The following is a 60,948-nucleotide window of genomic DNA, read 5'->3' as shown; positions in this document are numbered from 1 at the left end:
TTACAGAATATGAACTTCAATGAGCTGATAACCTAAGGGTAAGCTCCACTCTTTGTTGCCTTAATTTATCAGACTACAAGTATAATCTTAACTGTTCTCATTTGCTTTACATTCTTTGTTGTTACTTGTTACTCCAAATGTACTTTGTGTTACTCTCAATCGATGGACCAGTTTCTCTGCTCCTGTTCATGGCCCCTGAGTAACATTGCTTGTAACTACCACAATGCCACTTAGTCTGAAGTAAGCAGTTCATCTGATTGATGATTTTGGAGCTGGCTGCAAGGCTTGTAAGGAGGAAGAGATATCCATTGGATCAACAATATCAGGCATTTAAGTAAAAAAGCAGCCCACTAATCAGAATGAGACTTCATTCATGCCCATTGTTCTTCCACTAATTTCCTTGTATCAGTACCTAAATAAAAGGCAAAATTGCAACTAAATTGGTTGCTCATGTACAATGTTTCAGAACACTTCCAAGAGGGGGAAAAACAATCGAGGAGGGAGGAGCAGGATTGACATTATTCGGTAATCAAACAAATGAATAATCAGAAAACTTATATTTCTCTTGCTTCACTGCCTTGAATTGTGTATGTACTCATGTCATTCCATGATATGCAGCACTTTATCTTCTTATGTTGTGGAATGTGGAACTTTGGCTCCCTTGGTATAGTTGGATGCTTCGAGGACCTTAAAGATAAGCAGAAGACAATAAAAAGAAGCCATTTCACGAAACAAACTTTTGAAAGCTTGAAAACAGCAAATAAACCAGGTAAAAACCTTTACCTTCTGGGAATAAAAGGCCTGTCAAAGTATGGCATAGGCTGTGCTTTTGGAATGAGCTCCTTTCTCAGCCTCTTTATCTCTTCTCCTTCTGCCATCTGCAAGAGCAAAGACCAATTTAGATCGTTTGCTTAAACAAACACTTTAAATCATGCTTTTTCCATGTCATTTACCTTTTGTTGCCTCTCCCTTTCCATTTTATATTGCTCTATTAGGCTCATCTTCTCAGCTACCTGCACACACGCAAAAAAAAGAGGAAAAAATGACTAAATGTTCCACATTTTAGTGAATCAACCATGTTAGGACCTAGTACAACACATACCGAATGCAGCTACCTGAACCTTTATGTCTATGTACTACCACATACACCCCCCCAGAGAAATAGACACACATCAAAGCACTTCAAAAGCAATGGCCACCAAAATTTTATACTACCAATTAAGCAGTTATTAAAAAGAACCTGATGATCAAACTCTGCACGCTCCTCTGCACGCACGTCGCTGTGGAGTCTTAGGTCTACTGGTCTTGTATTCTCTTTAACAGGAGGTTTGATCAAGACCTGCATGAACAATAAACCGAAGAACACGGAGTTAACAGTTGATAATAAAAGAACCATATAACTATTACTTTTCAATTAATTCAAACTGTATAGAGATGGTCTCACCTCTGGTTCATCTGTTGTCCATGGGAGGCCTTGTGCAATTGGGATCCGTTGCTTCTCTTCCTCCACCATCATTTCTTGGATCTTCTTCATAAATTCATCTTCCTTCGTTTTTCCTCTTTGCTGTAATAGTAACAAGTTATTGAAAATTATACCATCAAACATCACTACAAATAAGATACATGGTGGTCCATTAACAGAAACCCAAGTCAAAAGATGTACCTCTGTTCTTAGCTTGAATGGTTTTTGGGAAGTGGGTTTGAGCTGCTTTTTCCATCTCCTCCCACCAATTGTCCCAACAGAGTCCGAGCTCTAAAATGCACGCACAAATACAAAAAGTCAAGAGCCAGAATGCAGAAACTAAACATTTATATTTGCATTTTTTATCTGTGATCCATGTTGTAAGTATAAACATTATATCAATATAAGGCCACTTGAATAGACTTTTTGCTACAGAAAAGAGGTTTAAAAGTTATTAGCTCTTTGACCTTTGATCCATGAGTACTACTCTATATATAACAAAGCACAATATGTATAAAAGACTACTTCAAAATGTCTTATTGCTAAAGAAACTAGGCCTAAGAGATTAATTCGTAAGAGAAGCTGCCACAAGACTATGCCACAACTCCTAACATAGCAAGGCTATTTCCTAACAGATGAGAGATTAGACTCAAACTTAACAAAGGAAAGACCTCATTGGACATCAATATGACAAGAACAGTGAAAATAAATTAGCAGAAGTGAATGGTTACTTACATTTCTTCGGCTTCTTCGACCTCCTTTAGAAGTCCTGCTTGAAATACTGCAAAATAGAGGAACAATATATATGTAAGTATCTCAAATTAGAGAACATAAAATAAGCAAATATATTTGCAGGCTGTAAACTAATCAATGAGTTGCTTCACTGACCTTCCTTGGCTGCTATCCCAGGAAGAAGAAACCGAGAAACGCGGATCCAAACCAAGATTCTCAGCAGTCAAAACAAAATCTGATGGACAGAATGCAGGAGAAGAATCCTTAGTCTCATTCTCATTCTCAATATCAGCCTCAGGTACCTTTGGTGGTTGCAATCCAGGCAACGCCCATTTCGTTGGCTTCTTCTTATTATTATAATTCTTCTCTTCTTCGGGTTCCTTTTCATCATCTCCCTCCTTCTCTGATTCCTTTAAATTTGGTATCGAAAGAAGTTTCTCAAAGGCCTTAACCAAATGCTTAACTTTCCCAGATTCAGGCACACTTTTCCTTGCTTCTTCCATCAACTTATCCCTCCTCCTCTTAATAGTAGAACTACCTGCTTGACTAGAGTTTTCGATCTCATCAATGTCTTGATTATCTGATCCATACCCTTCTCGAAGATTCTCAATCAAAACACCCTTCTCTTCAATCTCTTCTTCAGCTTCATTTTCAGCTTTGTTCTTAAAAAACTCCTCTTGAGATGCTCTCAAATTCTCATAAGCAACACATAGACACTTCTTTAAATTCCCACCAAACTTCTCTTTGCATTTGCAATCAATCCCAACCGTAGGATTTGAGTCAGCCCTTTCTTTCTTCGAGTTCTTCTTGGCCACCACAAACTTTCTTTCCTTAAGCTTGTTTCTTGGTGAATAAACAACTGGATTCTTGGAAGAACATTTCTGGGATTTTGAAGATTTTGTTAATGGAGAACTTGAATGAGAGATATTTGGATTTGAATTCTCAGAAAGTTTTGAAACCTTTTGGGTTTTCGATTGAGAATTCCCTTCTGGGTCTTTCACAGGAGTCCCCAGTTTTGAATTCTTAGCAACCTCCATTGGGGGAACAAAACAAGAAGAAATCTTTGAAAAAAATGGACTAAAAATGGAAAATCTGGGTTTTGGTTTTTGATTGATGAGAAGGTGGAGAATTCCAAGAAAGTGAGAGAAAGTTTTGAGTCTTTGATGAGAGAATTGAATGAGGAGAAACAAAGAAATTAAAGAAAGAAGAAGGGAAAAAAAAAAGAACGTTAGAGGTCTAGGGACGCTCTGTGTAACGGCTAGTTTTTGGGGTTGCTTGTGGGCGTCGGATTAATAATTGAAATTTTGGGTTTTAACATTGACCGTTGGATCAAGAGATTTAGAGAAATAGAGGGGGATTGATTTGATAATAACCGTTATGGATGGGGAAAGACCAAATTATTGTACTTACGGAAATACCCTTGATTGTTTAACATAATCACAGTGGAGCCCTCCTGGGCTGGATTTGTATCCTCGGCCTATACTGTTGGGTCAGAGTCAAGCAAATGGGTCCATTGGGCCAGTTTGGGCTAACCGGTCAATTTAGGTCTTATCTTTTTACAACGATTTATTCCTTTCTCTTTAAAAATAAATATCTCTTATTCGGACTGGTTTTTGGTTCCACATATCATCTTATTTTTATTATTTTGTTTATATTTCAATTTTTATATTATTTAGTATTATTTTTGATGCCCCTGTTGTCATTGTTATGAGCCATCCCCATCACTAGGACCTTTTTTCCTTATGATTCATTCCTTGGTTTCCAGCCTGTTTATTTCCTACTACTGAACAGGCTTCAATTGCACTCAAACCTTTTTTTTTCCTGAGTCCTCAAGCAAGTTCATTCTTTATTTTGAAGATTTCCCCTTCATTCTCTCTCCCCACCAGAAAATTGTGCAATTAATAATTATGACTAGTCATGATCCAGGACCTTAATGCACATGAAAATCATTGATCATATAAAAAATAAAAAACTTTCTACAACAATACTTCAATCAGAATATATAGTTTCCAACAAAATTTGTAGAACCCTAGCTAACCTCAACTAACATGACAATTAGACTCCATACCTTCTTTCCCTAGTGAGTGGCAGAGCAAATTTGGCTTCACAAATAGGGTTTTCTACAATCATTAATTTGGAGGATCTAGAGATGGTGACAAATTCAGCCAGCCCCAAAAATATAATTTACATATCTGCAGTTTGGTTGTTTTTTGAGCAAATTGAAGTGTTGCAAGACATTGTATTTATTTTGGATATACTGACAAGAACCTTTTTATCATCATAAAGATGAAAGAAATTGTATTGAAGATAAAAGATATGAGAGAAAGCCTACAAAGCAAGAATGCCAAGGGGAAAGTGACTCACTGTATATATAATATAGATGACAGCTGAAACTTTTGCAAAATTTGGTTCGGCTAGAAAGGTTCCATATAGCATAATTGTACATTAAAGCTTTAATAATCATAGTTTATGTCATTAATCGCAGAACCCCTCCCATCCCCATGTGAAGCTTTTCAAAAGAGGTGATGGAAACTTAAAACTCCCAAATTGCAATTGGCTTTTCAACTTTGCATATACTCCATTATCTACTTTTCATGCTGCTTCTTTTGTACATATAGATAGAGTGACTAAACCTAATTTTGTTACAAACTCTGTCTATTAATCACTTAATTTTAAAATTATTCAAATTAAACAATCTAGCAGAACATTAACTGATAAAGTTGGATGTAAAAAAGCACTTCACACAACTAGCCAACCACATTCCATGAAGCTACCAGAGGCAAAGCACATTGACAAAACCTTTTACTGGTCAAAAACCATTATAAAAGGCTAAAATGGGTTGCCTGTGACATCAAGGAAGGTCTCCATCAATTCCTATTGCAGTACAGACCAGATTATGCCCTGCTGTTGAAAGAACCGCGTAGAGAATATTATAAAGATGTTAAATCCGGCACCGTCTTCTGTACCAGTACCCATTTCTGTAATTTCAATTCAGTTGACAAGAACTTCGGTCGGTAATCACTTTACCTATTTACCCTTCCATCTTTGACGGCTAAATTGGAATTTTTGGAAAATGACAAGGGTACAAATGGAACTACGTTGACTATAAAACGACCACCCCGCTCTTCTGATTTCATGTCGTTAAGGCAAAGCTCCTCACTTCTCTCTTTCTCTGAACTCTCTGTCCATCTTTGAGGAGCGATTCTTAAGGTAAATTAACATAAATTATTCCATTTTCAATTCTTTTTAGTTCTTTGCATTTTCTTTTTATTGATTTGGGTTTCCTTCGTTTTGTGGGTAGTGTTTTTCTTGCTTCTTTTGCTGCTTAAAAATGAGTCCTTATGAGTGCTTGTTCTTGATCTGAGTCTCCATTTGACAAGATTCAAACTTTCTTTCCTTTTCCACAATGGTTTTTCATGAACTAAAATGGGTAGTTTTTGTTTTTGTAATTAAGGTTGCTTTGATGGTTAACTAGATACTTCCTTGGCAGTTCTTGATCTGAGTCTCTATTTGAAAAGACTCAAAATCTCTTGCTTTTTTCAAATTGGTTTTTCATAAATGAAAGTGAGTAGTTTCTATTTTATAAAATGAGCACGTTTTTAAGTCGGCTAACTAGACAGATCTGTTTGCCAAGTTGTCCTTTTGGTTGATCTGTAATTGTGTTAATGTATTTGTCACGAAACTTGGATAGGAATTTTGAACCAAGCTAATTGTCTATGGATCTAAATTGAATTGTATTGATTTTCATTACCTTTTCCTTTAAATGATGGATCTATCATTTGTCTTATGCTCAATTTATTGATCTGTTAGTTAAAATTTAACTGGAGATACTTGTCGGTGCTTGGATGCCTCAGTCAGATCTGATAGTATATTGTTATCTAGTTATTGTCTTCTGTGGTATGCTTGAGTAGTAGTTCATTTTCAATATCAGTTTAACTTTCTAGTTTCTTAGAGAATCACGTTTAAGAATTAGTAGGAAGCTTAGTCTAGTATGGTGGTTGAGGGAAGCTTTTGGAAAGGCCATAATCAGATGAAATAAGCTTTCTGATAGCACATTACATAAACTGACAAGATGCTTGCTACATACAAATTACCATATGGATCTTGCTGTTATTGAAATGACAATGGTTGTTAAGTTTCTTCTAGATTCACCATTTTGTTTCTGCTTTGGAAGATTAAGGTGGTTTTCACAATCTGATATATGAATAGTTCTCCTTGTTTAGGTTATAGTATACAAAGAAAATGGTGAAGATCTGTTGCATTGGAGCTGGTTACGTTGGTGGGCCTACAATGGCTGTGATTGCGCTTAAATGCCCATCTATTGAAGTGGCTGTTGTTGATATCTCTATACCTCGTATTAATGCATGGAACAGTGACCAGCTCCCTATCTATGAGCCTGGTCTTGATGGTGTTGTGAAGCAGTGTCGGGGCAAGAACCTTTTCTTCAGCACTGATGTTGAGAAACATGTGCGTGAGGCTGATATTGTCTTTGTTTCTGTCAATACTCCAACCAAGACTCGGGGCCTTGGAGCTGGCAAAGCTGCAGATCTGACATATTGGGAAAGTGCTGCCCGCATGATTGCTGATGTATCAAAATCTGACAAGATTGTAGTTGAGAAATCAACAGTCCCTGTCAAAACTGCTGAGGCAATTGAAAAGATTCTCACCCATAATAGCAAGGGAATTAAATTCCAAATTCTTTCAAACCCAGAGTTCCTTGCAGAGGGAACTGCAATTCAAGATCTTTTTAACCCTGATCGTGTTCTCATTGGAGGCCGGGAAACCCCTGAAGGCAATAAGGCTGTCCAAGCATTGAAGAATGTTTATGCTCATTGGGTCCCTGAAGAACGAATTCTGACCACCAACCTTTGGTCTGCAGAGCTTTCCAAGCTTGCTGCTAATGCTTTCTTGGCTCAGAGGATTTCATCTGTAAATGCCATGTCTGCTCTTTGTGAGGCAACTGGGGCTGATGTTACACAGGTGTCATATGCTGTTGGTAAGGACACAAGGATTGGACCCAAATTTTTGAATGCTAGTGTTGGTTTTGGTGGTTCCTGCTTCCAGAAGGACATTCTAAATCTGGTTTACATCTGTGAGTGCAATGGTCTTCCAGAGGTGGCAGAGTATTGGAAGCAAGTCATTAAGATCAATGACTATCAGAAGAACCGTTTTGTGAACCGTGTTGTTTCCTCAATGTTTAACACAGTTTCAAACAAGAAGATTGCTATCTTAGGGTTTGCCTTCAAGAAGGATACTGGTGATACTAGGGAGACCCCGGCCATTGATGTGTGCAAGGGGCTTTTGGGAGACAAAGCTCAGTTGAGCATATATGATCCGCAGGTCACTGAGGACCAGATCCAGAGGGACCTTACTATGAACAAGTTCGACTGGGATCATCCCCTTCACCTGCAACCTATGAGTCCCACAACTGTTAAGCAAGTCACTTGTGTCTGGGATGCTTACAAGGCAACAAAGGATGCACATGGAATTTGCATTTTGACTGAGTGGGATGAATTTAAGAATCTTGACTTCAAGAGGATTTACGACAACATGCAAAAACCAGCTTTTGTTTTTGACGGCAGGAACATTGTGAATGTGGACCAGCTCAGGGAGATTGGTTTCATAGTGTACTCAATTGGTAAGCCACTGGATCCATGGCTCAAGGACATGCCTGCTGTGGCATAAATTTGATGCACAGGTTGGATGCTTATGTTGCCGGTCAATGGATTACAGTTTGAGGCTGTCAGTTTGATTCTTTAGCCTTGATTTTTTGACGAGTTTTGTTGTTCCTTGCTTTCCCATAGTAGCCAGCATAATTGGAATTTACCATTATGGTGAAAGTAATAGGCTCTGTGTTGTGCCTTACATTGTATTTGATAATATTACCATATCTCTGTTACTTGTTTGTTTGAGAACTTTATTCTTGTTCGATTTAATCTTGTGTCATCTTAGAACTGTGAAATTTTCATAAACCATTTGCCCCTTTATTGAAATACTTATGCTCTCAAAGATCATTTGATCTCCACAAGAGTTGTTGGCTAATCTTCTACTTTTCATAAGCCATTGTGCTGCTCAGCATAGAAACAGCAGTTGAAAGTTCAAAAAAGCTATGCATGATAAGAAAGCCAACTCTACTTGGATTTTGCTTTGACACAAGTGAGTTGCCAATGCATAGACAAAAGGCTCTAAGGGTCCCACTTCCATATCTGTCCCTCTCTCTGCAAATGAGCAAATATTATTCTTCATTGCGAATCCTGCAGAGGTGGAAAATTGCATTGCAGTTAAAAATTTCCATAACTATCACAATCTTAACCAAGCAAGTTGCAGTCAACATGGACAAAATCATTAGTGTAAGCTTAAAATCTAAGAATGAGTTGAGATCGAAGGAGTTGCCATCAGTTAACCAACAACCCACCCCCAGCCCCACGACAAAGTATAAAAGAGAGGTCATGAAGGTTCCAAATGAAGCCTTTCACATGCTTTTAAGATGCTATTGAATCTGACAACTAAGCTACATGTGGCATACACCGGAAGTCTACTGGTCTAAACGTGAGTAGAAGTGGTGAAGAAAAATATTCAACTCTAAAGCTCCAGGGTTTAAATCCAATTACACCTTTTTAAAGGAGGTATCAGTGTTATCCCATTGTTTGACCCTAACTTTTAACCATTTGCCTTCTTTGCTAAAAAGTTGCAACCTTTTTGGTCTTGCAAAATTCATATATACACTGCACCTATTTAGTTGGATTAAGCCGATGCTTTCTTCGGCATAGGAAAGTGTAGGGTACAATTTTATAAGTACAAACCTCTTATCCCTAGTATCTTATAGATAAAAGTATTTTAGATTAATATATGATGCATTGATATTGTATAGTTTCTATACACAGTCAGATTACAAAATCTTTGATATTTTATTAATAAAATATTATTTTAAAAAAATAAGCGATTAATAAGGTATCGAAACGACATCAAGTTTTAATATTGATTTTTAATTTCAAACAAATACCGTAAAAAAAGTTATAATTTAAAATTATTTTTTAAGAAAATTTATACAAGCATATGTATTTGATCTAGATGTTTTGGATTTTAATATGACTAAAACGTTTTTAAATTTTTACTAAAAGAAACAAAGGGAGAAAAGAAAATAAAATAATGAAAAAAATGAAAAGCTTTATTATTATATTTTTTTCTTCCTCTTTATTCTTATTTTTAAAATATTTTGTTTGAAAAATTTGTAGTTTAAAACATTTGTGCACTAATAATCAAATATTAAAATTTTTCAATGTATATTTTTAGAAATAATAAAAATAAATATATGTTAGTGCAAACAAAAAAGATAACTATTTTAAAAAAATAAATTATACCACTAAATATTTTAAATCTATTCTATGAAATTTAACATTATTTTCAACGAAAAGAAACACATTTTGCACGTGTCAAGCAAAGGAGTAAAACATCCAACTACATGCCTCCACGTGGCATGCAAGTGGACGATCAACCTAAATTTCTTGCATCAAAGTCGTCAGACAAATCCATTTCCTTATCAGTCCCCCTCAGATCCTAGAATCCCAAAGTGGCATTTTCCGTAATTTTCCTACAGATTCTACCTCTTTTAGTAACTTCTCCGTTTTCCTCTAGCCATCGGAGATCACCAATCAGATTCCTATAAATAAACCTTGCCCTAACTTTACCCATTTCGCGATCCCAAATTAAATCCGTCTCGATTTCTCTCCTTTTTGATCTAAAATTCCTTCAACTCTTTCCTTTTTGTTTCTTCAATTCGACTCTCACCCGTTTATTCGTTTTCTCCTCTTTCATTTGATCCTTATTGCACCCATTCCCGTGTCTTGAATTCGATTCTAGGGTTAGGGTTTCTGAAAATTTTTCGATTTCAAAAGGGAATTTCGTTGATCTGTACATTTTGACTTTGGATTTTCTTTTTATTGATTCAATTTTTTCTGGGTCGTTCGAATTTTTCTGGTTATTCTTAAATATCTAAACTTTATAGAGATTCTGTTATTCACAAGTATCTCCTTTTTTTTTCCTTTTATTTTTCCTGTGTAAAATATTTAAAAATAGTAAAATTTCTAATTCTATACCTTTATTTCTTGCAAATCAGTGTTTAATTATTTTAAGAAGCATAATTTTTATTTATCCATTTTTTTATTTCATTTACTATTTCCTGGTTCTTTTAAATTTCTCAACTGATTGGTCAACGAATTCTCAGGTAATAACAAGTCCATTTAGCTTAATTATGCAAAATATAAACTTGCATTTTATTTTTAACTGTAATTAATAGTTTACAAGATTTTTTCCTTTTTAATTTATTCATTTAAATGCGATTTCATGCTTTTTTTAGCTGTTGGGTACTTTGATAGTTAAAAAAATATAGTGATAAATATGCTAATTAAAATGGTTAATATTGGAATGGTGGTTTTTTACAATATGGTTTTTTTTGGATGAGATCATCAAGAGAAAAAAGGAAAATGGTATATAGTAATCTTGAAATCTAGGAAAAATAAAGGTTTGATTTTTTATATCGGTGGAAAAGGTTAAAATTAGAATTCTCTGTGTTGTTAATTTGGCTTTTTCTTTGTTTGTTTTTTCTTTTTCACTTTTGAAATTTAGCATGATATGCTAACTGTTTATATTTTGATTCTCTGTAATTTGGCATGTTTACTTTTTTCCTGTTTTCATTTCTCTTCAAGGCTTGCAGCCTGCTTTTATTAGAAAATGCAAAGCTGCTTCTTCTTCTTTTTCTTTTTTTAATCTTTGTTTGGTATTATTTATAATTTGACTCTTGTCTTAAAAATAGGTTCTTCTTTGTAAGTGCTGGATATGTTCTTTCTCACTGCCATTTAAAGTTATAGGTGTACAACTCAACTCAACTCAGTTGACTCTTAACCACTATGTGAATCCTTTTCCTTCATTCTTCCAATCTAGGCTGCATTCCTTGAAGGATATAGAAAAGCAAAGTCCTTTCTCATACAAATCCTCTGGTGCATAAACTTTTATTCTCTAAAATATGATTACTTATTACTTGCAGGTTAAAATGATTCATAAACGTCCTTATGTTGATGACTCTCAAGGGGTTGTTTGTAAGCATCCGAGGCAATGGGAAAATACCAGCTGCTTTGCTTCAGTTGTCAATGGTGTTCATCCTAATGGTGCTCTCCCGAACCATCAAATTTCTGGTACTACAATTTTGATATATCTATAAACTTTATGCATAACTAGATTATATGTTCTTGGATTGGGCATGCGGCCTTTTACTTTAGAAATTGCATGTAATGAATTCTGTGATCCATGATACTGAACTTGATATTATTAGGTAAACTTATGTAGTTTTTTAGACAACTCAATCTTTGCATAGAGGACTTAAGATACTATTCAATAAGACAAGCACAGACACATGAGCATGTGTTTTCCAAGTTTCAAACAAAAGGTGGATTTTCTTTTAGTTCATTGATTAAATATGTGGAACATTCACTTGATGAATCTGCCTATGATGCTTATTTGGAATGTGGTTGCACAGCTCTAATATTATGTGCGCTAAACTTGTTATGTTTTTAACATGGTAAAATAATTGCCTGCGTATGTTTCATTTATCACATCAAATTATGTGCATAAGCCTTCTGACCATACCTAGCCAGTCAAATTAAAACATTCAGTAAGCTTCTCTAACTGATAGAGTTCGAATTTGAAGAAGGTAAATGGGAGGACATTTACAGTAAATGCCAAGATGAAGGTAGGTTTGATGAGGATCCATGCAACAAAGTGCTAAGTGGAGCCAATAAGGAATATGAAACTAGTGCTTCTTGTTCTGTTCCTCATTTTTGGTGGGTAAACAGCAATGGCATAGATGCAGATACTGAGTCAGAGGTGGCAGTTCATCTTCCATTGTTTCCTGAATATTTTGCATCTGGACACCAAATTAGGGCTTTTCTTCATGCCGATGAGATCTATTCATCTATTCTTTCTCCTCGAAAGCTAGTTTCTATTGGACCAGAGCATCAAGCCAATATTCCAGAATGGAGGCAACAGGGTCTGAAGAGCTCTTCAGATTGTCCAGATACATCGGATCCTCAAGTTCCCCTTAAATCATCATGTGCAAGCCTTATGGTTGATGATGATGATGATCAGAAGAAGATGATGGGTACTTGTGTCATTCCAATGCCTGATTCTGAAACAACTGCAAAGTTTTGCTGTGAAGATGTGGGACACAGAATTGATTGTGAGTGCCTTGATCAGGGTTCTATCAGATGCATTAGACAACATGTGACAGAAGCAAGAGAGAATTTAAGGAAGAACCTTGGGCCGGAAATATTTGGGGAGTTGGGTTTCTGTGATACAGGGGAGGAACTTGCAAAAAGATGGCCTGAAGAGGAAGAGCTAGCATTTCAAAATGTCGTCCTTACTAACCCTGTGTCACTGGGTAAGAATTTCTGGGATCATCTCCCTGCAGTTTTCCCTTCCCATAGCAAGAGGGACCTTGTTAGTTATTATTTTAATGTCTTTATGCTCAGAAAACGTGCTGAGCAGAATCGAGTTGACCCTGTAAATATTGATAGTGACGATGATGAGTGGCAGACAGCTGAGTGTGGAATTCCAGCAGAGGATGATGACTCTGTCGTGGAATCTCCAAGTGATCAAGGAACTTCTGCTCATTTTGAACACAACCATGTGGAAGATTGCCATGAGTACATTGAGGATGACGATGAGGATGGGGTTGATTCTTCCGGAAATGTTGTTGCTGATATTTGTAGAGCTGCAACTGATGAAGAAGATGAGGGAGATATAGATGAGATTTCAGGACCACATGTTGAAAGTTTCATTGGTAATTATGATAGCTGTGACTTTCAGCTTTCAAGTAAGGTTCAGGGGAATAATGAGGATGATTATGATATTCAAGATGACTCATGTACATCATATGAGTATCAGAGGGAGAAGGTTGATTGCTGTGGTCTGCCTGAGACAGTGATGAATGCAAACCAACCTAGTCAAGAGTGACTGACTTCACTGGTCACACACTATTAATAGGTTGACAAAAGTAATGGTGGATGAAGTTTAGGAGCCTTCCAAGCATAGCACTTGGATGTCAATATCATAATGGAGAGTTAATTTCTTTAGCTGTGCAATGTTTGAATGTAAAGTGCTTCCTCCAAGGAATTTTGAGGAATGCAAGGCTGACAATGGTGTGTTTTCAATTCCTGTTAGTGATTTCTCTTGAATCTTTCAAATTCAAGCTAAGCCTGATAGAGCTTTCCAACGTTTGTTGGATGGTAAGGATCCTCATGGTGATTGAAAATCAGCTGTTTCAAAATAAAGGTTGATATATTTTCCAGTGAGAACTTCTGCATGTAGCAGACAAGAAGAATTGTGTTACATGATTAGTTTCTTGGGAGTATGTTAGTATCCATGGGTGTGACAAAGAAACTCATGGAATTTTGTCTTCAATTTGCAGTTTGCAGCACCAGTACCGCCAGGACATGAATCCTGTTCTTTTTCTTCATCAGGATCAGTCTCTCGGGAATAATATACAGGATGAGTGGTGATTCCATCAGAAGGGATCCCTGTAGAAAGGGACCTCAACTCATGATTGGACTTAGTTTTGGTCTTTGCGAGTCTGTTGATTGTGTTTATCTGGCATGAGCAAATGTGTTTATTTGCTACTTTTTTTTTTAATTTTTGGTGTAGCGGTGTATTTATTCAAGCGAAGATGGCTTTGCTATAAATGTAATCATTTACAATCTGTGAGAATAAATTCTAGTTTTTGTCATTCATGCCTGATGGGTAGCTGAATACTTCTTTAGCTGTTCTCCTACTACTTCTCTTTCTCTTTTTTCTTGAACATACGAGGACCCTTCTTTGTGCATACCCATGCTATATCAGTGACCTCTAGTGTGCAATTTCTTTATGCTGCTTGATGGTTGTGTGCTGCGGTGCTGCACAAACCTTGGGTATGCTCTTAATGTTACGTAGGTTTACTTTGGAGATGGCTTCTCTTTACTTGACGTTGGATGGTTATGATCTTTGTTGGCTTGATCGGTCACTTCAGAACGATTCCTTTTCGGTTTAAGGAAAGATCAAGAAGTATTTTTGGTTTAAGGAAAGATCCAAGAAACATACTCTTAAGCCTTTGGCGTAAGTAGGGAATTCACCTACTTTTGGATGACATGTTTTAAGGTTTGAATCCCCTTTCTCCCCGTACTTTCCTCATATCTCAAAGAGAGAGAGAGAGATAATTGCAAGGTGGTGACACGTGATGAACAGTTTTCACAGTAAGAGTGTTACATTAGGCATAGCATATGATAAGTTGCATGCCAGACCATACCTCTTTATAATTATCTACCACCGATAAGAATAAAAACTTATAATACTCCAACATTAATCACTAATTGAAGATTAGAAAGCTACTTAATGAAGAATGAGAGGCATCATAGTTGTTCAATTATAATCCCGCTCTTAATAGGTAGACATGAAACTGACATCTTAGCTTAGCTGAAGCTTTTGCTCAAAGCTCATTCTCTGGTAAGCAGTTGATTGCATACTTCTGACAAGATTAGCCATCCCGTGGTAAAAAATTCATTTGTGTTTTTTTTTTTTTTTCCCCTTCAATGGATGTGGGTAAATGGGCGATGGATGACTTAGATTAACTGACCAACCACACAAAAAGTTGAGGTTTTTGTCTTCATTTTAATGATGTGAGAGGGTATAAGACAATGGGTAGCCAACTTTTTTCATGCAAGGTGTCAAGTTGTCCAATTTAAGCATCAATTTGGACGGTCTTAAGTGAAGATTGTAGACAATGGGTAATGTCAAAACAATACTTAATGAAAACATGTGGGATTTCTTACCCTACAAATAGTAGTATATGACTTCCTAGCCACATTCTTCTCATGCATTACTGTCTCTCTTTTCTTCACCTTCATTTGTTTTTCTTCTTTTATTTGCTAAATTGAGATGTTACAACAACATTCAGTAGCAACTCACAAGTTATTCCTTTGAAATATATGAAAATAAGCCTTTAGGCAAAAGTTGATGCGATGATAGGGTAGGTTATCCTGGTTCCTGAATGTGACCAACCAGACCTTTTTCTTTGATCTGATCTATGTTTGGCCAGCCTGTTAATAGTAGATGGCCAAGAGGATTCAGTAGCAGCAGCAAAGTCTCCACTAGATTAAAATAACAAATTAAGAAGCCCACAGATCTTCACATCCTCATGAGTAAAATAATTAAGGTCCTAATCAAGGGGTTGGTGATATATAGAATCTCAAACCACTCTCCATAATGAGTTTAATGACATGAAGAGATAATATAAACAAAGCAAAACCAAACCAAAGCCCTTTCAATGGAAAGGTAGAGCCAAACTCAAGAATTACTCTAACATTGATTCATGTAACCAATAAAGATTTGAGTTTAATTGAGGTGAACCCAGTAGTACTGTACAGGTGCTTCACCATTTACAAGTATTCCCAATATTAATTGACCATCAAAACAGAATAAATGGTTAAAAACTAAAAAGAAAAGAAATGAAGGCAACCTCAAGAATGAAGTTTGTTAAAGGTCAATCTCACATTTGATAAAATGAAACCTAATTTCCCAAAGTTAACCAACCATCCCACATTCCAATTTCTATTAATAAAACAAAAATTGCTTTTGGCACCACTTGATTGCTACTCCTTTCTATGTGAAGAAAGTTGTAAGGCAATGGATGGGAGAAAGGTTCTGATGGGATCATCCTAACCGTTGATCATGTTTTTGATGTTTTTCACTTATCTAAGATTCTCCCCACCTTTCTTTTCTCTTTCTGTGCTTTTAATTTCCAACTTATTTCTCTATTTTTCTCTTTCTTGGGCTAATCTAAGGAAACAAAAAGAGATGTTCCATTCCTTAATCACAACTCTTTTACAATGTGGTTTCATTTTAACTTCCTAATTCAACTTCTTTTTTTTTTTTTACTTATTTTTGTTTGGAATAGAGATATTAATTATTTTTTAAGTATCTTTTAGTTCGAACTCGATTATTTGATAAGGTACCCGAATCTTATAAAATTTTATTTAAAATTTGAAATTATTATCCGGAAACACTACTCATTAAATACTCATATTGGTTAAATATCCAATTAAAATAAATTTAAAATTAATTTATGTATATTATTAATAAAATTAAATTAATAAATTAGAATTAATAAGGAAAAATAAATTCAATTTTAAAATCATATTTATAAAATTTAATGAATTTTAGTAAGCATTACATTAATTATACAAATTTTATAATAAAAAAACAGTTTCTACTAAAATTAAACTCCTATTTTATGAGAAAAACCATGTAACGTACATGTAATTAATAAACTTATTAAAAAATGAAATGTTAAATCTTAAATCTCTTCCTAAATTATAGTTTAATTAAGGTTAAATTATGAAATCAGTCCCTATAGTTTATCAAAGTGGTGGATTTAATCTTTATACAATAATTTGTAAAAATTGAATCTTTCTGCTTTTTAAAATTGATAATATTAATCTCATTTTTAATAGCATTTAAATTTTTCTGTTATTTATGTTGATATGATATTGTTTTACTGATGTGGCATTAAATATGATAATGTGTTAACTATGATATAACATTTTTGATTTATTTCACATCATTATTTTCTTTGTTTTAAATTAAGGAGTACAAAAATTCAATTCTTCTTTATTTCATAACATTTTTTTCTTAAATCTCATAAATTTATTCGTATCATTAATATTTTTTTTTCAATCCTATTTAAAACTATTAGTTCAAGTTGATTAATTTCATGTCTGCATTTATAAATTCCATATCAATATGCCATGTCAGTACTATTATTGCATCATTCGTGAAATGTCACTTCATCGTTGTTCTTTAATTAAATTCAATGTTACATCAGTAAAAAAAGTCATGTCAGTACAGTCAAATGTCATATTAATGTAGATAATAGAAAATTTTTAATATACTAGACTAATATTGTTAATTTTAAAAAGTATAAAAACTAATTACATAATTTATAATATCACTTTTCTTTTTACAAATTTTTACTTTTAACATAAATTTAAAATAAATCACAAACACCAAAACAAAAATAAAATCAGTACAATTTAATTGTATTTTGTTGGTTCTCCTATCATTTATGTATTGTTCAGGAGCTTTTGCAATCAATTGGACTTCAAGTGTAAAAATTGTGACAAAAAATTTGGTAAAAACCTTTCCTTTTTTTTTTTTTTTGGGTCTTTTATTTGGAATATAGCCAATTTTCTTTGTTTTAATTTTTTTGTCCGTATGCTAGGCAGTTCGATCGTGCAGTGGAGAGAATAGAAGGCTCTTCCCAAGCCCTGTTAACCTTTGTAGCTTTGCTTGACATGCAAGGATTTCAAGAAGTAAATCTCTCTCTCTCTCTCTCTCTCTCTCTCTCTCTCTTTTCCTTTCATTTCTCGTGTCTTTTTTTGCTTACTACTGCAAAAACAAGCAACAGCTACTTAACCAAAACTCTCCCTTTCAGTTTGATCCTCTGGTTGCTTAGTATAAACAACACAGTGAAGAATACACAACAAAGAGTCAAAACCCACTATTTGTTGAGGGTTCTTTAGCCACCTAGATCTTGTTTAACGCTTTCAACTCCACCAGGTTAACAAAACAGGATACGGATTCTTTACTTACATATAGTTTCAAGATTTTCCATCTCTTTTTACTAAAAGAACCTTCTTTTTGATCTGGGTCTTCCTTTTTTTTTGTTTGTTTCCTCTGTTTCTTGTGCTTCTTTGATAGTTGTGGTTTTTGCTGGGGTTTTTGATCTGGTTTCTATGCTTAGCTGCATTGTGCGGTAGAGAACAAGACGTGAGTTTTTTCAATGGAAAAGAATTCAGGTAAAGGAAAGGCAAAGGAGAATATGGATTTTCAAGGTTATGGCTTGAGGGATAACCCCAAGAAATCCTGGAAATCCTTAAGCTTTACTGATGGTAGTTCTAGTTCAATGCTGAAGTTTCAATGCAAAGTTTGTGGCAAAGATTTTGAGTCAATGAAAGCTTTGTTTGGTCATATGAGGCACCATTCTGGGAGAGAAAGGAAAAGAGTTAACTGTCAAGAATGTGGCAGGAAGTTTCAGTCTTTGAAGGGTCTTACTGCTCATATGAGGTTACACCCTGTGAAGCTTAGGGTCTCAGGTGAACCAGGGCCTGGTGGTCCAAGGCAAGACCTGGTCTTGGAGAGCATAACAGTGAGGAAAAAGAGATCAAAAAGAATGAGGTACAGTAATGCGCCAAATTCTTCACCTTCTAGCTTGAATGAATCTTCTGATGTATTTGAAATTGATCAAGAAGTGGAAGATGTTGCGTTATGCTTGATAATGCTGTCTTGGGGTGTAAGGAATTGGAGTGAATTCAATTCTTCTAGGGAGTCTTCTGATAATTCTGTGATTAAATCTTTTCATCAAAGTAAAGAAATTATACAGAACGAAATTGGGATTCCTTTTGGTGATGGCGATGAGTCTTTCCAGATGAAGAAACCAAGAGTGGATAAGTCTAATCCCGATGTTTCAGTTTCTATGAATGTTTTCTATGAGAAGAAAATAAGTGAATGTAAAGAATTGGATTCTGGGATTGTGACTGATAAGGAAGAAAAGATTGGATCAGAAGCTCCCAATGACATGTTCTGCAGGGATGTTGAATTCAGGGTGTCTACGGTGGAAGATGAATCTGGATTTGAATTGTATGCTACAGAAATTGAGGAAAGAAATTCAGGTGAAAAAATGACCTTCAGGTCTATTGAAGTAGAATCAGGGCAGGATTTGATGGAAGGATTGGATTTAGCTGGTTTGGGATCCACAAAGTTGAGTTCTTGCAAAGACGCCATGTTTGATGCTTGTGACGCTGAACCAGGAGGAAATTCTTCGAACAAGCAAATATGTACTCCATTGAATTCTGAAATGTCTGATGATTCCAAGAAAAAGAACAGATACAAGTGCAGGATCTGCGACAAGACTTTCAAATCTCATCAAGCCCTTGGTGGTCACCAAACATTCCACAGAAAGAGTAACAGCTGTGCTATAGAGCAGATTGAGAATTGTGAGAAAAACACCCAGAGTAGCAGTTCTCCTAAAACTGAGGCTAGTCCCAAATTTCTGAGGGTTGAGAATGTTGAGAATTCAGTCGAGCAGGAAATAAATGGGGTGACAAGTAATGGAACAAGTAGGTGTAAGGTGCACAAGTGCGGAATCTGCTTTAAGGTTTTTGCATCAGGGCAAGCTTTGGGTGGTCACAAGAGGTCTCATATCTTGAAAGAGTCTGAAACCAGAGACAAACAGCCTCCAATGCAAATAGGCTTTATCTCTGATGTACTTGATCTTAATCTCCCTGCTATACACAATGAAGAGGCTAATGGTGATGTTGGATTCAAGTCATGTCGGGTTGGAAGTGACTGCAAGAGTGAGCCTCTTGTCAGTCTAGTTGCTAACTGATGAAAGGTGAAACCAGTTCTTCAAATTTCCCAGAGTGTACGGACAGTGGTGGCTTTTCTTCCAGTTCCAATGGTAATTCATGTTGGAGACCGGACCTTTGTGCCCCTAGCGTAAACTGGCACGCACTCAGTCACATGTAGCTTACGTCTTTTAACTGATTCTTGGTATGGCGAAGTTCATTGATGCTTTTCTTTGAGGTTCCGATCCTGTGATAGGATTTTTCTTTTCACCCTTTTGACTCAGAAGGAGTTGGTTAGCAGAAACATTAGCCTATATCTTGATTGAACGTTGTCATTTTTTGGTCTGTCATTTTTCTGTCTCATATATTGAAGAATAGAAGAAATTTAGATTTTGTTTACCTGTTGTACAGATCTCAGTAGCCTGTTGGATGTACAAAACATGAAATGAAAGCAATTTCACTTGTTAGCCACCTAACATGACAAAATTTTATATATATTGTTTGATGAGATTAATATTTAAAAAAAAAATATGGATTGCTCCTCTGTCTTAGCCCGGCTGCAAAGCAAATAGCCATTTGCCTTTAGCTCTTAGGAAACGAAATCAACCTCGGGTTAGAAACTAGTTTCGTAACTGGAGTGGCAAACAAGTGAAACTAAAAATTCCAAACTTTGAGTCAAACTGGACCTGCTGTAGCTTTTAACTGTACTTGACCAAAGCAGAACACCCTGCTTACCAAGCCGGTCCCTCACTCTTGTCTCTTGGTTTTGACTGTGTGCTAGGAAAGGTAAAAGTTGGAAAGGTTCATTGGCACAAATTCACCTAAACATGTGAAAAATGATTAAGCCCGGATCCTGAAACCAACATGGACACTTACAGACTGAACTAGACCGCCGCACATAATCAGGCTGCTTGAATCTGAACCAAGCTGGGTTGAAAAACCCACCAGTTTGTGTCTGAAACAAAAGGGCTAGCTTTTTCACTTGGGTCCGTTCAAGGTAACCTAAGTTGTGCAGTATTCTCAGTGTTGCATATGACAGAAAGAATGGAAGAAGAGGGAATCAAATCTGGAGATCAAATGTGTCTGATTAGAAAAAGGATGATGTGAACCTCATGATTATGTATGCTACCACTGAATTACTTGGTCAGGCCATGTGCATACCCTGCAAAATTTTCCAAGGTAAAAAACACAACCCAGTATGGTGTTATTTCCAACATTTTAGCCAGAATCCAAATGCAGCTAGCCAGACCTGATGGTCTTTTTACCTCCATGCATAACAGTAAAAAACTGGAATGAATTCTCTTACAAGTGACGACCCTGGAACTGCCTTATCATTACACTGGGATGTAGCAAAACATAGCAATATTCCTTCAGTTGCTTCTGCTTTATTACCAACATAGAATCTCAATTTGAAGGATCCATTTCACACACCTTGCTCAATACATTTGAATTTTCACTGGGCAAATTTGGGTATTAACTATTTATCACTTCATAAATCCAATTTTTTGAAAAAGAAAAATTTGTATTTCATTTTCCAGTATTATTCTCAAAACCCTAACCCTAAAACCCATGATTTATCCTCCCTTGAACCAGTCTTGAGGCCACCTGAGGTTGATTCTTTTGCTTCCTTAAGCTCATACACTCAGGGGATTTGTTCCTTTGATGCCCATGGTTCTTTGCCTTTTGATCGAAACCTGACGGTTGATGTTTCTTCAGGGTAGTATTCAATTCCCAATGATGCCCATTAGTGGGCACTTAAAAAGCTATTACAGTACGTTTGGTTCGCGGAATAGATAGGAATAGAATAGAATAATTATTACGTGAGAATAGAATAGAATGAGTATTTATGTAGTTTGGTATGATGAATGGAATAGAGTATGAATAATTATTATGACTTATTACAGTGTTTGGTTGGTAACAATAGCTTTGGAATAAAAAAGAATAGAAAATAAAAAGATAAAAATACCCTTTATTATATATAATTATTTTTTTATTTTATTTTATAAATATTAATAATTTATAATTAATTAAAATATTAATAATTTAAATATCAATATTTTAATATAATTTAATTACTTATATTTTAATTAATAATATTTTATGTATAAATTAATATTATTTTGATTAAAATATTAATAATTTTTATTTTTATTTTTATTTATACTCATTAAAAAATTTTACTGACTTTTAATCTATTTGACAGAATTTTTATTCCTGCGGAATTGCTATTTCGTATTTCAATTTGGTACCAAAAGAAGGAATAAGAAATGATCGGGAATAGAGGAGGAATAGCATAGCTATTTCCCGTACCAAACGTGCCATTAGGCTATTTGGAGTTGACCCTGCCACCTGTTCTGGAACTTTAAGTTTTTTTTTTCTTCTACAAATTATTTTTTTTTATTTTTTTGCAAAGTTTTGGTTCTTGGTATGAAATGGTTTGAACTCTTAAGGTAATTTTTTTTTTGGTTTTCTAGCAAATTTGGATTATTTGGTGAAGTTGGTTGTTGAAAATCTTTTAATATGAGAACATTGTGTGTGGAATTAAGCTGGTCCGTCGAATGTGTAGCAAAGTGACAGAAACTAGACTTGTTCATAATTAGAATGAAGGATAAATCTTTATTTGTTTGCCGAGGAATAAAATTAGAAAATGTTTGGTATATTTAGAAACTGAAGAAAAGTAAATGATCCAACCGAGCTGAGTTGTGTTGGTGGTATCAGGAAGAGTTTGGGTTGAAAGTTTGAACCAAAACTTGTTGAATTAGTAAGATTTAAAAGACATGTACTTATAAGTGCAATTATATATGTATATATTTTTTTAATTGAAAAAAAATTTAAATTTTATTTTTAAGATAGAAATCATATATTAATAAAAAATAAAAATTATATATCAATTAATGAATCAAATACTCAAATAATTTACTTATTTTTCTCGAGTATGAACCCATGATGGGTTTTCTTCTTTGTCCCTGTAAAAGAGTTTCAGTTTATGAACCACTTTAAACATCATCTATAACTTCCGTTCTTTATGCTCCAAAGTATTGTGTGCTGACACCTGCACCTGTTGCGTTGCTGGATGAAAAGGTTAGGAGATCTGTGAATAATGAAGTGTGCATATGTTGTGTGTCTCCATGTGTGATACGGGAGAAAACTTCAGCGTCCGAGGAGTTTTTCGTTGTCAAACCAACCATTTCTTGTCATGTCGGTCTTCCTGGCCTGCCTTAAAACTTTTAACCCAAACAATGAATGGAAAGCAAGTTTGGATTGGGCATAGGGGTGTTTTTCTTATTTGAACCACATCATTTCCAAAATTGGCATTGGTTTAATCATTTTGTTGTCTTAAGCTATTAAAATCTGGCATAAGTTTGACTAGAACCCCTGTGTTGAATTTTGTGGGTTATGTTGAATTTCAGAGGCAACAGATTTTGTTGCTTCTGTTTGTGCTTTTCCATATCTTTTGGTGAGTAGGCACTTTCCAATTGAGGGTCGGTAGGATGGGTTCAACTTACTGTCTTGTATAAATGATTTGGTTTGCTTGCCCAATGGAAAAACTGAACATGCTGAAGCGTAAAAGAGAAGAATCTGAGGAATGAAAGTTATATTTGAATGCAACTTTGCATGCATAGTAGGTGGTTCAGAAATTAATCTCTTGTACATATGTGCAGGGCATCACTATCAGTTCCAATGGGATACCACAGGTGGCAATTGCAAATCCAAGCTCCACACTATGGGCAAACCCTAAAAAGCTCAATCTCAAGGGAATAGAAACTGGAAGAAGCGCCCGAAGAAAACTACAAAGATTGTACAATCTGCGTATATGCAATGTGGTATGTAATACTGAGACAGTCTTTAGCCATAATCTTGCAGGACAAAAGCATGCTCCTAGGGTGAAGAAACATGCAAGTGCACCTGGTGTGGCTGCTGCCTACTGTCTAAATTTTAAAGTCTAGTGATGAGAGGTTGGAAAAGCCCAAAACTTAATTTCCTCATGAAACAAACTGTTTCACACAACATTAACTTTTAAAGTCTACTGGCATTGAACTTAACTAGTTTTCTTTATAGTGTTTTCATGTTGATGTAACTAGTCTTGCTAATTTTCACAGTAGATAACTGTTGCCTACACAATTGATTCTCATACTACTGTATAAAATTTTTATTCATTCTTAATAGAATGACAATTCATTGAGCATGCTGCGGGAATATCTTGATGCGATATCTTTGTAATGCTGCTTTGAGGAATGAATTACTTACCTTATGCTACATCACTGTTATTTCGATGTTGTAGGGCTTGAGATGTTTGGATGTTGCATTCCTGACGGCCATGTATCAAATCTGTTTTCCTTAAAACAGGGTCTTCACATAGAGACACAAGGCCCTGCGAACAACATCTCTGGATTCTGGGCAAATTTTCTGATTCCAACCATTGTTGGCTACAGCAGAGTACATTATATGGCATTATGGTAGGAAGCGATTGTTTCAAAATCCAATAACTGATCTTCAGATGCCAGAATTTCAAGAAAACAAGTTCAACATTCTAAGAGAAACCATGCAAAATTTCAAGGATACTTAAGGTGAAGATCCACTTCAAAGTCTTGGCTAGAGATAATGGACCATTTCTCAATCATGACAGTTGATTAGCCACGAAACAACTAGACACAGTAAATGAGTTTAGCTACTGTCATAACAGTACACTAACACAACTTTTTTTATTATTATTATCACATTTTTAACATTAATGTTACTCTTATTCTGGCATTTTTCTTTACATGGGAAAGATAATATGATAATGTGACAACAAAGGAACAGCTATTTCGGGCTTACAGCAAAGGGCAACTCCCTTGGTATAAAGTCTCGGCAATTTATGGTAATTCGACAGGTTTTATGTTCCATATCTCCTGTGCATATTCATGAATTGTTCTGTCACTGCTGAACATGGAGGAACCTGCAGTGTTCAAGATTGACATTCTTGTCCATCTCTGCCACAACCACATTCACAAACATGAGGAACAGATGAATAAACATACTTGTGCATGCACAGGTGAGAAAATTGTGAAGAGATGTATGAAAGAAAAGGCAGGACAGTTTTGAGAAACTTTTTAGTTTGTAACTGAATCATATGCATCAAATTGAATATCCAAAAGGGATACTGTAAAACCATGTAAAAATACGGCAATTACAATACCAGTTCAAAAACATATGCAGTAGTTCTTGCTCTTGATGGAAACATGCAAGTATGTGAAACATAAAGGTATGCAAAAAAAAAAAAACAAAAGAGTCACTCACTTGTTGGTCTCTGTATGCCTCATCAACCTTCTCTTGGCATTCTATATAACTAGGGAAGTCCTTGCCAACCAGAAAATAGTCTGCACAACCAAAACCTTCATTTCCTTCCAATGATCCAATCAGTTCGTCATAGTTGTAAGGACCAAAGACACCACTTCTAACAAACTCCTTAACTTCTTCAAAGCGAGGATCCGGAACAAACTGTGGTAAGATGTCAGCTAGGTCAATGAAGAGACATAACTAAAGGAGAAATCATGATAATTTCCACTAAATATATTTCTATGCTTTTGTTTAATATCTATCCACTGAATAAATATCTTAAGATCATGACAACATCTTTCTTAACAGAAAGGGCCAGAGATAAGGAATCAAAACACAATAGGACACCGAATAATCCAGCCATGCAAGCATACCTTCCCCTCAGCTCTTTCCTTCCTAAGCCCTGCAATCTCATGAGCTTCAGCCCCGAAGAGGAAAAAGTTGTCTTCTCCAACCTCTTCCCGTATTTCAACATTGGCACCATCCAAGGTCCCAATCAGTATACAGCCATTCATTGCAAACTTCATATTGCTAGTTCCACTTGCCTCCATCCCAGCAGTACTGCATACATTAAAGAGAAACCAACAGGAAAAAACAGAGGGAGGTTCAGATGCTCCAGTGTCTACGCAGCTATGCAATTTGCAATACAAGCCTCCTAGAAAAGGCACATATTGAGTTCATTGTAAATTAGAGAAAAGGTAGGATTCATTTTAAGTCAGAACCACCACCAGGCTCAGCTCGAATTAAGCTTCATGCACTGAAGTCGAGGCAAGTTAATACAGGATATATAAAGCATGATACTCCATCAAGCAGATTGAGCCTAAGCTTTCCCAAGCTATAAAGCAGATGATGTCCTCCAAATAGGAGTTGTAGTGTAAGCTAGGAACCATTTCCTGCTTCTGCATCTTGTTTACCATTTAAGCAAAACAAAAATTGTGTAACCAAGAATTATCCAGACAATGAATAAAAGTGAAATACCTGATATGTTGTGAGAGCTCACTTGCAGGGATAAGCAATTCAGCCACACTCACATTGTAGTCAGGAACAAAAACAACCTAAAATCGGAACATAATAAGCCATTACATCTGATAAGTAATATCAATGAAATTGAGTAAATTATTAATACAGCAAATTCACAGCAGGAAATAAAAAAAGATCTTTTCCTTTTTGAATCCAAACATGGCAGAAACATAATAGAATCAGATACAGACACTTTAGGTTTGTCGTATTTTATTCACTTGAGGGTTTGGGGACAGTGAAGCCAGCAGACCACCGCACACACAAAAAGAACAGAGATAACTCTTTGATCACCAAGGATAACAGCTGCACCAATCAACCAACAATTCATGCATGCTTCTCAATCAAATTGCACAAGCTGACTAGCATTTGTTACCCTTATATGCCTACACTGATTTATTCAAAATTTACTTCTTTGTTTTAAACAGAAATTCATACTTCATCTCAGACTGCAGTTATTTTTCCAAATCTTGGTTGTATCAGATCCCATTTGTGCCCAGACAGCGAACTAAAAAGCATAGGTCCAGGAAAATCCTAAATTATGCAACTCACAGACTGGAAGGGCATTAAATTATTGGCCAAATGAGTTACTTGAATTGGGGATATATGTATGTTTAATGAAAGACAAGCAAACCAAAAAGGCTAGAAGGCACAATATGACAGGCCAACACCTCATTAGAAAAAAATAATGTGCCACAAGTCATTAAAAAGCATTAACACTACGCCTCAATAAAAATTAACACTACAACAGATGACACTTTTTGAGGGCCTTTCTTCCATTTCTTGTTTTTCCTTTTTTTCATTTTGGGGAAGAACTCCCTGTGAGATTCATTAATGATATCTTGCGATAAAGGCATACCTTCAGTAGATCACCTATATCGGCATCATGATTAACTGTAGCTCCAACATCAGTGATAAATTTCACAATTCTCTTGGCTTGCACATAAGTGGCAAATGCTTTTCCCCCAAATATACAAACACGTGGAACAAACTTTTCTTTTCTTTCTGAAGCACTCATTTCTTTCATCATCTTGTACCGGTAAACAATTCCCAAAATATTCAGCAGTTGACGCTTGTATTCGTGGATGCGCTTCACCTGAAATTCAGCATAGCATATAAAAAAGAATGAGTTCCACACTTTACAAGACTAGGGGAAATTAATAAGAATATACTTTAACAGAGCATCAACATCCAATCAGATCTTAATGTCATCCAACAAGTGTAAGAAAGCTCTAAAAATATTCATAATGTTTATGACATACAAATACTGTACAACAGACAGTATCATGCTCTGCAATGTGAGCTAAAAATATTGAGTTCTGGTGGTAAGAGAATCTGGTAGCATACCCTTCTCAAAAAAATCCGTAGGCTCTTACTTTTCAGACTGCAGCCCATTTATTGAGTTAAACATTATAAACCTTTTTCTTTCATTTTCCATCTGATGATAAGTACACTTCTTTAATTACAGTTTACAAAAGTGGAGTTCACAAGAGATACCTGGATGTCAAACATTGCATCAGGGCTTACTAGATAGCCTGTTTTTTCTTTGAGGAAAGACACAACCTTTAACTTGTTGCTCTTTTTTGCTGCCCTCCACTGGGTCTGAAGGTCTTCATTATCTGCAAACTATGAATATATCCCACAACACTGATTAGGGTCTTTAGTAATAACCAAAAGATCCAAAAGCTTTCACATATTTATAGTCATTAAAATTTAACTATAAAAAAACTGCTCATTGTAGAGAAAAGACACGGATACAACAGCTTCACATCTATCAGAATCCTAGAGGCTAGAACTCATACGTGAAATAACACCACTGCTTTAATTTCACAAGCAACTGCCTAAACAGTGAAAATAACAAGAAATATTAGATGTAGGATTGTATAGAACAAGAAATAATCAGAAAGACATGCTCGGAGAAGGTGATATAAAAGGCAATCTGGCAGTTTTTCTTGTGAAATAAGCATTTTTAAAGGTGTGTCCAACATAGATAGTTTATTGCGAATAAAATTTGCCAACTCATATCAAAACTGGTCATTCACAAACCTTAGAGAGTGTGTAAATAAATTCACCTTCTATCACATGACAAAGAGCATATTGCAAATATATGTTCAGAAACATACAAATATGATTCTCCAAGAAGTTTTACAAGGAAAAAACTCAGATACGGCAGACTACCTTCCTAAGTTCGGCCAACTTTTCAGTATTTAAAACCCAATCTTCTGTTCCTGTCCAGTTAGTTATAATTTTACTCAAAAATGGATTGCAGAAACGGATCCATCTCCTTGGTGTGACCCCATTTGTTTTATTTTGAAATTTCTCAGGCCACAACTGCCAAAATTTGAGAACAGAGATCAATGTTAGGATCATTTCTCTAAGTAGAAACAAACTGAAGAAACTCAATTTTATCATTAAGTTGCATGCTTTTGTAATTTAAGAAAGCGAGAGATTTCATAAATTGCATTTACCTTAAAAAAATCATTAAACACTTCGTCTTTTACTATCTCGCTATGTATCGCAGCAACTCCATTTACTGCATGACCACCTACAACACATAGGTTAGCCATTCGAACCATCTTTGGGGGCTCTGGTACTGGTTCTGGGATCTTTTTCTTTGCTTGAGTGCCTTCCTTTACAGGTTCATTTTCTCCATCACCAGGCTCAACTTTTAATTCTTCTTCTTCTTCTTCTTCTTCTTCTTCTCCTCCATCATCATCATCATCATCATCATCATCATCATCATCTTCTTTTTTATCTTCTTCTTTAGACTTTTCAAGTTCATCACTGGGAACAGCAACAGAACTTTCCTTGGGTTTAACAAGTAAATCTGAAAAGGCAGCTGGTAGCTCAACATTTTCTAAAATTCTCATCTGCTTCAGTTTTTTCTCCAGTAAGTCAGAATCTGCTGTACCATACTCTGAAACTATAGTTTGAATTAACTACAAAGATATTAAGAGGTAGAAGTTAGAGTTAGAATTCGCATCCCAAAAAATTGAAGGTTTAGGTTTGTGTATGTTTTCCGTCTGTACCTCTTCATCAATCATTTCTATAATCTCCACATGTCGAGGCAACAGTTTCTGCATAAGTTCTAAACTCCATTTCTCCAAAGCCTCCGGTAGAACGGTATGGTTTGTGTATGCCACGGTTCTAGAAAGAAAGCATTAAAAGGTATAAAAGTTACCGAACATAAGCCTATCTTAAAAATAGATACCAGTAATTAACAAATAGGAAACGAAAAAGAAGAAAATAGAAGAAGAAGAAGAAGATAAACTAATATTTCTTAGGCCTTTTTTAAAATAGTCATTTCTCAAATTCATTTTGTTTGTAACAAAATGAATTCAAGACTAAAAATATGTAAATTGTGAGAAAGTGCAAATGGACACATGCACTAGCTCTGGTAACAAGCAGATATGCTGAATTCAATCAAACTCAAGTAACAAAAATTACAATAAGCATATGCATCAAATAAATTGAACACTGGAATAGCTAACTAAGTTTGTCAAAATTTGGGAACAGTAGCAAGGTAGGTCTGATGTGGGAATAGACAGAATCTGGTTTGAGCTTCTCAATAACCTCTTGCAGCATATATGTTCAAAAAGAAACAATAAAGTAAGGACTTCTCAATGCATAAGTGAAACAATCATGACCTAGATTACCTTTGGGTGATATTCCAGGCCTCCTTCCAGCTTAAACCTTTCACATCCATCAAAATTCTCATCAGCTCTGGAATGCAAAGAGTGGGGTGAGTATCATTCATTTGCAGGGCGACCTTCTCAGGAAATTCTTCCCATTTGACTTTTGCTCCCGATCTTCTCTCAAAACGTGCAATGATATCTTGTAGAGAGGCTGAGCATAGGGTATATTGTTGCTTCAAACGAAGGATTTTTCCTTCAACTGATTCATCCCCAGGGTAGAGTACATAGCAAATCTAATATTAAAACATATGTTATAATCCATTCTCATTGTACCACTGGCATCAACATTGTACATGAAAAATAAACAAAACAAAAGGGGAAAAAACAAAACAAGCATTACATGCAATTTGGGACACAAATGATGCAGAGACAAATAGGAATGCATTTAAAATTCTTGGGATTTCTGAAAGAAGGCAAAAGCAGAACAATTGCCAATTCTTGCCCTAAGAAAAAATAAGTTGGGAATTATAAGGTAAAAAAAAAAAAAAGCAGTCTCTTCCTGGACCTCTATCACAACCATTGCCTGAAAGACATGAGAGCGAGAAGAAAAATCCCAAATCTGTTGATGGACCAATAACCATATTAGAAAATTTCTTCCATTCCCTTAGTTGTAAAGAACCTTGGTTCAGACACTCCTCCAGATATAGCTCCAGGCAGTTCAGATTTTCTGATGAAACTCTGAAGACGTGCCAACAAATAGCTAGGCTAATGAAGAGATACGCAGATAAATTGCAGCAGCAAATATAAACAAATGAAGAAAATTAAAACAGACCTTTTCAGCATTATATAGGGCCTCAGCTGCTTGGGTATGTTCTCCAGCATTAAAAGCAGATAGGTCAAATTCTTCTGATGGAACTTTTGTTGACCAAAGTCGCAGGTTGATTGTGGTTTTAGTTTTATATCCTGGTATTGGGACATCATATGCAACAGCCTTTATATCCTCTCCTCCAATCCAGTCTTTCTTTCCATCTGAACTTGTAACAACCTTGCCATAAAACTTGACAGGATATGTGACATCATTTCTCACAATTTCCCAAGGATTGCTCATCTAAAAAGAGAAAGCATAATCAAGCCAAAGATAAAGAAGTTGGTCAGAGACGAGGGGCAAAAAAACACTTACATTTATTATGTAAATGTCATATAGACACATATATAAATTTGTGTCTACAATGATTCCTTCAAGAGAGAGATAACAAACAGAAAGCAAGTATACCTCAAGCCAATCTTCAGCAACTTCTTCCTGCCCCTCCTTTGTAATATGCTGTTTAAATAAGCCATATCTATATCTAAGTCCATAACCCCATGCTGGATAATTTAATGTTGCCAAAGAGTCCAGAAAGCAGGAGGCAAGTCGACCAAGACCCCCATTCCCTAAGGCAGCATCAGGCTCCTATAAAATCAACCAAAAAATTTAGCAGCATGGATGCATGCATCCTATAACAAAACTGTGAAGGCATGCATAGAAGCAAGCATACAGACTCTCACTTTGTCTTTCTCTTTGACAAATACACAAAATACAGGTATAGTATTTATATTCTAGACAAAGGCACAGTATGGCAGCACGTATAGGCTTCAAATAAACTTTTATATTATATGACCTGCTGCTTTCACGAAATTGAAAATTTATCATCAACTATGACAATTATCGTTTAATTCAAAATAAACACCTATACTTGAATTCTGGCGCAGTCTAGAGTGTCTTTCTTTTTATTTTCTCCAATCATTTTATAATGTCAGCAGAGTTGAGGAGCTTGTACTTTAAGCTTCAGCTACCCATTGATTGATATAAATGACATTTAATCACAATTAAAAAGTAAAGATAATCCACCTAGAGCAAGATATACCAATAGCAGAATGTGTGAAAAAGTAAGGTATGCTGAAGAGAACTACATATACCAACCAACCTGGCAAGCTATATTTTCTAGGTTGTGTCCAAGCTTGCTCAAAGCTTCTGCATAAGCTCCAGTAAGCCCTAAATTACCAATTGCATTCAACAGTGCTCGACCCTGCAAAAAATAAAACATTCTGTGTAATAACGTCTTCAAAGTAATGCACAGCAGATCAAGTATTAAATGTAGAACAAGTGCACACCTGTAGAAATTCCATTGACAAATAGTACGCCTGCTTTACGTTCAATCTTTCATAATAATCATATGTGGCATTCCAGTTTATAATGAGAGCGTCACGAATACTTTGTGCAGTTGCAAAGAAAGTCTTTGGAAGATCAAATTTCTCAGGGGAAAACACTGGGGTGAACTCTGCATGGTATTTGATACTAGAGGCAATAGATGAAGCATCTGGAGGGAAAGGACTAGTGGTGCCCAGAGATTCTAAATCAATAAATCAAAAGTCAAAGTGTAGATCTTAAATTAAATTTTAATAGTGAAAGACATTATAATACAGTATATACCTTATTCCAGAATTGTTCAGTGCAATACACATTATAGAGAAAAATCAACTAACTTGTGGATATTTTGCCTTAGTGTTAGATTATACAGGACTCAAAAAGGTATAATCTTCAAGTTATAATTGCGTTTGGATTTATCATGGTGCTTCAACAATACTATCTCACACTTAATTAGCTCATTACGAAATGAAAATATTGCTCATTCTGAGAAACTTTGACCATGATCTCGCATTTGTCAATAAGCAATATTTTCATTCTTGACACTTTCCATGTCAGATCCAAACCCAACAACTAATGTCTTATTTAGCTACGAAGCAGAAAATAGCTTAATCACACGATTCACAACCATCTAAAAAGCATTCTCTTTTTCAATATGCCGTTGAAGGGTTCAAAACTCTCTGATGACTCATTGGAATTAGGATAGGTAAGACCAACTAGTCGCATGACTCATGATCCATATTATGTCTTAATAATCAGCCAGTTGGTTGGTCCCAATCTCTTTTCAATGGTAGATACTGTTGATCAAATAAACTCCTTAAAATTCAGAACAGTTGAATCTTTAAAACAAAAAACAAAAAACCAAAAGAGAAGAAATAATAATTCTTGGTAGTACCTAAGAAAGAAAAAAGATTGTAGAAGTATAAAATAAGGAATAGAAACAATTCAACGAAGGTCATAAAAATGAAGCAAAGAACGGAATTCACGGTCCACAAGAGTCAACACCTAAAATCACATTCAAAACCTTCCCCCTCCTTCTGTGTTCACGCGTGTCTGTGTGTGCATAACATGTAACTAATATACTATAGATCTCTTTCTTGGTCACATTTTTTCCACTGAAAACTGCATAATGATTAATTAATGTTAAAAAAAAAAGACAATGACAGGGAAAAAAAATCAAATTTTCACTTCAAAATTAGTATATTCGAAGTACAAATAAAGAATAAAAAAGCCACAAAAAGAGCAAAATAAATTTCAAAAATCGCAAATTTTAATTTTTTTTTTTTAAAAGGAATGCAGCGGAAGCATGAACATCAAACATTAACTTCAAAACAAAATCCAAAAGTTTCCAAAGCACCAAACAAATAAACATAAAAAAAAATTAAAAACGAAAAACAAAAAAGCAGAGCATCTGCATTTAAATATAAATACTACAAAGAAGATCGAACCTTCTTGTTCAGCTACTGGATCTTTCACCTTCTGTTGCGGTTCACTCGAAACATTCCTCACCGAAAACGACCTCCTCAACGGCCTAACTTGCCACTTCCTCATCAACATCAACTGCTTCGCTTTGTTTCCGCTTCCACCACAAGCACTGCCCACGCCGCCATTTCTTCCGCGGCTGAAGTCGATGAATCTAGCCACCGCATTGCAGCTCGAAACCGCCTCCACTCCGCCCGAAGTCGTACAAAATCGCCACGTAGCCATCTCTCTCTGTCTCTCTCGCTCTTTGAACCTTGTGAAGAGATCAGAGTGGCAGTATCTAATGAAGAAGAAAATATTGGATTCACGAGAATATTTATATGCATGGAGTTCTAATCAGCTACTATCCCAATAATTTCTCATTGTCCTCGATTACAACGTGGCAAGATGTTATTGATCCACGTGGAAAAGCTGGGATGATGATTTCTATTTGACCATAATATCACTGATTAAAGAGTTTGGATTCGGTAAAATCATACACTTTTTTCGGTTAACCCACCGTACACTTCACGAGCTTTCATTGGCTCTATGGAGAATGGACTTTAATTGGTGACGTGGGGTGATTTGAGTGGTGGATTTGAAGTAGCTGCTTTAGCAGCGGGAGAAGAAGATCGTAGTTCGACTGAGATTTTTTTTCGTTGGGTCAGCGACAAACGAGACTGGGAAGTGAAAGATGGTTGTCCAGTGCCTCTGCTCCGTCCAGTTATAAGCACTTGATTGGATATTGGTGATCCTGTTGAGGTTACTAGTGTGTTACGTCGTTGTAGGACCCATCGAATTGACGGTGGTGATTTAAGTCCAAGACAACTGTTACCTCTCATACGTCTCATCTCTTATTAGTCTCTTATCGGAACGAGATATCTCTTATTTTATTTTTATTGTAAAAAAGAGAATCAATATTTATTTTATCTTTTACTGACATACGATACATCGTATCCGATAATGATATAAGAGAGGAAGTGAGATATAGATTAAAGTTTAAAGACACATTCTATTATACATCCTATCTTACTCTAACTTTTTTATTTATATAAAAAAAATTATCCAAAACAAATTTTATCTCTTAAAGATCAAAAAGAATTGAATAGACTTTGGATATAATCGTTAGACCATATTTTCAATTTTAAAAATTTTTATAAAATAAGAGTAAATTTTTATTTATCATTTCAACATTCATTTTATCTCTTATTGATACATTTAAAGATGAAAATAAACCAGTATCACGTTTGTATGGAATCACAAAAATACAATGTCATAACTCATTATAATAATTTCCTTGCTTTTTTTTTTTCAAGTAATTAATTCGTTAGTGTGAACTGTAAAAAAATGTTTATTTGAGAACCAATGAGACCAAGAGTCATGTGACTACTTGTAGAGGATAATCATAAAAAACTACAGATTTGCTCTCTGGTCTTGGATTAAAGCAACCTATTTGCTTGCGTAGGTGGAAGCCACGTTAAGAGAAAACGATACTTTTATCCCTAGATTTAGGGTTGAAGCAACCTAATTACCAGGACATTTTTCACTAAAAGAGAATTGTAATAACTTATTTTCCAGATTTTAATATTTTATTTTATAATAAAGTTAGCTACATTGTTAATTTATGTTTGTTGGGTATCGTTTGGACATGGAAAAGATTTGTAGTAAATGATCAGTTGGTGGGATTGGAAGATTTGGAAGGATATGAATGGAAGTTCTCGTTTTTGATCCCTGACGAATATGGTGTCTGCATTTTGGAAGGACCCAAAGTCAATTTTTCGTATTTACAATTCAATTTAATTGAACTTATTTTAGAAAAAATTTGAAAAGATTATTAGGTATAATGTTTTAAAAAGTCTCTCAATTATTTTAAAATTTTAAATAATTTGTTATTTTTTATTACATTTAATCAAAATTATATACCTTTTCATTTTATATGAAATGGACTTTCTAATTAATGGTTAATTACCTATTATTAGTGCAAACATCACTTATTATTTTTGTGCCATGTTATATTGAGGTAGAAAGAAAAAATACCACAAAGCCTTATTATTATGACATGTTATCATTCACCATAATATACGTCATGTTATGTCAGCATTATACGACATAACAATGACATGTGATATTTTGATTAATAATAATGAGTTAATATTTAGTCGTAATAATTTATTTTATTCAAAATAAAAAACTAAAAATTTAATTGAATATAATAAAAAAATAAAAAAATTATTTAAAAATTTTAAAATAATTAAAAAAAAATTATTGCAAGCCTTGTGCTTGTTAATAGGATTTTGACTTTTACACTCTTGTGTATTACTATATATAATTTTTTTGATATAATACTTAAATAAATTTCTAAATTATTCAAAAAATTCAAATAAATTTGTATTTGTTTTTACATTCAATTAAGTTCATATACTTTTATTTTGAATCAAATAAGCTCTTATAAGTAATAATTGATTAATTTTCAATAATAAAAATATCATTTATCATTTTATATCAATATAACACTAACATGACTTGGACATAAATGGTGAAAAATGTCACATGATCATATTATCATATTAAATTAACATATCATATCATCATCAATTATAATATGTTAACATGTTACATCATTATCAATTATTGTATATTAGCATATCATATCAGCATCATTTGGTATATAATGACAAATGACATTTTGATTAAATCAATCGTTAATCATAAAAGTTTATTTAACTCAAAATCTATTTAATTTAAGTTTTTTTAACTTAAAAATTATTATAAAGTTTTTATAAAAAATAATAATTTTCAAAATTAAGTTAAAACTGTTTAATAAAAGTATAAGAACTTATTTAATTTAAAATAAAAATATAAAAACTTAATTGAATGTAATAAAATTATAAAAGTCTATTTAAAAATTTTTGAATACTTTTTTAAAAAAAATTTATAATGTTATTATTACTTTTTTCAAAACATAACCAATAATTTAGTAAAACGTTATTGTTATAATTTACTCGGGAACTTTTCACTGTTTATTTTTTTTTTTTAAATGGCTTTTATCTTTATCTTTTTCTCCTTCTCTTTATTTATTTTTTACACGTTATTCTTATAATTTATTTATTTGTTTACAAGTATAAGAGGTTTCTGCCTGCAGGGCTTAAGTGCCGCCTAGAAACTAAACATCAACCGTTAGATCACAAAATCACCCATCCAACGGACAGTAATACATACATGAATTCCTCCATGAAAACAGCGAAAGTAGACGGTAAGTTGCGTCCTCTCATTTTTCCCGGTCCGCGGCGGCGTCCTAGTCCCTCTTTAAACAGGTAAACCCAAAAAAAAAAAAAAAACTTCATCTAATTATTTACCCGAAATGAATCTCAAAGCCAAAGTTGAAATACCAATTAAAGAACTAAGATACAGCCTTTAGATTTCTGTATTCAGAGCTTTGTTTGTTTCAAGTATAAACAATCTGTGCCTTAACTTTTTCTTTACTAATTGCTCCTCAATGCCCGAAATAGTTTGCTTTGCCATGAGCTTAGTTTCTCTACTGTACTTTGCTATGCTATGCTAGTTTGCAGAATGCTTGTCATAGATTTTCTTATGAAGTTATGTTTCGAGGGGAATTTAGAATGTTGAACCTGTAAGCTTTATGTTCCAATTAGATAATGAAATTTGTCACTGTCCGAGGAATATCCAACAGCTTGAACTTAGATTTCAGCTTGAAAGTAATAGGATTGAATCTCGGGATCCGGAGAGTGGGGTTTGTGGGACTAGGAAGTTTTATCTCGCTTTGTGTAACTCACTGTTCAATAACTTCCACATATTCAAACTTAAGGAAAAAAAAAATTGGAAATCGATAAATTCGCAACTAAGTGGGCATGAAACAACTATAGTTATTGATTAATGAGTTTAAAAACTTTTGTCTAACTTCGTTTGTAACACATGAGAATTAAAGGGTGCCGAATAATTTATTTGACAGGATTGAGAAAATAAAATGGAAGAAGAGCCTTCTAGTGAAGGTAAAGAAATAGTTGACTCATATGTGGCATTGGAAGATAAAGGTGATGGGTGTTGTATGGTAGAGGATGATGCAAATCCAATTGTTTTGGATGACCCTGGAAAGGAGGATGAACATTTGAATCTTGAGTTTTCTCAATACTTAGTAGGTGGAGCTTTAGAGCCTACACTAGGGATGGAGTTTACTTCTGAGGATGATGCTAGGAATTTCTACAATGCGTATGCTAAGCAGACAGGTTTTAGTATTCGTGTGAATTCTTATTATCGATCAAAGAAGGATAATTCGATTATATCTAGAGAATTTTGTTGTTCCAAAGAAGGGTTTCGCCGGGAGAAACGTTCAAGAAATGTGGATTCGGGGGATGATACAAAGAAGAGGCGTTCTAGGCCTATCACAAGGGAGGGTTGCAAGGCGTTGATGACTGTCAGGAGACGGGATAATGGAAAGTGGTATGTAGCTAAGTTAGAGAAAAGTCATAGCCATGAGCTTGTGACTCCTGCAATGAGGCATTTTCTTCGGTCACATAAGGAAGAGTATGATCCAAAGAAAAGTTTGAGTGGCTCTATCAGTTCCTCGGGAGTGTGCATGAATGCTTCTGTAAATGTGTTGACTGAAGAATGTAACAGTTTTGGCAAATTGGGATTTGCCGCACATAATAATATTAACTTTATTGGAAAAGGAAGGTTAAGCAATTTTGGGGTAGATGCACAAAGTTTGCTTGGGTTCTTTAAAGTTATGCAAGCTCGTGATCCTGCGTTTTATTATGCTATACAGGTTGATGAGGAAGATCGGCTAAGTAGTGTTTTTTGGGTTGACACAAGATCAAGAATTGCCTATAATTGTTTCTCTGATGTTGTATCTTTTGACACTACTTATCAAGTGAATCAATATAAAATGCCATTTGCACCTTTTATTGGGGTAAATCATCATAGACAGTCAGTGTTGTTTGGTTGTGCATTGCTAGCAGATCAAACTGAATCTACATTCATTTGGCTTTTCACAACTTGGCTTGAGGCAATGTCTAGGCGGCAGCCAGGTTTACTTATAACTGATTATGATTCTGCCATTAGCAGAGCTGTAGAAAGTGTTTTCCCACAGTCAAGCCATCGATATTGCAAATGGCACATCCTGAGCAAAATGCCCAAGGAAATGGGTCATGTATACAGTGCACTTCCAAAGACATTTCAAGTGGAGTTTGACAAATGCGTTAACAAGAGTGAGACACCTGAAGAATTTGAATCTGCTTGGCACTTGCTTCTTGACAAGTACAATCTTAGAGGAAATGAATGGCTTCAATCCCTTTATATTGACCGCAAGTTATGGGTATCAACATATGTGAGAGACACATTCTTTGCTGCCATGTATACAACCCAGCGAAGCAAAAGTGTTAACTCACTATTTGATGGCTATGTAAACGCAGGGACCACATTACAAGATTTTGCAGAGCAATATGAGAAGGCTCTGGATGATCGATATGAGAAGGAAGCTAGGGCAGAGTTTGAAACTTTTTACACTAAACCAGTTTTAAAGACACCACTTCCTATGGAAAAACAAGCAACAGAAGTTTACACGAGAAAATTGTTCTCAGTTTTCCAAGATGAAATTTATGAATCTCTTGTGCTTGCTGTGAATTTAAGTCAAGATGAAAGATTATCTAGGACATATGAGGTAGCAAGATTTGATGAAGAACATAAAGTATACTTTGTAGGATTAAATATAGCTGACCAGATAGCTAGTTGTAGTTGCAAGATGTTTGAGTTTGAAGGGATCCTTTGCAGACATGTCATTGCTGTGTTCAAAGCAACAAATATCTTCCTGCTTCCACAACATTATATTTTAAGGCGATGGACAAGAAATGCTAAGGATGAGGCTATGTTGGATGCAATGCCATCTGTTGAGATGAATGGTAATTCTCAAAAGGGGAAGAACTCACAGTACAATCTTTTGTATCAAGAAGCCGTAAAATGTGCAGAAGAGGGGATGGCATCTGACCATAGTTTCAAAGTTGCATTAAATGCCTTGAGAGAGGCTAGGATTAAAATTACTACTGCTAAGAAAAATGCCATCAATGCCCAGAAACTTGAGACTGCAGCCAGCACCAACTTTCTGGATGAGAACACCACAGTTGGTAGTCAGGTAGATAGTTCATCAGTAGTTACTCTCCATGACCACCAGCAAGCTAAAATGAGAGATTCCTGTGCAGAAAATGATATCTCCAAATATGCATCAGAGCAGTCTTCAAGTAGAGTTAGTATATGCACTAATTGTAAGTGCCCCGGACATGAGAGTCTTTCTTGCTTGTGGTTAAAGGATGGAAGAGGAAGCACTTCATTGGTGAGATTAATGTTTTCAACTATTGTTTACACGAGTATACGCTGAACTTTAGTAAGTGCTTTTAACACTTACAGAGTTGTTTGTCTTTGGTAGGAAAACAAAATTCAATAGTTTGCTTATGAAGGCAGATCAATCCGCATTGGAGACAATATTCCCTCAAGAAAAAGGTTTTTTTCGTTTTCTTTTCTCTATTTTAATTGAAACAAAATGTGTTAACCTCGTAGTTTTGTTTCTAATGAAGGTGAATGATAGAGCTTAGGGTTTTCTTGCTGGTCTTTCATAGGGAAGTTTGGTGGTTTATTGTGCTGAGCATTGCTCTTTTGCAGTTTGTTTGGATAGCCAGTGGCATGATTCTATGCTAAAAAAATGCTTGTACCTTGTGTTTTCCCCCTTTTATGATATTGTAGCTCTCAATGTTCAAGTCCTTGTATCTCCTTGGTGAAATTCCTTTGTTAAATTATCAGGAGAAGATGCTTACTTCAAGATCACTTGTTCTGAATGTATAGTAAATTTAATCTGTCTGGCCCATCGTGTAATACAGAATCTGCCCACATAGCAGATGCAAAATGCAGTCTATACGAGATATTATTACTATGGTTGTGCATGCAATTGGTCAAGACAAGAATGCTGCAATCTGTCAAGTTTTAGTTTTAATTTGCGCTGTTCTTTTTTTTTTTTTTCTTTTTGGTGTTAATTAATTTACCTATACGTAAACAACGTGTAGTAAAATTTCTTTAACGTTCTGTAATTGGTATGTCAAGCCACTTTGGATTATGCATTTACACCACTTCAGATTTATTACTCTCTGTGTCTTCAAATCATTCTCTTCTTAGAAAAGGCAAAAGGCAGGCTTAGTTTGACTGTAATTGTGTTTACCAATGTTTTAGCAGCTCATAGTAGTTAATCTGGCAATTCTTCATTTGAACTTTTAAACAACTCCAAAATCAAATCTGAAGTGTGCCTGGTAATCAGGTAAACTTTGTAACTCTTCTTCTTGGAACTAGCTGTGCATACAGTTGAAAGCCCTATCAAAAACTTGCTCCATTTCCCTAAGGCATAGACAAGTATGGTAGGAGGTCACCATCACTTGCTATATGCAAGCGTAAATGCAGTTGCAGTCAGGTGACAACACTAGAAGAAACACAGTTGCAATTATCTTTAAATGTACTGAATTGTATCAACATTCTTAAGTCAGCACTCTTATCTTACTAGTTAAAGGAAAATGTAGAAGAAAAAAATTAACATGGAAGAATACTTGTGAAGACTAGGAAAGAATGATAATTCAGTTCAGCTAAAATTAAACACTCAATCAGGGGCAGGTCACAAAACAGCCAGTCCTCCCAATGGGAGAGAAAAATATTACTAGTACAAACAAAGCCATAGATAGCAGCCGCTGCCCCCACTTTCTCATCAATAGCAACTAACGATTTGAGTGACAATGTGGAAGAACCAACAAAGATCTAATCCCTCATGATGGTGCTGCCTATGAGACAATTTTGAGAGTACCCTTCCTCTTCTTCATCAAATCGGCTTTTGATTCCATCTTGACAGGCAATGGAGCAGAAAACACAAAATCTCCATCTTGAATCTGATAATCCCCCTCAATCTCACTTCTAGCCTGTCTGATCATATAATTCTTCCTGGTATTCTTCTCTGCATCACTGCTCTGCAAGGATTCTTCATCATCCAAGTTCACTTCCTCCTCATTCTCAGCCAACACTCCACTTTCTTTACAATGATTCTCCACTATCTCTCCATGATCATCACTTGAAACACTCTCATCAGTTAAACTACCATCTCCACATGAACTAACCTCATTTCCACTACTAATAATCCTATACACATTCCCATTCTCAGCAAAGCTCACAGTTTTCTTCACTCTTGGTTGACTCCCTTGTCTTTTCACCAAAACCCCACCATTTCTATTTTGAGTGACACAAACACCAACCTTTCCGTTAGTAGAAATCCTGGGATTCTCTCCTTCATCAATAGCTTGACGAAATCCTTCAAGCTCCACATCATCTTCATCTCCCTCTTCATTTCCAGAAAACCTCTCAACCTTTTCAACTCTTTTTCTCAATTTCTTCATTGTTTCTCCAGAATTAGACCTCAAAACCCTAGCTTTACTGCCATTCCCCGAAACTGTCACATTTTTTGCATACTTATACAAGTGCTTGTGCCTTTTTAAAGCCAACCCGTCGATATATTCCAAAAACCGAACCAAATCCCTACGAACTGACCTCTTTCCATCTCTAATCATTGGATCACCACCCTAAAAAAAAAGCCATACTTTCAAGACCAAAAAAAATATATATAAGAAAGGCAACCAAGGTTTCACAGAAGTACCCAAAAAAGATATACCTGAAAAGAGTCAAGTTTGAGAAGCAAGTCCATGGCTTTTTGACAAACAGCTTCATAATCAAAATGGGTTTTGTTTGAAATTGAGAGTTTGAGAGAATTGAGGCTTGATTGGATAAACGCAAGATCTTTGAGCTGTCTAAGTGTTCTTGATCTATGAACAAGGAAGGCTCTGAAATGGGTTTGAATGACACGTGCAGCTGCATCTTTAAGAGAATAAGAAGGGTAAGAATGGAAAGTGTTGGAGAAGCGATGGAGTGATGATTCAAGAGCATTGATGCGGCTGAGAAGCGAAGACAGGAGAAAGTTGGGTTCTTGTTGGTGGTGTTGTTTCGGGTGAAAGTGATGTTTTTTACTGGCAGAGCTTTGATCTTGAAATATTTTGAGAAAATGGGTTTGATTTAGACAATGATTTTGTTCGGGTTGGGGGGCTTGGGGTGGGAGTTGGGTTTGGAGGAGGAGAGAGGCAAGGGCTTGTAGAAGAGGGTCAGATTGTTGGGGCAGTGGTGGTGGCAGATGGCAGGACTGGCTGCAAGAGCAGGTGGAGCAGCAAGTGGTGGCGTGGTGGTGATGATGATGGAGAGACGCCATGGCCTTCTGCGGGTTCTGAGAGGGCTGTGGCTGAGCAGGAGGGCTTGGGTGTTGGGCTAAGGTTATGAAAGTGGAGGAGTACTAACGTTGTTGGGATTGGAGTTGTAAAGGTTTGGGTGTGTTTTATGGGACTCTTTTATTGTTCATTACAAAGAATAAGCCGTATCAGATTTATGATGATGTGTGTGTTGACTGTGACCTGCAATTTGTGGATAATCCACGTGAGTAAGAAAGGGCTTGCTATAGGCTGGGCCACACTATAACTATTACCTGGTCCAATCTTGGTCAATGATGGAATGGCTGCTATAATAAGTTTTTAAAAGGAGAGTTATTCATACGTGCACGAATCACGATTTACTCTCCACATTAATATCTAATATCTCATTTGATAGGATTCAATTGTGAGATTCATCCTTGCCATCTCAATCCATTGGATTTTCCTTTTAAGATTCAATCATGGAAGAGCTTTAAATTGGTTTTTTGTTGGCTTTTCAATTGTAAATAGATACAGTGAATACCACTGAAGAAACCCGAACCTCTCATACTCTCATTATTAGAAGTACTAAGTCATGGCTTCATTGGCACCTAAGCGGCTTAAAAATAAGCTATCCCTCCACTTTTTTTCTTTCAATTATGGATTATGGTCATTGATTTAGAACAGTTACTCCCAACAAACCAATTGCCAAGCATCGCCTTCTGTCTCAGCCTATGTTTCTTTTCACCTTTCTGGGATCCCGCAAATGGGTTACAGTACTCTAGTTTTGGCCAAGGATGGTAAAAAGGAAGTGATGAGCAGTGAGATTAAGATCATGTCAATATGTTTGTTCTCTGATGAGTTTGTTCATTACCCTTTTTGCCTGCCTTGCTTCAACATCATAACGTATTGGTGATTGTCTACTACTATTAGGATTTTCAACAATTAGGTATGTAAAGGTCAGTGTTTTGTGATTTCTTGACATTTCTTTCTTTCTTTCTTTCTCTAGAGAGACTTGTCAATTTGGACTAATATTCCAACTGGCTTTTGATTATGGTATTTTTCTTTTATATCATAGTCTACTACAGGCTTGTGTACAGATAATTGTTCGTATGAACTACTTAGCCACAGCAATGAGTGGACTATTTTGTAATTGTCCTTTGTTCTCATCTGCAAGTGTGATGTGAAAAGCTAAAAGACATTGAAGATTCTATCTCTTTTCCATCAAGTAGTCCTTCTTTGTTTTACGGGAGTTATCTGTTCGCTGGTAAATAATTCCTGGAATTCTCTCTTCTGTGCTGAAAGGGGCAATCTCAGAGCACTTGTTGGATATTGAATAGCCATATAATGAACTTATGAACGGAAACTCCTCTGAGGCATCACTTTGAGATTTGTTGCTTCTGTTGGTACAATTAAGTTGAAGAATAAATTCCTATTTCTAACATCTGCAACCAATGAATCAAGAGTTCTCTCATGGTTACAATTCTCAAGTGCTCTGCGATACTCAAGCTGTTCTGCAGCAAACTGGATTTGGTTCAGCAGCCAAGATTAATGATTATTTGTTTGTCAAATTTTTGACTTTATGTTGGAAGAGTCCATAGCTATGATCATTTCTCATGTTCTCAGTAAATTCATGATAACATTGTCAAAGATCATGTTTTAGTATTACACTTCACAAGGGAACCACTCAAACATAAAACCTTAAGTTGATCGATAAGGGTCTGAGCATAAGTTTTAACCTCTAGTGCTTTCCGCCAATGAATCAAAGGATCACCTTGTGAGATGAGGTCATGATGCATGCCATATGAAATGGCCCTGCTATTTCTAAGCAGGTTGGATTTGGTATCCATGCCAAAAAAGGGGAAACAAGACAAGATTTGAAGGCATAATCATATTATTAGTCTCATATGTGGTGCTTACATCACTAAGTTTAGCTCTATAGGCTAAGAAATGATTCTGAGCCAAAACTAGGCAGATATTTTTACCTTTTGTTCGGCCCAGTACATCTGCCAACAGGTTGTTTTCTTCTCTTCTTGTCAGGGAAAATGCAGAGATGGTGGTTATCTCTTCTGTCATAAGCAAAGAGATATTCAACCCAACTGATCAGTTACCAGATGTTAGGAATGCATATATATATATATTACATAAAGTAAGCAATTTTCGAATTCATTGGGAATCATCACCATTCACAGGTCATTACCTACATAAAGAGGGTACCCTTGCTTGAATCAAGGCAAGATAGACTCCACTATGAAGGGTGATGTCAAACAACTAATTTATACATGAATTAAACATCAGAAAAACTTAATTGATGTATAAATTAATAATTTATGAATTAAATAATATTTTGATTAATTAATAAATTTTTATAATCCCAAAAATATTACTTTTATAGAAATTTAACTATATATATTATGCATATATATATATATAAAACAAAGTTTTTTAGAAGTGAAGATCAAGTTTGCAACTAAACTTGCATTTGATGGAACCTATTCTCTCCTGTTGATGGAAACGGGAAAAGGTTCTCTTTGGTAGTTTAAATGGAAGCAGTTCATCAACTTGAGTAAATCAATCAATTGCATGCTATTTTTCATGGAAACAGGTGAGAAACGATAAGGACATGAACATGTGGTCTTCACTCCTGAGAAACTTTGTGATTTTAATAAAATAAAGTAATCATATTAATAATATTTTAAAAATTATAAATTAAAATTTATTAATATTTTAATAAATAAAATAAATAACCATATTAAAATTCTTCTTCTAAAAAAAATATTTTCAATAAATTATAAAAATAAATATTTTAAAATTAAAAATCAAATATTATTATAAAAAATATATTTATATTTTTATCATTTATTCTTTTGTTATGCCAAATCTATTTTTACTAACTAAATATTGAAATAAGTGATAATAGTTGTTTATGTTTTATTCCATTTCGGTATAATAGTTATTCTATTTTATTTTACAAATTAAAAATGTCTTTAAAATACAAGAAAACAAAGTGATTAAATTGTAACATTAATTATGACATAATTATTTTGTATAAAAGTAAAATTGTATATTTATTTTTTAAAAATATTTTAAATATTTCAACTATATATTACTATTTACATTTATACTGTAACATGGTGCTTTCTATTTTTAACTTTTATACGGAAACATAATTTTTCACACAAAACAAACATACTAGCATAACGGAAAAACCAGACTTCATGAATGGCCAATCTCTTGTCTTGTCCAAAGGCAAACAATACAAATCTCTCTTAAAACACTATGCAGCCACTAAAGCCCTCACCAAAACCACCCAACTCCATGCCTTAGCCATAACATCAGGCCTCCTCTCCCCCCATCTCCGCTCAAGCCTTTCCCTTTCCTACGCCAACTGCGGCCACTTAAAAAATGCTCGTAAACTGTTCGATGAAATGCCTCAACCAACCTTGTTTTCATACAACATGATGTTAAAAACGTATGCACAGCATGGGTTTTATTTAGAAACACTAAATTTGTTTGTTGAAATGGTTAACTTGGGGAAATGCAGGGCAGACAACTATACTTACCCTTTTGTTTTTAAGGCTGTTGGGGAAGAAAAGTTGGTCATTTTTGGTGGAGTGGTTCATCCGAGAGTTTTGACGGGTGGTTTTGAAAAGGACAGTTTTGTGATGAATTCTTTGTTGACAATGTATATGAATTGTGGGGAGAAAGAGGAAGGAAGGAAAATTTTTGATACCATGTGGGAGCCTAATGTGGTTTCATGGAATTCAATGATTAGTGGGTACTTTAAAAATGGATGTTCTAAGGAAGCTTTGGGGGTTTTTAATAAGATGATGGATGATGGGTTGGAAACGGATTGTGCTACTGTGGTTTCAGTTTTGCCGGTTTGCGGATTTTTGAAGGAATTGGAGGTGGGGAGAAGGGTTTATGAGTTGGTGAAAGAGAAGGGTTGGGGGAAGGAAATGATGGTGAGGAATGCATTGGTGGATATGTTTGCAAAGTGTGGGAGTATGAAGGAAGCACGGTTCATTTTTGATGGGATGGTTGAAAGGGATGTAGTGACTTGGACTTCATTGATCAATGTCTGTATTTTGAATGGTGATATGAGAGCTGCATTGAGACTTTGCCTGTTGATGGTACTTGAAGGTGTGAGACCTAATTCGGTTACATTAGCATCTCTTCTTTCAGCTTGTGGTGAGTCAAAGAATCTAATGGATGGTAGGTGTTTGCATGGTTGGGCAACAAGGCAAAGGCTTGAGTATAGTGTTATGGTGGAAACTTCATTGATTGATATGTATGCTAAATGCAATCGTGTTGACCTTAGCTTCTTAGTTTTTAAGAATACTTCGAAAAAGAATACAGTTCCCTGGAATGCAATTCTCTCTGGGTGCATACATAATAGGCTTGGAAAGGAAGCAGTGAAACTTTTCAAAGAAATGCTGATAGAAGGAATGAAACCTAATGCTGCTACCTTGAAGAGTCTTCTACCAGCATATGCCATCTGTGCAGATATGCAGCAAGCAACAAACATGCATTCTTACCTGCTAAGGTCTGGATTAGTGTCAAATAATGAAATTGGTACTGCAGTGGTTGATATATATTCAAAATGCGGTAGTTTAGAATCTGCCCACAAGATATTTAATGGGATACCCAATGAGAACAAGGATATTTATCTATGGAGTGTGATGATAGCTGGTTATGGAGGACATGGGCATGGTGAGATTGCTGTTTCACTTTTCAAACAAATGGTTAGAGCCGGGGTAAAGCCTAATGAAGTTACTTTCACTTCTGTGCTGCATGCTTGCAGCCATGCTGGTTTGGTGGATGAGGGTTTAGATTTGTTCAAACTCATGCTTAGAAACCACCAAATAAGCCCTCAAGCTGATCATTATACTTGCATTGTGGACCTTCTTGGTCGTTCTGGTAGGCTAGATGAAGCTTATGATATCATTAAAACAATGCCATTTGCACCTACTCATGCTGTTTGGGGTGCATTGCTTGGTGCTTGTGTAATACATGAGAATGTTGAACTAGGGGAGCTAGCTGCAAAGTGGCTTTTTGAGCTGGAGCCAGAAAACACTGGAAACTATGTGTTGATGGCAAAAATTTATTCTGCAGTTGGAAGGTGGAAAGATGCAGAAAATATAAGACATATAGTAAATGAAATTGGATTGCGAAAAGCACCAGCTCACAGTTTGATTGAGGTCAGAAATATGTGAAATTGGTATAAGGATTATCATTTTGAATGGCTAAATTCCTCAGCTTGAAATTATACTCATCAAGTGGAAATTTATATCCTATGCCAAGGTCAGTGTTTAAATGACCATGATGCAAACAAGAACTATACATGTAGACTTGTTCAGATGGGTTAATGAGTATTCCCCCCCCTCTTAATACTTCTATGATGGTGCAGTCACGTCAACTATAATCAGGATCATAGTGGGAGAAGGGGCAAATTGTTGTCAGTCTGGTTAGGGAGTTTTCTTTATTCTTACAATGGGCTAAACCTCATTAAGAAAATCTAATAATGATTAATTCAGGTGCCTCACTTGGAAGCATGGCTGTTATTCTGGAATCTCAAGATACTGGGTAGGCCTTCCAATACTGGATATTCACATAAACTGTAGATTATGTTCTTTTAGCAGAAATGAATTCTTCCACTGTGTTTATGGGGTGAGCCATGTTCTTTGAGTCAGTTCTCCATGATATATCTCAACATCATATGTCAAATGTACAGATGTAAACTATTTTTCACAAAATAATCTCAAGTTTATAACATGACTTCTTAATATAGTTGTCTTGATTTTTTGTTTTTATTTTGTTCATCTATACAAAATGAACCTCTAATGTTCTTCTGTCACTTTGTATCATTGTGTTTGTTCAGTGTGATGAGGTTGGGGAATATTATACATTCTAGCATAGTTCATGGGCTTAGTCTAACTTTTCTTTTTTTTTAAAAAAATTGCATTCCTCTAAAGTTATGCATATAATTGCTTTAACATTAATCTCTTTTTAGATTTATGTTTATCTTCCAATTTGATGGATAACCTGCATTGATTATTTTGTTTTTGAGCATTTTAAATCTACAAGGATCATGTCCAAAACAGAAATCATGGAAATACCTGTGACAAGGTTGCAATCTTATGATAGAACTTGTGAAAAAAATGCAATAAATTGGCGAAAAAGTCATTATCTGCATATGAGAATAGAATACTTTAAAGTTCCATCTCTCATCAGAAATGGTGAAAGAATAGCCATATCTATCAATCATTGTCCCCAGTATTCCCCTGATTTAAAAGCAAACATAGTGACTACTTGAAAAGGATTAGTTGCTCTCAAGATTGCCATAAAATTTCTCTTTGATTTTGTCTATTCACTATGATTGTATTCCAAGTTCTAGAAACTTGTGTCATTCAAAATTACTTCAATCAAATAGTTGAAATACATGTAATTTCCATTTCACCTTTACTAGATTATATTATTGAAATGATAAAAAACAATACTATTTCTTTTCAAGTTGTTGGACTATAAACCATGGAGCCTTCAACAGGAACTCTGGCAGGCAGACCAGGGAATTTGAGCTTGGGACAAAAACAAATAGATTAAGACAGTGAACAGGCATTGCATTAGTTGGGAGTTGAATGTGTACAAGTGTCCTTGTTTCCATGTACTTGATCCACTTTTGGGGTCTTTGACATCTTGGCTTTTAGAATGATTCACCCATTCATCATCTGAGCTTTTAAACCCACTGTCTCCAACTCACTGCTACATGGCATGTGCTATTGCCTGTTTACCAATTAGGAGATTCTCTTTGACAGGCCCACTTAAAAAGAGAAGAGTATAATATTTGATGCTAGATTAGATCATCCCTCATGGCCTTGTCCCAAATTCTGTTATCAATCATGGGACAAAGCCTAATCCAACACGAACTAGAACCCTTTTACCCTTACAAAACACTACGTTAATCACATGTTTAGTGGAAAGGATACCTTAAAAACATAATTATTGCCAGTTTGGTTAATCAATTGGCCTAAAGTCACCTAACTTTGGAAGAAGGCTGTTAAATAGTTCAATGTAATAATTAGTTTTAAACCCAATACTTGTGACTTTTAGCTTAATGTCAAAGGGATGTGCAATTCAGCCTAAGATTTAAACAATGTTGGACATCCTGGTCAACAATGGGTTGGTTTTATTCATGTTAGCCGGCTTTGAACAAGATTAAGAGTTGATTTTCTATGTAAAATTACACTAGCTAAATGTTGTTAGGCATAATCATTTATCCGACAACCTTCTTATTATTATCGTTATCGTGTACCAATTTTTCTTAGTTATCTCAAAATTATATGAGTTGTGACTTAAAATCGTAAATAAATATTTAGATTTAAGCTGTAATATTTTTTTATTTTCTTTCTCTTTTAGATGGAGAAAAAGGTGATTATTAAGGTGGGATTGAGACTGTAATTAGGAGGCATTGAGTTTAAATCATTGAGAAAGACATAGGGTTAATAGAATGGTACCCAAGAATCAAAGACCAATGAGATTCGATATACCCTAGAAGAAAAAAGAAAGTACTTGGGTGCCTCTCCAACAACAACATTCATGACATTCCTTGTGAAAGGGAGGAGATTAGCTAAGCCATTTGTTTTGTCTACATACTACAGGGCTGCCTCCCCTAATTGACTAATTCTTTTCTCATTCATGTTATTTGTCTTTTTTTTTTTTTGAAGTCTAGAAAACTCTTTAAACAGTGGGAAAAATACATAAAACCCAATCCGCGTGTCATTGTTCTTCATAATTCATATTCATAATAAAGAAATTAATAGAGCAATGGAGGGTCATTTTAATGTTTACACCAATATTGCTATATGAATAAGACATATTTCTGCCTTTAAGCAATGCCATGAATTTTGTACTATAAATTATTCCTCCATTACTAAGTCATAAATATTTTTATTTAGTATGGAAGTATTGGATTTAACCATAAATATATATATATGCACACTTGGTGTTCAAATAATTTGATTTGAATATTTCCTTTTCGAATACAAAATGAATTCAAAAAGTTAAAAAAAAAGGGGAAAAGAACCCTGCTACTGAATTGGTTAGCCATAAATGAATTGACAAATATTTGTAAAATTTCCATTGACCAAAAAGAATATTTAATTTTTTTATATATTTAAATTAATTATTTGTAGCAAAATTGGAGAAAGTCTAAAGCTTTATGCTACAGCCCCAGGTGTCGGTTGCATGTGATCCTCAGAAAGTTGTGTCGTTTATGTACAAGCTTATAACTTGGCAATCGAACTGAGTCATATTCACAAAAAGCTTTTAAAGAAATATAATCTTCACTAATACAATTATGCTGGGTTGTGTATACAAACTCATGAAGATCCAAAGCAAAATTTATCCAATTACCACAAGAATTACCTCAAGGTGAATGTGATCAATTTGGCAGTCTAAATTTTTACCCATTATTTCTTTTGCAAAGTTTGGATAAGTTCTAATGTGATCATAGAAAATATCATGACATTGTAAACCTTTTGACAAATAAATTGAACCATATAATAAAATATTAACAATTTATTTTAAATCTAGTGAACACTCATCCAGAAAAGGATTAACTTGTTAGGAAAAATAAACTGTTAAAAACTCATTAATATCTTAATTAAAATAATTGAATTCGAATTTTTTTTATTAACCCAATTTGCTCACAAATCTAAAATGTTTGGGATTTTTTTTAACAAATGGAAAATAGTAGTAATACAAAATCCAAAAACTCCAAATTCCAAAAACTCTCCAGTTTTAATTGGAATGATATAAAAACTTAAAAAGTGTTTGTTTTTAAAAGTAAACTTAAGAAAATGATATCCACATATAAAGCAAATGCTTGCCCATAAACTTAGGAGAAGACATCTAAATTTAGCTCTAAGATCATTGTTTTGCTCTCTCTCTCTCTCAAAGGTCAAAGTTCATCCCATCTTTTTCTCTCTAAACCCAACACGCTATTGACTCATCAAAGTTCTCATTTTTTTAAAAAAATTATATTCTTTTTCTCTCTTTTTTTTTGTAATTATTAAATTATAATTATTTTATTTTATTTTCTGAAAAAAGGGCAAATTAGAGGAGTTGATCCACCAATGAGAGAGCTCCTTGAAACCCCAAAAGGAAAGAGAAAAAACCCATTCTTTTAACACAAAAAAAAAAAAAAAAAAACCCAGTTTCTCTTTCTTTTCTTTTTTTTTCCCTCTCTTCTTTCTTTTCTTGATCCATGGCAGAGCAAAAAATAACCAAGCTAAAGTTTCAATAATCAAAACCCAGATTTAAAAAACCCCCAAATTTGATTCTTTGAACCAAAAAACCCAAAAAAAAGGGGGAAGAAAAAGAAAATAGAACCAATAATTTTTGGTTGGTGTTAAAAATCCAATGCGGTGGTGGTCTTTGTTAAAAAGACCAACAAGAAAAGGGGGAGTTTTGAAGGAAACCCAGATCAAAAAATCAAAGCTTGAATCGAGAAAAGAAGAGAAAAGGGTTGGATCTGATGGTGGTGCGGGTAGGATTGGGTGTGGAGAGGAGCAGAGAGAGATACTGTGGAGCAGCAGCTGCTGGTTTTGATAATAATAAGAAAGGTGGTGTCTTTTTGGAGAGAGGGGAGAAGAGTTGTCCAATTGTGGTGGGGCTGCATAGAGAAGGATGCAGCTTCACGTCTCGCCTAGCATGAGAAGTATAACGATATCGAGCAACAATGGGTTTATTGACTTAATGAAGATCAAGGTGGCAGCCAGACATATTTCATATAGGACCCTTTTCCATACCATTCTCATCCTCGCTTTCTTGTTGCCTTTTGTCTTCATTCTTACTGCTCTTGTTACCCTTGAAGGTGTCAACAAGTGCTCCTCATTTGGTACCCTTCCTTTTATTTTCTATGTTTTTTTTATTGTTTTCTAACGGATCTTGATTGGATTTGATTTGGTTTATTTTTGTTATGCATTTGACGGGTCGCAACTGATTTGATTTGGGTTTTCTTTTGTTATGGGCGTTTGATGTTAGTTTTGTTATCTGGAATCTTAATTATCCTGATTCTCATTTTGTTCATGTGTATTTGGTTATGCATTTGATTTGGCTGAAACCGCGATTCCCATGTTTTCTGCATTAATATCAATCTGATTTGATGTGTGGATGGAGTTAATTGGATACTATGTGGGTCTTTTTTGTAATGTTCATGTAATTTAGTTTTGTTGATATGTTGGACTTTTTTTCTTGGAATTTTAGTTTGATATGTGTAATTGGTCATGCACTCAGCTCGGGGGTGGGGGGGCTCTTGATTTGATTTGATTTGGTTGACATGATGATGCTCCAGTTTTTTGCAATTGATGTCAATTGGATTTGGTGTATGGGTGTAGCTAATTGGCTAACATGTTGGCTTGGTTTGGATTACAGATGGATTAGGATTTTTGGTTGTTAGTGTGGCATGATTGCCTTGATCCCTAAATCTCTATTTTGCAGTTTATGTTGGTGGCAAATTCGTGTGCTTCGGTGCTGAAAGTTGTGAAAAGTTATTTACATTGTTATGAGATCCACATATGATAAAAATAAATCTGTCAATGGGTTTCTTCGACTTAATTTTGCTGGTTGAATCTGAATCTTAAGTTAGTGCAGTTCATTTGTTAATTGGTAAATGCTTTGGATATCAGATTATTTGAACTAGATAGATTATGCAGAGAGTGCTGAAAGTTCAAAACCCATTCCGTTGCACTGCTTGTTCAATTCATACATATTTTTCCATTTTATCATTTCTATATAACTGGTGAAGCCAAACTTATCTAATCATGTCCTCATCAGTGCTTAAAATTGATTGCTTGTAACCTATTTTTTTAATTGTGTTCTTTGGTTCTTCTGGTTATTTAAATATCAATGTTTATATCGATAAAATTTTGCTATGATCATTTAAGAATTGAGTGTGCTTTTCCTGTTGCATTCTGAGTCAACTAACTAGATTGGTATATTTCCTCCTTTCTGCCTTTTATCTTTTTATAATGCTGTCATTGGGTCCATGACTTTCCTTCTTGTTGTTCTACTGTGTTCAGATTGTTTAGGTAGGCGGTTAGGACCGAGACTTCTCGGGAGGGTTGATGATTCAGGAGTAAGTATCCTGTTCTCTCCATGCTGGAAATGTATTTTGGATTTGTCTTGTGGTCAAAATTTTATTTATGATTTTAACTTGAGCTGGTCTTTTTTGGTGACGATGATGGGGCAGCAGAGACTGGTTAAGGACTTTTATAAGATCCTCAATCAAGTAAACACTGAGGAAATCCCAGATGATCTAAAGCTTCCAGATTCATTTGATCAACTTGTTTCTGAAATGAAGAACAACCAGTATGATGCAAAAACCTTTGCATTCATGTTAAGAGCAATGGTATGGTCATGTTACAGATTTAGTTATTTTTAATTTACTTTGTTGTTATTTGCTATATTTTACATGGTGAGGGTTGTTAGGGCTAAGGTTGATATTTATTTCTTTTCATTGCATCAAAAAAAAAATCAAGCACCCTGGATTGATTCTTGAACTGGCTTTGGAACATTTTCTTGTCACTATATTAGACCTTGAAGTTATTGGTTTAAATGTTTGTTTCACTTAGGTGGTTATTTGACTTTTGGCTGTGTATTAATGGGAAGAAGTGTGCATAATCTGGATGGAAGACTAACTTAATGCTATTTTGGATTTTACTCTCTTCCCCTGCATTTTGGGTTTCAGAAACAAATAGCATAACATTCTAGACAGATGGAAAAACGATCTAAAGAAGATTAAGAACCTCACCTTCACCTAAGCATGATTATTGGGTTTTAGTTTTTGAATGTCAAAAGAGTGAACAAACAAGCTTTTTCTCTAGATGAAAGTAGACTATTATTTGCCTACTATTGCTGATTTGATGGACTTGGACATTATTTCTTTTTTGGTATATAACTTGGGTATATTCACAAAGACAAAAATGCAATTTTTATTTGTGAAAGTTTCAAGTTTTAATTTGTTAATGTCTATAAACTGATCTGGTTAGATCTGTTATCTCTGCCTCCCTTATCCTCTTTCGCTTGTTCCCTTTTCTCTCCAGTTTTTTTCTTTTTTCAAATATAAATTTGTAATTCCTCAACCGAATAATTTAATGATCGAATTTGTCATTCAACTCAATTTAACTTAACTGAGCCTTAATCCGAAGCCTGTTGGTAGAGATCAAGTCCTTCATTCAAGCCAGTATACAATGCAGTTATTTTAAACATAATCTTTGAATTTCGTTTCTCAAATTTTATGATTCATGACTAAGTTCTTATAAATTGCAATCAACAAGGGGGAAAAAATGCCAAAAAAAAAATTGAAATTGATTCATGTCCATAGCATCTTATATTATTACTTTGGGTGGTGTTAATGAATTATAGGGAAGAAACTTAAGACTCTTGATAATGGCCTCTTTGAACAAAAATGCTGAAAGTTAGGGCTGTAACCATTTTACCTCTGTAGGATGGTTATTTTTGTGAAGTCTGAACTGATACTAGGTAATGACCTCATTCTTGGCCTTCCATGAATATATTAAGTGCAGTTTGGATTATATTATGGGTACATGATCTGTTCGCTGGGCCTCAACCTGTTTGTGTTCTATGGATCTGCTCAAATTCTAGTGTCAGCACATGCTATCATCTTTCTGTGGTCTGGATGAATTTGTTTATCAGTGATTAAAAGTCATGTCTGTGAAGGCTAAAGGCAGGGGCTGTATAAGATTTCACGTTGCCCTTGTGGAGTGTTTTGTCAGATCCAATATTTTTGGAGCGATACATCATCAGGCTGCAAAAATTTTGCAAGCAGAGAATAAATTGATTGATCTCCTTGCCTCTTTTAGTATTATTTTTCCCTAGTAGGGTATCTTGACCCTCAGGTGTTGTTAAGATGTCCTTTTAATACTAGCTTCAACTTCCATTTCTCTGTTTATTTGTTGTAGCTCCTATTCTAACCATGTCACTTTTTAAATGAAACTTTTTCTTTTTGTATATTTACATCTTGAAAAATATGAGGAAGTGCTTGGAAAAACAAATATTTGTATCTGCATTCCAGTATGGATTCCAAATTTTCTCATACTCTATAAGTTTGGTGAACTTTCTAATTAGTATTTGTCTTTTCTGCACAGATGGAGAAACTTGAAAGGGAAATTAGGGAATCTAAATTTGCAGAGCTGATGAACAAACACTTTGCTGCAAGTTCCATTCCAAAAGGCATCCACTGTCTTTCTCTGCGGTTAACTGATGAATACTCTTCCAATGCTCATGCACGCAGACAACTGCCTTCTCCTGAGCTACTCCCTGTGCTTTCTAACAACTCTTACCACCACTTTGTCCTGTCAACGGACAATATATTGGCTGCAGCAGTAGTTGTTGCTTCTGCTGTCCAGTCCTCTTTGGAACCTGAAAAGATTGTCTTTCATATCATCACAGACAAGAAAACTTATGCGGGTATGCATTCCTGGTTTGCACTAAACCCTATATCCCCTGCCATTGTGGAAGTGAAAGGTGTTCACCAGTTTGACTGGTTAACTAGAGAGAATGTTCCTGTGCTTGAAGCTGTAGAGAACCATAATGGCATCAGAAATTACTATCACGGCAACCATGTTGCAGGGGCAAATCTGTCTGATACTACTCCTCGAACATTCGCTTCAAAATTGCAGGCTAGAAGTCCAAAGTACATATCCTTACTCAACCACCTTCGGATATATTTACCAGAGGTAATCAGATATGACTGACTATTTCTTCTTTTACATGGATGCATGGAACCTTTGATGCTTTGATTTATTTCTCAAATTCGAAGAGGGATATTTTCCCCCTTTTTTGTGGTCATGACAATGTTGGCTAGAAGTTGTTTCTCTTTCACTCCTGCTCCTGCTCCCTGTGAACTTCATATTGAAGCTTGTCTTTGAGCATAATATTATACTTTTTATCTGTAATTGGGGTACTGATCTTGTTAACCTTGCAAAGAGCAAAAGTTGACATAACTGGGCATACTAACATCTTTGAATGAGATAGGGATTGTTTGACAACATTGTTTGGCTTGGTATCATTATGGATCATTACTGTACAATGTAATGATTTCTCAATCAACCAAGTGAGATGGATATGAAAAAAGACTGAAGACATTCATTATTGTAATTAGGTGCAGATTGAGGTTTGATATTGATATGCATTTGTTGGGTTTGAATGTGTTATCTTTATTGACCAACTTAAACAATGTCTTTTTAGGCACCTATTTGGTGTGCACATTACTGTTTGTATTACTAAAAGTGACAGCTGATATATATTTTTTTGCTATAAATTTCACTTATTGTGCAGTCTTTCCCCCCAAAATGTGTGTTCTGATTGTGTGTTTTGTGCAGCTCTTTCCGAACCTTGACAAAGTGGTCTTTTTAGATGATGATGTTGTAATTCAGCGTGATTTGTCTCCCCTTTGGGAGATTGATCTCCGGGGAAAGGTTAATGGAGCTGTAGAAACTTGTAAAGGTGAAGATGAGTGGGTGATGTCCAAACGTTTCAGAAACTACTTTAATTTTTCCCATCCCCTTATAATGAAGCATTTGGATCCAGATGAATGTGCATGGGCTTATGGGATGAATATCTTTGATCTTCGTGCTTGGAGGAAGACAAATATAAGAGAAAAATATCATTCCTGGCTGAAAGAGGTAACTTGTTGTCTACTAGTTTTCCTGATGTTTCTTTAATTTTTTGACCTCCTCTTTATTTGGTCTTTAGTCACAATGACTATCAAAATTGATTATTTTGAATTTTGTAAATGTAATATCATCTGCTTAGCTGCAAGAGGGTTCGCACCAATGATTCCCCTGTCCTTGTGTTTGAAATCTCATCACTGTCATCCTTCCTTTACATAACTATCTGGTATAATGACACTGTTTCTGTACAAGAAATTCCATTTTGGCTCTGTTTGGTATCAGAAAATAACTTGTTGATAGAAAATCTCTTCTGTGTAAATATTTTAATTGAAAATCTAATATTTTCTGTTATTTGGATAAATTGTCGAAAATATTTTTTGTTGTTTGGATCACTTTATAGAAAATATTTCCACTATCACTCATCTATAGAAAATATTTCCACTATCACTCATCTATAGCAATAATTTCCACTATCACTCATCTTTAAAAATATTTACATCTTCAAAAGTTTTCCTGAGAAAAACATTTAGAAACATTATAATCTGAGAAAAGTTTTTCATTTATTTGTCTCTATAAAATGTGAAAAGTTAGTCCTTATATCTTTCTTTTCCCGCTACTCATCATTCTCAGATTGATTCATTAGTTGAAGCTATTCCTGTTGATGAATGATTACTGATATATTTGTTATGTTAAAAGCAAATTACTAGCTGTCTAGAAATATACATATGAGATTATTTTATGCTATAGAACATGTGCTAATTTACTAGGTTTTCTACAAGCAGATTAGTTTAAGGATTTGTTTTTGTATGCATACCTCTTTAAGATTTAAATTTGTCTGTGTTTATTCAGCATGATGTCTTAGAAACTGAGGAAAAACTGCAAGCGTTACAGCGCAAAAGACAAAGAGAACTGACTCTAAGGACATAGACCGCAAAGTTTATCAATTTGGGTGGCCACTGGTGGTGGCTGCAATAGGAGAGAGATACATGGTTTTTATAGCAAAAAAGAGAAAGAAAGAAAAGAGAGAAAGAAAGGGAGAAAAGGAGGAAAGAAGAAAAGAAAGGAAATGGGGTCAACACCCTATTTTCCATTGACCTGTAAAAGCGTTTCCTTCATGAATGTATTTTCTCCCTTCCAAACACATGAAATTACTGAAAATATTTTCTGGAAAGCATGCAAACTGACGCTTTGTTTTACATTATTTTCATTTCAAATTAAATGTGACAAGTTGCTGACCATCTTTGGTTGGATAGAAAAACATTTTTGGAAACCTGAAACTTCACCATGGATGTGAACTTAGATTATAAGAAATTGACTATTATTTAGTTTTTGATCTCAAATGCTGGCAAATTGACGGTTTCTTTTTCACCATTTTACTCTGATTGTTGGTTTCTTTGTGGCAGAACCTGAAGTCAAACCTGACAATGTGGAAGCTTGGAACTCTACCACCTGCTTTGATTGCATTTAAAGGCCATGTTCATCCAATCGACCCATCATGGCATATGCTTGGCTTGGGCTATCAGAGTAAGACCAATATTGATAATGTGAAAAGAGCTGCAGTTATTCATTACAATGGCCAGTCAAAACCATGGTTGCAGATTGGCTTTGAGCATCTTCGGCCATTTTGGACCAAGTATGTCAACTACTCCAATGATTTTGTTAGGAACTGCCACATTTTGGAATCGTAGTTAAGCAGCTAGAGGAGTTAGAAGAAGAGATAGACTGGGAAGAGACACTAGCAAGTCAAGTGTCATAAGTTCTATTGCGGCCTGAAATTTCCTTGAGATCTATTTGAGAAGGTGAGATGAAAATTGGCCAAGAGAGCAACAATTTTGAGGACTGCATTTACCGTCATCACTCAAAACATTTGCAGGAAGGACCTGCATTACTAGCATGGGCATGAAATTCATTCTTTCAGTTTGTAACATAGCAATCGATGTTTATTTTTTCGGGTGGGAAAAGGATACTGATATTGATCTTCCTGCAAAGATTCTTGGCTTAGTGCATATGTTGGAATAAGGTGCAAAATACACAAGACTAGAAGTGCTCCTATTGATGTCATTGGATTCATTGGTGTAGGAAGAGAATGGCTTGGGCCGGTCATTTGGTGAGGCTCCAACGTCAGCCCAGACTGTCTTTTCCCTTCCATTTTCTTGAAAAATTTTTGTTGGTTTCATTTTTGTTAGTTCCTTCCCCATTTTTTCCCCCTTGATTTTAAATATCTTGTTGAATTTTAGGACTAGATCATGGAGATTGCTTTGTTACAGCTCCCATGAATTGGGGACCTCTTCTTAGGTTATATATCGGTATTTGTTATGTACACTTCACGAGAAACATTTAAAATGTGCAGAAAAATTCTTTCCAATTTTTCCATAACATATTTGAGTTATTAGCTTTGTCGACTGCACTGTGCTACAGAGTCATCTCCCCTTTCCCATATACCAGCAGAGCTGCTCATCTTTCCCAGGGATATGTTATTGTCAGCCTCCAAGAAAGTCGCATGTTTCAAGGCTTTGGGCAGCCCATGTTTTGCATGCTGTCTGTACAGGCTGATAATTACAAACAAGGTTTCAAAGCCAAATCTGCATTGAAATCTAGCCTTTCAACCTTGTGCATTGAAATGCTTGTGAAGGCGTGAGGTCAGTTGTGATCCTATGTAATAATAAGCACCAAATTCTTATTTAACAAATATGCTCAATGGAAAAAGATTCTTATTTGTGGAATTTGCTAAGCTGATGATTACAAGAAAACCAGGTTCCAATAACTGTCTTTTTACAAGTAGTCGACAACCGAATTTGGGCAATTCTGATCTTTCTAGGTGAAAGGTTCCTTGTGCTTAACACATTCCTCTCCACCTTAATTCCCCCCCACCTTCCCTTTACCAGATGGGATTCTCTTCCCATTTTCTTTTAATACAAATCTTGCTATCATCTTCCCAATAATTTAACCAAATGATTAAGACTTGATTAGCCTCATCTGATTGATTATTATTCCAAAGAGCCTTATGTACAAGAATCTGAAAAGGTCTTGGACATGTCAATCGCCAGACAAAAGCAGACATGGAAATCTTTTATTGCCAATTCAACATTAGGCATCCGTCCATCAAACACAAACGAAAATTGGGTTTTACAAAAGGAGTATCTTAAGCATATTTCTAAGATACGGAAATGTTGTCGTATTTAATATTGTAATCGAGCATCTAAATATTTGATTCAATTAAAATCAAATCTTTGAAATTATATCGATGATTAATGCAAAATAATAATTTTAATAAATTATTTTAAGACACTCCTTATAAAAGCTAGAGAAAATTTTAGATTTGACATTGTTGTCTCCCTAGTTGGTTTCTTGAAAAAATCTTGGTCTTGATTCAAATGATCAACCATTTTGATGTTTTGGACTTTTCCTCAAAGGTTTGGTTAGTGAATTAATAACAAGAAAAAAAAGGCCTTGAGTTTGACAAATTCCAAAAATGTACAGCGGATTGTTCCATCATTTAGAGCCCATGAAAGATGACCCTAAATGTCTACTTTCATTCTTCAAACAATATAGGTCACATGTTGAGCCATTTTATCACTTTTAAGGGAATAATTACTACTATTTGCCTCCTAACTTTAGTTATATTGTTCTTAAAATCTCACATGTAAACAGAATTTGAGACATTTGGATTTTCAAGTCTTTGAAAGTGTAAGTACTAAAATAGGTTTGGTGGATGATAAATGATTACCTAAACACATAGAAAATGCATG

The 60,948-nt window shown here is 35.1% G+C and overlaps 9 protein-coding genes and 1 long non-coding RNA gene across 16 annotated transcripts; 7 read left to right on the top strand and 3 right to left on the bottom strand.

Annotated features, from left to right (window-relative positions):
• Positions 1 to 351: 351 nt before the first annotated feature.
• Positions 352 to 3,358, bottom strand: LOC18601623 (TPX2 (targeting protein for Xklp2) protein family). Its single transcript, XM_007032632.3, has 8 exons — positions 2,351 to 3,358; positions 2,198 to 2,243; positions 1,664 to 1,753; positions 1,445 to 1,564; positions 1,241 to 1,339; positions 954 to 1,013; positions 784 to 878; positions 352 to 687 (listed from the first exon to the last, which is right to left on the bottom strand). Exons 1-8 carry the CDS (start codon positions 3,229 to 3,231, stop codon positions 555 to 557), a joined length of 1,524 nt encoding a protein of 507 aa, XP_007032694.2. The 5' UTR covers positions 3,232 to 3,358; the 3' UTR covers positions 352 to 554.
• Positions 3,359 to 5,260: 1,902 nt separating this feature from the next.
• LOC18601622 (UDP-glucose 6-dehydrogenase 2) lies at positions 5,261 to 8,109 on the top strand. 2 transcript variants are annotated; one of them, XM_007032631.3, is made up of 2 exons: positions 5,261 to 5,404; positions 6,418 to 8,109. In XM_007032631.3, the coding sequence occupies exon 2, from the start codon at positions 6,437 to 6,439 to the stop codon at positions 7,877 to 7,879; it is 1,443 nt and encodes a 480-aa protein (XP_007032693.1). In that variant the 5' UTR covers positions 5,261 to 5,404; positions 6,418 to 6,436; the 3' UTR covers positions 7,880 to 8,109. The 2 variants fall into 2 exon arrangements, with proteins under 2 accessions (XP_007032693.1, XP_088661652.1); XM_088805526.1 differs by having other exon boundaries at positions 5,320 to 5,404; positions 6,404 to 8,109.
• A 1,756-nt stretch (positions 8,110 to 9,865) lies between these two features.
• LOC18601621 (uncharacterized) lies at positions 9,866 to 13,970 on the top strand. Of its 4 annotated transcripts, none has more exons than XM_007032630.3 (3): positions 9,866 to 10,418; positions 11,238 to 11,385; positions 11,898 to 13,970. In XM_007032630.3, exons 2-3 carry the CDS (start codon positions 11,244 to 11,246, stop codon positions 13,199 to 13,201), a joined length of 1,446 nt encoding a protein of 481 aa, XP_007032692.2. In that variant the 5' UTR covers positions 9,866 to 10,418; positions 11,238 to 11,243; the 3' UTR covers positions 13,202 to 13,970. The 4 variants fall into 4 exon arrangements, with proteins under 4 accessions (XP_007032692.2, XP_017975610.1, XP_088661946.1 ...); XM_018120121.2 differs by lacking the exon at positions 9,866 to 10,418 and adding an exon at positions 10,534 to 11,061; XM_088805820.1 differs by lacking the exon at positions 9,866 to 10,418 and having other exon boundaries at positions 11,076 to 11,385; positions 11,901 to 13,970.
• Positions 13,971 to 17,740: 3,770 nt separating this feature from the next.
• LOC18601620 (uncharacterized) lies at positions 17,741 to 20,019 on the top strand. The gene has a single exon (XM_018118937.2). It carries the CDS (start codon positions 18,057 to 18,059, stop codon positions 19,659 to 19,661), a length of 1,605 nt encoding a protein of 534 aa, XP_017974426.1. The 5' UTR covers positions 17,741 to 18,056; the 3' UTR covers positions 19,662 to 20,019.
• A 2,592-nt stretch (positions 20,020 to 22,611) lies between these two features.
• Positions 22,612 to 24,087, top strand: LOC148763197 (uncharacterized). The gene is made up of 3 exons (XR_016025839.1): positions 22,612 to 22,701; positions 23,283 to 23,444; positions 23,903 to 24,087. It is a non-coding gene; the product is annotated as an uncharacterized LOC148763197 (long non-coding RNA).
• A 136-nt stretch (positions 24,088 to 24,223) lies between these two features.
• Positions 24,224 to 33,549, bottom strand: LOC18601618 (Glycosyl transferase, family 35). The gene is made up of 15 exons (XM_007032625.3): positions 33,225 to 33,549; positions 31,743 to 31,981; positions 31,556 to 31,657; positions 30,865 to 31,041; positions 30,424 to 30,699; positions 29,613 to 29,884; positions 28,986 to 29,103; positions 28,425 to 28,895; positions 28,135 to 28,287; positions 27,454 to 27,582; positions 26,816 to 27,052; positions 25,918 to 25,994; positions 25,314 to 25,500; positions 24,901 to 25,101; positions 24,224 to 24,593 (listed from the first exon to the last, which is right to left on the bottom strand). Exons 1-15 carry the CDS (start codon positions 33,481 to 33,483, stop codon positions 24,477 to 24,479), a joined length of 3,015 nt encoding a protein of 1,004 aa, XP_007032687.2. The 5' UTR covers positions 33,484 to 33,549; the 3' UTR covers positions 24,224 to 24,476.
• Positions 33,550 to 36,394: 2,845 nt separating this feature from the next.
• Positions 36,395 to 44,104, top strand: LOC18601617 (protein FAR1-RELATED SEQUENCE 5-like). Of its 2 annotated transcripts, XR_016025862.1 has the most exons (4): positions 36,395 to 36,551; positions 37,208 to 39,580; positions 39,674 to 39,747; positions 43,582 to 44,104. XR_016025862.1 is itself a non-coding variant. In XM_018119977.2 (3 exons), the coding sequence occupies exons 2-3, from the start codon at positions 37,223 to 37,225 to the stop codon at positions 39,689 to 39,691; spliced, it is 2,376 nt and encodes a 791-aa protein (XP_017975466.1). In that variant the 5' UTR covers positions 36,395 to 36,551; positions 37,208 to 37,222; the 3' UTR covers positions 39,692 to 40,101. The 2 variants fall into 2 exon arrangements, 1 of the variants encoding a protein (XP_017975466.1); XM_018119977.2 differs by lacking the exon at positions 43,582 to 44,104 and having other exon boundaries at positions 39,674 to 40,101.
• LOC18601616 (calmodulin-binding protein-like protein) lies at positions 40,836 to 42,653 on the bottom strand. The gene is made up of 2 exons (XM_007032623.3): positions 41,942 to 42,653; positions 40,836 to 41,852 (listed from the first exon to the last, which is right to left on the bottom strand). Exons 1-2 carry the CDS (start codon positions 42,527 to 42,529, stop codon positions 41,064 to 41,066), a joined length of 1,377 nt encoding a protein of 458 aa, XP_007032685.2. The 5' UTR covers positions 42,530 to 42,653; the 3' UTR covers positions 40,836 to 41,063.
• A 1,551-nt stretch (positions 44,105 to 45,655) lies between the features above and the next one.
• LOC18601614 (pentatricopeptide repeat-containing protein At5g39350-like) lies at positions 45,656 to 48,321 on the top strand. The gene has a single exon (XM_007032621.3). It carries the CDS (start codon positions 45,722 to 45,724, stop codon positions 47,717 to 47,719), a length of 1,998 nt encoding a protein of 665 aa, XP_007032683.2. The 5' UTR covers positions 45,656 to 45,721; the 3' UTR covers positions 47,720 to 48,321.
• A 3,284-nt stretch (positions 48,322 to 51,605) lies between these two features.
• Positions 51,606 to 59,575, top strand: LOC18601613 (putative galacturonosyltransferase 13). 2 transcript variants are annotated; one of them, XM_018119967.2, is made up of 6 exons: positions 51,606 to 52,401; positions 53,585 to 53,640; positions 53,755 to 53,913; positions 55,673 to 56,263; positions 56,909 to 57,211; positions 58,603 to 59,575. In XM_018119967.2, the coding sequence occupies exons 1-6, from the start codon at positions 52,191 to 52,193 to the stop codon at positions 58,885 to 58,887; spliced, it is 1,605 nt and encodes a 534-aa protein (XP_017975456.1). In that variant the 5' UTR covers positions 51,606 to 52,190; the 3' UTR covers positions 58,888 to 59,575. The 2 variants fall into 2 exon arrangements, with proteins under 2 accessions (XP_017975456.1, XP_007032681.1); XM_007032619.3 differs by having other exon boundaries at positions 51,607 to 52,401; positions 53,758 to 53,913.
• Positions 59,576 to 60,948: the final 1,373 nt, after the last annotated feature.

This window comes from Theobroma cacao, chromosome 4, assembly GCF_053813885.1.
Source record: "Theobroma cacao isolate CCN51 chromosome 4, ASM5381388v1, whole genome shotgun sequence".
Lineage (NCBI taxonomy): Eukaryota > Viridiplantae > Streptophyta > Magnoliopsida > Malvales > Malvaceae > Theobroma > Theobroma cacao.
Note: the sequence above shows the minus strand (reverse complement) of the source record. Positions and strands in the feature narration are given on the sequence as shown.

Bases quoted from the DNA above. Each gene is read 5' to 3' on its own strand.
- LOC18601623 (XM_007032632.3), bottom strand. From the start codon at position 3,231: ATGGAGGTTGCTAAGAATTCAAAACTGGGGACTCCTGTGAAAGACCCA. The intron at 1,754-2,197 runs GTAAGTAACCAT...CGTGCATTTTAG, and splicing joins GTCGAAGAAGCCGAAGAAAT to AGCTCGGACTCTGTTGGGAC. The intron at 688-783 runs GTAAAGGTTTTT...CTTATCTTTAAG, and splicing joins AGGCCTTTTATTCCCAGAAG to GTCCTCGAAGCATCCAACTA.
- LOC18601622 (XM_007032631.3), top strand. From the start codon at position 6,437: ATGGTGAAGATCTGTTGCATTGGAGCTGGTTACGTTGGTGGGCCTACA.
- LOC18601621 (XM_018120120.2), top strand. From the start codon at position 11,217: ATGATTACTTATTACTTGCAGGTTAAAATGATTCATAAACGTCCTTAT. The intron at 11,386-11,897 runs GTACTACAATTT...TCGAATTTGAAG, and splicing joins CCCGAACCATCAAATTTCTG to AAGGTAAATGGGAGGACATT.
- LOC18601620 (XM_018118937.2), top strand. From the start codon at position 18,057: ATGGAAAAGAATTCAGGTAAAGGAAAGGCAAAGGAGAATATGGATTTT.
- LOC18601618 (XM_007032625.3), bottom strand. From the start codon at position 33,483: ATGGCTACGTGGCGATTTTGTACGACTTCGGGCGGAGTGGAGGCGGTT. The intron at 31,658-31,742 runs GTGTGCACTTGT...TATTTTTTGCAG, and splicing joins TGTCAATGGAATTTCTACAG to GGTCGAGCACTGTTGAATGC. The intron at 25,995-26,815 runs GTATGCCTTTAT...TTCCGATTTTAG, and splicing joins ATATAGGTGATCTACTGAAG to GTTGTTTTTGTTCCTGACTA.
- LOC18601617 (XM_018119977.2), top strand. From the start codon at position 37,223: ATGGAAGAAGAGCCTTCTAGTGAAGGTAAAGAAATAGTTGACTCATAT.
- LOC18601616 (XM_007032623.3), bottom strand. From the start codon at position 42,529: ATGGCGTCTCTCCATCATCATCACCACCACGCCACCACTTGCTGCTCC. The intron at 41,853-41,941 runs GTATATCTTTTT...CTTTTTTTTTAG, and splicing joins TCAAACTTGACTCTTTTCAG to GGTGGTGATCCAATGATTAG.
- LOC18601614 (XM_007032621.3), top strand. From the start codon at position 45,722: ATGAATGGCCAATCTCTTGTCTTGTCCAAAGGCAAACAATACAAATCT.
- LOC18601613 (XM_018119967.2), top strand. From the start codon at position 52,191: ATGCAGCTTCACGTCTCGCCTAGCATGAGAAGTATAACGATATCGAGC. The intron at 52,402-53,584 runs GTACCCTTCCTT...TACTGTGTTCAG, and splicing joins CAACAAGTGCTCCTCATTTG to ATTGTTTAGGTAGGCGGTTA. The intron at 57,212-58,602 runs GTAACTTGTTGT...TCTTTGTGGCAG, and splicing joins ATCATTCCTGGCTGAAAGAG to AACCTGAAGTCAAACCTGAC.